General features: G+C 41.0%; 2 protein-coding genes across 3 annotated transcripts; both read right to left on the bottom strand.

The window, feature by feature from the left end:
- Window positions 1-6682: 6682 nt before the first annotated feature.
- On the bottom strand, window positions 6683-19163 carry g3bp1 (GTPase activating protein (SH3 domain) binding protein 1). Its single transcript, XM_008306245.1, has 12 exons — window positions 19047-19163; window positions 14113-14229; window positions 13824-13905; window positions 12290-12463; window positions 12081-12171; window positions 11706-11799; window positions 10625-10871; window positions 10420-10524; window positions 9741-9858; window positions 9382-9507; window positions 8952-9061; window positions 6683-8656 (listed from the first exon to the last, which is right to left on the bottom strand). Exons 2-12 carry the CDS (start codon window positions 14205-14207, stop codon window positions 8408-8410), a joined length of 1491 nt encoding a protein of 496 aa, XP_008304467.1. The 5' UTR covers window positions 14208-14229; window positions 19047-19163; the 3' UTR covers window positions 6683-8407.
- A 5488-nt stretch (window positions 19164-24651) lies between these two features.
- sparc (secreted protein, acidic, cysteine-rich (osteonectin)) lies at window positions 24652-49367 on the bottom strand. Of its 2 annotated transcripts, XR_521274.1 has the most exons (11): window positions 49265-49367; window positions 37686-37751; window positions 37231-37323; window positions 34770-34857; window positions 32241-32362; window positions 31940-32060; window positions 29806-29939; window positions 28506-28654; window positions 26672-26820; window positions 25389-25479; window positions 24652-24840 (listed from the first exon to the last, which is right to left on the bottom strand). XR_521274.1 is itself a non-coding variant. In XM_008306231.1 (10 exons), the coding sequence occupies exons 2-10, from the start codon at window positions 37740-37742 to the stop codon at window positions 25451-25453; spliced, it is 942 nt and encodes a 313-aa protein (XP_008304453.1). In that variant the 5' UTR covers window positions 37743-37751; window positions 49265-49367; the 3' UTR covers window positions 24977-25450. The 2 variants fall into 2 exon arrangements, 1 of the variants encoding a protein (XP_008304453.1); XM_008306231.1 differs by lacking the exon at window positions 24652-24840 and having other exon boundaries at window positions 24977-25479.
- Window positions 49368-61075: the final 11708 nt, after the last annotated feature.

Genomic DNA, 61075 nt, shown 5'->3' with positions numbered 1-61075 from the left:
TATCGACCTGCTTCTTTACATGTGGGTAGAACTAAAATGTTCACATGCAGTTTCAAAGTTTGAAGGTCTCTACAGAGATGTTTAGTGACACAATGGTTCCGTGGGCAGACTGTCTTTGTTTTGTTTTTCTAAACAGAAGGAGAGAAGATATCCATCCAGAGAAGTGTCTGTATTTGGTGTGTGAGGCCCAAAACAAGTGACAGGTGAAGTGAACACCACTGATTATCTCGTTATGATGGCACCTGCCAGTGGGTGGGAAACATCAGGCACCGAGTGAACAGTCACTGTTTGAAGTTGATGTGTCGGAAGCAAGAAAAAGATGTTTTCTGGAGGGTGTGTTTGTTGTCTGACATCGGTGTGATGGATGGACCGCACTGTTTAATTAACTAGCAAAGAAAAAAAAACAACAAGTGGTAACAGTCACATGCATTATGTATGACTTGTCTTAATCACTGTGCTCCTGTGTGGGTAGAAAGTCTCTGTCCTGCCTGAAAATGCAGTCTCTGTGTGGTTCTGACACCAGAAGTGGATTTCTTTCAAAGCACAGACGGCAGCTATGGAACAGATCACATCACATCATATCCTCTACATATCCATCTGTGTGCTTGTAAAATGGTTCCTCAGGTACCCAGCGGCTGATTGTGCTGTCAGTGTGGCGTTCTGACTGTTTTTTGTCAGTCAGACCTCGACATAAACTCATATGTAGTGCCTCTGTACTCAGTAGAATAAACTTTGGTTTAAGGCTGGCACAGCTTTAGCCGTGCTAGCTAAACTGTAACCAGTGCAAATCGTTAAAAGGTCCTCGGGGATATTGTCCAATAAGAAACGTGTCCTGCATTACCGGTTACTGACTCGCAAACGACACAGAAGGCAAATAAAGGGTTAACATACTCACTGAAGCGCCGCCGTTACCGCTGTTTGCCATCATGGCTGATGACCGTCGTCTTCTGCGTTCAACCGTGCGCGTCACATGACCAGAGGAGCGTAGTTTGATTGGCTGGGCGTTGGATCGACTTCGGCCAGAATCGATTGTTTATGTCTATGTCCCCGGATGTGAAAAGGGAATTTTTCACAGCCAATTTTGAATCTGTTGAATTTGAGCACCGTCGAATTTTCATGGCTTCGAATTTTTACACCTGAAATTTTGACTTATGGAAATTTAGATGAGCTAAATTCAGACAAAATAATTCACGGACACAATTTCGATGGCAACAAAATTCAAAGTTAGAAATTCAACAGCTTTTAAAATTCAAACTCGGATGAGCCTGATTTGCTTCCATAGGCAGCAAACAGAAAATCAGTTTCTATGGAGAAAACTACCAAACCTCCAGGACAGGGACACTCAGAGGAGTACATGTGGTGTCGGTCCACGTTCTCAGTCAAAGAAACATCCACAGCTGTGAATAAAGATTCATGGAAATGAACTTGTTGCACAGCTGCTGTTTTGCAGCAGAGTTCAGTCAACATTATCATTTATGTCATGACACAAGTGTTTCAGTGACCTGGAGAACAACAGAGGTGTGACAGCCCAGATCTGGAAAAGCTTGACATCACATAGAGAGATTTCACAGGAGACGGGAGGAGCAGACATAAAGGTGGACATGCTAAACAACAGTCAGGTAGTTTAGAGGTAGAAGGTAAGGTAAAGAGGACAGCTCTGTGCACATCATCATGTAAAATGACTTTTTTTTCCCTAATGCTTTAAAAAGGGCATTTAAGCCATCATTAAGGGTAGAAAATCAATTTGTGTTTGTTTGTGTTGAATCCAAGGACAGCTTCAGTTTTTAGCGATTAGCAAATGAAAATGTATGCATTTATTCCTATCTCTGTGTAAAGAGCTATAGAATATATAGAATAATTATATAGAGATAGGTTTCTATATATATATATATAGAGAGAGAGAGAGAGAGAGAGAGATTTAGTCTGAATTACAGATATACAGTCGTCCTTAAATGTCTTCATAATCTTCCATTAAAGAAAAGGCAAAATTCACAACAGTCACTCAAATAACTAGAAACTGAAAAAAGTAATAGTAAATAAAAATGTGCTAAATTATAATTTAGTGAAATAAGACATTACTTCTGAATTGTAGTTTAAAAGAATAATTAAAAATAAATAAAAACTGTCCCAGACAAATTCGAGCACTCTGCTGATGAGCAGTGAAATCTAAACACCTGTCAACAGGTGCAGAAGTCTGACTGAGAGTTACAGAAAACACTTGTTTAACAAAATATTCGTTTACAGGTCCCAGCAGGCTTGTTTGCTTGTTTATGTATACATATATATATATATATTTCTGTTGAACCACAATTCAAAAGCAACGTCATGATCTTCATTACATTTTTATTTATTACTTTTGTCAATTTGAACTTTTTTCACTGACTGCTGTGTTTGTCCTTCCTTAATGGGTATGAATGCATTTGAGGACGACTGTATGTTGCTGATCAGTTGGATGCATGAACTTTACATCCTGCTCACAGGTCCAACATTACCATCAACAGACACTGAAGTGGCTTTTGAGAATTTCCTTTTCTGCAAAAAATAAAATGTAAATTGATTCTTTGGATGCCTTTCGTTTGGCACTGAGCTCCTGTTTCACTTGTCCTGTTGCACAAATCATGGTGTGTTTGAATGAATTCAATAAAACATTTACTGTGATGTGTGTTGAATTATCATCAGTTTCTCTGTTTAGTCTTCATTCCAGGTCTGTGTATAAGAACACTGATTAGGGCAACATAAGCCTCAACTTGCACTTTGCCTGTATAATGAAGCACCAGGTCACCACATCACCACATCACTGCTATTTTGTCTTGACTTGCTCCACATCAGATTCTACTGATGTTAGAGACTCAAACGTTGCTGAAACGTTGACCAACGACTGTATGTTTAGCAGAAAAAATATGGAAACATCCATTTATACACTTACTGTTTTAGACCAGCCGCATTTGAAAATGTTGGAGCTTCTGCTGGAGCTGTTGGATCATCTGTGGGAGTTATATCTCTGGATTTGCTGAACCTTGTAAATGGCTTCCCAGGGAGGACTATTGTTCACAAAAATTCCCAGGTAAAAAAAACGTATGAAATTCTTAAAATTCAGCCAAAAATATTTTACAGACGTTAGTTTCTGGGTCCCAAACAACTGTTAACAAAACCTGCAGCTGGGGAGCAACACCACTATCTGAAATGACACGGATGATCTCACAGTGTCTTTAAAAAAAAACACACACACAATTTTACTTCAGGGCTCCTTGCAGATTCAGATTTCCCTTTCTACATGATAAAAAAAAAACCCATCGAGTTGCATGCAGTCATGTTTAATTTCCAGCGCTCCTGAAAGCAGCATGATCTCATTCTGTGATCTGGCAGCTGCTGCAGAAACACCATCACATTAAAGACTGGCTTTAGGGATTTATTACTGCTCATCTCTGCTCCGCGCAGCATCGATCGGTCAGGGAGGATCGTATTTATTTATTTATTTTCTCTTGGCGGCTTCCACGGAGAGGTCACAGGTCAGCGTCAGTTACAGGACAGCTGCTCGGAACCTCGGCTGATCAATCTCGACACGAGGAGTGTGTAAAGAGGAAGGTTTTGATCCACTCAGAGAGGAAATCTGTCTGATGTATAATACATGTCACCTGGAGGGAGGCTCGCATGGACCGAAAACCGAGCAAAAAATAAATGAGACCGTGTCCAAGAAGAAGAAGAAGGTTAGCGAGGCAAGCTGAGATGAGGAGGAAACATAAAAAAAATAATTCAGACAAAACTTGTTCTGTTTGCTGAAGGGCTCCTCATCAGAGCTGGAGTCTGGATGGACGGGAGCTGAATGTAAGACATGTTTCAGCTGTATTACAATGGTCCGGCAAAAAGTTCTCTGAAACAAGGGCCGTGACTCCCAGCTAGGGGGTCAACTGTGCACAAGAAAAAAAATCTGGAGATGAGCAAACTGTCTGCAAGATGGCTGCCACAATGCTGACGTCAGACGGTAAAAGAGAACGGAAATTTTCAGGACACTTTTGGCTCTGCTTCTGGCTGATGCTGCCAAATTTCTTAAGAGATTGTGACCCAGTAAAAACACACCTGTTCTCCAGCTCGGAAAAAAAAAAAAAAGTCAAGTAAATGGCATTTGTTGGCAAGATGATGGCCTTTGGGACAGTGAGAGATTGCTTAAACCTTGCACAAGGGTCGGACCAGTGAGGGGGACTGCAGCGGATCAGGATTGCAACAGATAAAAAATGCAATCAAAGAAAACAGGAGAGGAAACTTGTTGCTCCAGAGCATCCACACAGCAGCAGGTCGCAGCCAGATGCACTGTCTGACTTCTATCTGCTGCCCAGCTGAGCGATGATGAAGCCATGCGTGCTGCTGAGGAGTATCTGGAGCTTTCTATGTGACCTTTGTCTGTGGACAAAGTGCTTTGAAGTTAAAGGAGACTCTGTTGAAACATCAAACAATCTTTCTTCTGTGACTTTTTGTAGGAAGGCCAAGAACAAAATGCAGCTAATGTAACTTCAGTCTAACTAGAAGGATGTTTGGCACTACTTTTGGCATCTTTATCAGATTAATCTGAATGACTCATTTGTTGGGCTGAACGTAAATACTTGTTATATTGTTTTTATGATTCTATTATCTGTTTGATTTAAATCTAGTTTTATTTCACTTCATTAGAGTCTGAACCTGTTCTGTCTTCTCAGCTGATCAGTCGTCCATGAAGCACATTGAACTACATGAACCTGAACAAAAGGTCCAAAAAAGATAAATGTTGACTTAAAACTTGTTTTTGTTACCGTCTGAAATCGTTCAGTGTCACAGATTATGAAACTACAAAGTCTCAGTGTCTAATCCAGTTTGTGGACTCTTTGATTGGATTTCTGATGAAGACATGATGAAGTCTTTTGAGGCAACATTCAACCTTTAAGATTTTTTACTTGTGATAATTGAAAGTAGAAGGTAAGGTGTAGAAAACCATGTGAAGTACAGAAAAGGGAAACGGCATCAAAACATTTCAAACAACACTCTTCTTTGCTCACGATGCATGTCATGTTGTAGCTGCCTGGACAGCTGAACACTCCTTTTGTAAATAAACCTTGAACACAGCAGTGACTATTTCTCCTCATCCCCACTCTCACCCAACCAGTCGAGGCAGATGGGCGTCTTCCCTGATCCTGGTTCTGCCAGAGGTGTTTTCTAACCGCTTGCTCAGAGGGAATCCACAGGGGTTCTCTGTTTAAACCTGTGAGGTCTATACCTGACTATGTAAAGCACTGTGTGATAACGTGTGTTGTAAACTGAGCTATACAAATAGAATTGATTTACTTTTTTAAATGTAAATGACTAAACTAGGGCTGCAGGGTGGTGCAGTTGGTAGCACTGTTGCCTCACAGCAAGAAGGTCGCAGTTCGCGTCCCGGTGGGTGAACCAGGATCTTTCTGTGTGGAGTCTCCATGTTCTCCCCGTGCAGCGTGGGTTCTCTCCGGGTTCTCCGGCTTCCTCCCACAAGGTACAAAAAACATATTGAGGTTAATTGATGATTCTAAATTGTCTGTAGGTGTGAATGTGACCACGACCCTCGTGAGGTCGGTGTATAGATAATGGACAGATGGATGGACCATCTCTGGGCATCAGAGTAAAAGTTACCAATAATGTTCTGTGCTGCTTAAATCAAATCGCAGGTCTGAACAGTGGTTTGTAAACTGCTGTGCAAAAATGTCTTGCCCACAGCATCAGGTTTTACAGCAGCTTGCTGTGTTCATTCTTGATTTTAGCTCGAAAAATGCATCAGTTACTATTTAACTGGATTTTTTTTTTTTGGGGGGGGGGGCAAAATAGAACAGAACACTGCTGTTTGGATTAGTTTTTGACATCATTATTAGTTTTGTTTTACAGTAATCTGACACAGATCTGTGGATGTAACAGTGTCCAATAAACTGTAGTTGCTATGCAGCTTTGTCAGTAGCGGTTGCTATAGCAACAGGATGTCCAGGTGAAACCAACAGGACGCAGGAGCGCCCCGCCACAGCTGTTAGGGCTCAATTAGCCGCTTATTGCTCAGGAACTTTTTTTTTGTTTCAGTTGCACATTTAGGTGCACAGGGGAAGACAGTTGACTTAATACATTCTGACACGGTTCTCCTTCGACGGCTACGTTGCGGCGCCACATCTCTCGTAGCAGCCGCTCCGACTGTCACAGTGGACACAGCACAGGAAAATTAATGAAGGCTTTGTTCTACGGAAGTGTCCCGGTGAGCCACGACACGACACGTCAGGATATTAAAACTCCAGCAGCTAAATTCAGAAATCAGCTTGTAAGATACACGTTTGTTGTTGTTGATGAACAGAAATCACAAAGGCAGCACGTCTGAGCCCGGGTTTAAACCGTTAGGGCGATCACTCTACAGAGTCTGGCTTCTGATGCTGTCATGTGGTAATACTGAACCCAGGGGTGACTTCAAAACAGAAGATTTTATTGTAAATCAAACCATAATATCTGTCAGAGAACTACTTGTTGTGAACATTTGCAAGAGGATTCAACTGCTGTTACTTTCACTATGCAGTAGATTAGAAGAGTTGTTTTCTTACATTTAAATGTTATTTCGTAGCATCTATTGTCTGAACAAACTAAAGCATCCAGTCAGAAGATCTCAAAGCCATCTGCAGAGCCAAAACAAGATGAAGCAGACACCAAGTTTAAAACAGTAAATCACTTTTAATTTAGTTCTCTCATCGGCAGGTGAGCTCTTATTAAACATGATGACGATGAAGTGCATCGGTAGTAGAAGCCTAACAACAGGTTTTGATACATGATTTGATACATGCTCCACTCAGACGCGTCTGTGAATCCACATATTACAAGCCAACATTATTACTCAAATAAAACCACTACAGTTCAGCTCTTGACCTGATAGAATAAAAAGATAAGACAGATCCATCGCTAGATACAACGGTGGCAGCAATACACAGGATTGCCCAAGCAGTAAAGTACACGTTCCTTTAAGAAACAGGGAGAGAGAACGCGAAAAAAAACCTAACCTCTGGGTTTTTTAATCCCCAATTCAAGTAGTATTTACCCTTTTTTTTTTTCATGTATTTGCGTGTTTCGGTTTGTTTCTTAATAAATTCAAGTTCAGCGTGAAAAAAACAAAAAAAAGACAAAAGTCCAGATAATATACGTGTTGGTGGAGAAAAAAGAAGACAGTAGGAAGAGATGGAAAGGGCAAAAAGTGAGGAGTGACAACCTGGATTCCTCAGAGGAAAAGGGAAATGCAGCAGGTGAAGAAGAAGAAGAAGAATGGAGTCGGGGCGGCGTTAGGGAGGCAGCCATCTTCATGAGAGACAGAATCAAGACTGGATGCTGCAGCAGCAGCTGCGACTTGACGGGAACGACCCTTAGGAATATTTGTACATTCAGGAGACAGAATGAGGAGGAAACAAGTCAGAAGTCAGTCCATGCATGAGTAACAAACCAAAGTGACGAATTCCAAGTTACATTTTTTTCTCTTGGGTGCAGAATACAACAAGGACTTTTTTTTTTTTTTTTTTTTTTTTTAAACATTGCTTTGTCCAATCAGTTCCAACTGCAACAAATCAATAACAACTGACTCTGACAAACTGACAAAATTGACTCTAAACAGTAACCTGACTCCAGAACCCAGGTTCGTGAAATGACACATGGCAGAGTGATGCACCTCATCCAGAACCGAAGCTGGGTTTCTGTGCCACGCCTCCACAGGTGGGGTTACGTGTGTTGTACATTAGACTGTACATACTCCACCGAGTGACCAAGAAAGCCCGGAAGGTTTCACCAACAACAGAGACGGCATCCTGCAGAACTCCCTGGGGTGGAGTCATCTGCACCGCTGCTGCTGCAAACACTCAGCATTCGACAGTTTGCCAGCGCCACAAAGAAAATAAACGGACCTCGTGTGACGGAGGTGGAGGTGTGGAGCTGGATGAGGCGTGACATCCTGGATTCCTCTGAACGTAAATGACAAGCAGCAGGTGAAAAAAGGAGGAGGACAAGAATGAGGGTGGGGTGGGGGGAGGAAGAGGAGGCAGCCACCTTCATGAGAGACAGATGTCGAGACTGGCTGCTGAATTAAGCAGGAGCTGGCGTGACTTGATGGTGAAAGCTCTCGACCAAACCTGCGTCGATTACTAACAGAAATCCCTCTTGAATACTTGTACATTCTGGAGAAAGAATGAGGAGGTAGAGTCAGAAATCCGCCCATGCAGGAGGAGCATCCCAAAATGAATAATTCCTACTGATTGTTTCTCCTTGGTGCACAGTAAAAGTGAGGGGTTTTCTTTAAAATTTGGCTTCGTCCAATCAGTTCCTGCTGCAGCAAATCAATAACCACTCAAGTAAATTGAATCCAAACAGTAATCTAACTCAGGTTTGGAGGACAGGTGCCTCACTGGCGTGGGGCAGAGTAGCGCCCCTCGCTGGGCCCGGCTCCGCGCCCAGACCCAAAGCTGGGCTTCTGTGCCATGCCTCCACGGGTGGGGGGGCCGCGAGGTCCTCCGCCGCCTCCTATTCGCTCTCTGGGACCACCAGGACCACCGGGACCCCGGGGCCTCATGTCCCTCCTGTCACCCTCCCTGGCTGAGCGGGTCTTCTTCTCCTCCACGTTCAGGCGGACGTCGCCTCTGAACTTGATGGGCTGAAGAGGGGGAAAGAACAATCACATCACAACCTAATAAAAGAGCAGATTTTTTTTCTACTAAAGCCAGAACAGCCCCAATAGTGAAGTCAGTTCCAACTGAGCAAACTCAAAGTACCAACAGATGAATACAGGACAAATAACTGCCAAAGAGGGGCCAAGCAGCAAGTAGTTCAGTGTATTTTAATTATGCAAACTGGACTATCAAATATCTGGTGTGGCATTCAAAGAAAACACTGATGAAAGCTCAAAGTTAATACAACACAATGTCCATTTAGCCAATAAAGTATCGTACCCTGTTGCTGAGAATCTTCTGCACAGGTTCAGAGTCATCAAACACCACGAAGCCAAAGTTTGGTAGCTTCCCTCCACTGTTGATCCTCAGCTCCAGGACTGTACCATACTCTGAAAGAGAGGAGGCAAACATGTTCTTTAATCACTGTTAAAATGAACACAGTGTACACCCTGCATTTCACTAGAAACTCTGAATCTGAGCATAAACACTTCACAAAGTAAATTCCCCAATATGATGTAAACATTTGCTTTCTATCTGTCAAAGCTCCATAAACCACTTCCTTATTTTCCTTCAGCGATTAGTTTCTTGACAGTTTAACTACAAACTAACCCTTTGTAAACTGCGACCTGTGTTACTAAAAGGGTTAAGATGATGGTAAAGTGTTCGGCCATTCAAGGCTACATCACACTGATGTGTCAATCCAACTTACGCTCAAAGAACTCCTTGAGTTCTGTCTTGTCCACGTCGTGAGGGACGTTGCCAACGAAGAGCTGGTGGGCGTCGGGGTACCTGGTCGCCCTGCGACCCTCTGACTCCCCCTGCTCTCCTTCCCGAACTGAAACACGAACAATCAACAGGTCAGTCTGAGGACATGTGGAGATGGAACGCGCCTTGTTTTATAAATTCAGTGTTGTGACTCATACATTAAGACCAATCAGTTTTATATTCCTACAATGTCAAACATTTAATAAAACAAGAAACATTTACTTTCACAGGTTTAATAAGCTCATGGTTGGCCTGTCACAACTGCCATCAGCTAGCTGAACTGCTGTATTACTGTTTGTGTACCTGGTCTGGGTCCTCTGTTACCCGGAGGAGGACCTCCAGGCCTCTGTTCCCTTGGTCTCTGGTCTCTCTGTGGCCTCTGTGTTGCTGTTTGGGACTCTGACTTCACCTCCACTCTGGGCTGCAACAATCAACAAAATACATTTTTTATAAGAAAATAGTTCATTCTTCTTTTTAAATCTGTTGCTCAACACAAGGAATAAAGATAAAGAACCACAACTTGGATTATCATCACACAGGTATGAGCAGCAGGGGAGGTCTCGTCCTGTGCTGCTGCCTTCATCTCTAATCTGGCAAAAAATTCCAGAGCAATCTCTGCTCTCTGAGATGTAAAACAATGGAATAAACAGAAGGCACAATACTGAGACTGCTGAAGAGACTGTTCGCCCTAAATTTGTCATCTGCTTTCATCTTTACGCAGCATAACAGAACAGAAGACGAAAATGTTGAGCTTGCCACTGCTCAAAAACAATGACAACTGCTGCCACAAAATACCAGGACACCACAAGTCATGTGTTCTTTGGCAAGACGAAGAAACTTCCGTTGGGGCACTATAATGACGTAGGATCACGTTACTTTTCATGTTGTGTTTTGCATGCTGGATGAATTCACTGCACTGATTTTATGACACTGATTTCAAATATTCCGAAGCAAAGTTTTTATAGGAGGAGCTAAAACCTACCGGTGCTGTGGGAGTGACTTTGACGACGTGTGGGGGGATTCCTGAGACTGGGACAGCACCGCTGGGAGGGAGGTTCTTACTGGTGACTGACGCCCAGGAGAACGGCTGTTGAGGACACAAACATGACAATTAGGGCTCATATTTCCCATGTAAGCCATCTTCACATCACTGTTAGCGAGCATCTGTGTCACACATTCAGTCCTACTCTGTTTTCTTCTGGAGCGGCAGGGGCAGGTTCAGCAGGCGCAGAGGCAGGTTCTGTAGTTGGTGGAGTGGCAGCAGCAGGGCTTTTCTCTGTCTGGTCGTCGGTCGTGTGGCCATCGGTCTGTGTCTCTAGCATCGTCTCCGACTTCAGCTCCAACACAGCGGCCTCGGCCTCCTTCTCCACCTCTGGCTCTGGTTCTGGACTTGCTGCTGCCTCTTCCTCGTCACCAGGAACTGCTGGCTCCGAACTACAAAAGAGAAAAGAGAAATGTCACTTAGGCTGATGAAAAACGAACACATAAAATATACACATTGCTCATGAGGACAGATCAGATTATGACTTATTATTTGTTGCTTTCTTAAACAAAAGCATATTTCAACCCTTAACACCAAATTCCTTCAGCAGAAAGGCATACCGTCTTAGTTTTGTTAGAGTTACACATTCATAAGAGCTACAAACTGTAAGACCAACAGCCTGCCAGTCCCCAAACTACTGCTCTGTGACATAAGTCATTAAAATCACTTCCTTCTAAAAGTCTTATTTAAATTTTTTTTTAAAATCACCAAATACGCAAGAGTTTGCATTAACCAGATTCTGTAAAAGACAAAATAATCGTCCCTTTTCAGCACAACCATGAAGTGAGGACAGATGTGGCAGAAGCAAACAAACACACACAGACAGTATTTGGGCTTTAGACAATGAAGAACCTCCTTCTGTGGAACCAGATGAAGCTGCTTAAGGTAGGGGCAGACAAAAAGTGTGACGTTTTGTGTTCTTTTTTTTTTTCTTTGCACCCAAAATGCAGCTTTAGGCATCATACATTAAAAAAATATATACGATTAAACCTTCACAGGTAAATGTAAGCACTGTGGAAATGCAAGCTGACAAATAGCCGTTACTTCTTGTCGGAGACATTTACAGTGGGTCCAGTGTCAAGGAAACTCTTGCCAAGGAAGACAATCAAATCCACATTTGATGCAGTATTACCACACAAAATGCTGACACATGGTCCTCTGAAAGTTTGTTTTTGGTGTTCAGTGTAAACATATAGCAGAGCCCCATAAAGCAGCTCATCCCGTACCAGGCTGTTGGGTCATAGAAGGGAGCAGACTCCTCTGGAGCAACGTCCGGAGATGGAACCCTCTCCTCCAGCTCCTCCACCTCATCCTCAGACTCTGAAAAATAAAAATCAACAGGACAGTAAATAATTGCACCTGACTGATAATGCAATTTATAAAAAAATGTTTTTATTTGAACATTTAGCTGTTCAAGATAAATCCCACAAAATATAACTAAATGCTCAGCTGACAGTCACAATTAGTGACAATTAACAAAAGCACAATTAATGATCTTCACTTAAGCTTCTATATAAAAGACAATTGAATATCAATCTTGATGAAGCAGGAGTTTTAATCTTGGACTTTGGTTTTTCATGTTCAAAGCACAATCATCTCACCTTCTGGAGGCTCAGAGTCAGAGTCACCGAACACCTCGTCCTGGTAACGAAACACGTCGTTGTGGACGTAGAATTTGTTTGCAACCGTACCCTGGAGGGCAAACAAACAAATCATATTGCATGTTAATATTTGCAGTCAAATAATAAAATATTACTTAAGGCGGGCGGCATTAACAAATCAACTGCTGAAGCTGTGACGTTATACCAACCTCGGGCGCGAGCACAAAGGTCTGCATGAACTTCCTCATGGGCTGCATGTTGTTGGACAGCTCGCCCATCACCTGCACCACCACACCCTCGTTCAGGGTGGCATGAGCATCCACGTGTCTGATCTTGGTATGACAGTCTCGGAAGCTCAGAGCCATCACCCTCTTATGGATCTCCTGCACAAGCAAAGCAGAAATTTGTCTTGATATATGCTCCGATCATCCCATTTTCTAAGTTTGTTCAGGCACGAGTGATGCAGCAGAATAAAAAGATGCAAAATATCACAGCAGATCTACTGTAGAGACTCGACTGCTTTAACCCTTGTCTTTGGAGCGTTCCAGTCAGAGCTAAGATCTGAAGCCAACAGAGAGGCTGTGAAATAATCTTAAAGAGCACCGTCCACACTAACCATCTTAAGAATGCAGTTAAGCTGAATCTAAGGTTACTGCTGCCAAAGGAGCTTCGACCACTTATTAGATCCAACATTTTTTTCTCGCCACATTCAGTCACTGAAAACAAAACTCTCCATTTTCTGAACGGTTTCTGCTCTTTTGTTGTGCTGTCTGTTGTGTTGTTTCTATGCCGAGTCTTTTCTAGTAAATATGTTGATGTTTACGCTTTGGAAAGCGCTTCATAAATTCTTGCGTCTCTGACTCAGTTTAACTTATTCACAGAAATCAAATAGCGTCTGGGTGTAAGGAAAACCTGCTGCTGTGGCTTTTTCTGGAGGATGAATCTCTTATACCACTTAAAAGCGAACAAAACGCAGAGACCGGAGCAGCTACCCAGACTTCACAGCTTTGAAAGCACGCCGTATACTAGAGGTGGGTGATGTTGCCTTAAAATAATGCCATCGCTGGTTTATGCATCCTGATTTTCTTCCCTGCTGCTGTGCTAAGATTTGCTCTGTTTTCTCAAAATAACTCCCGTGTTGAACCAACTCTTCCACTGTGGAGCTGGTAGAAACCATATCTGTGCTGTCAGCCAGGCTTGGAGCTGCTGCGCAAAGTCACGAGTATGTATTCAACACATAATATATGATGAAGTGTTGCAAGATTAGAAAGTGTGCTTTTTAAAACACCATGAAATGGCACACCTCTATTGGATTGCTGTTGCTTTGATTTTGCAGTGTTCAGATCAAATGCTTTCTTCTTGAAACACAAAAGAGGATTTTTATATTGAGTTGTTGCAAGAAAGAAATTTAAAGTCTCCAGGTGGCAAAGAAATTGATTCAGCGATTAGCAGATTCGTTGACTAGTCTAAATTTTAACTTGCAGATAACCAACTGGGGAAACTAGTAATTAGGAACATTCCTAATAAGAACAGACAACAATGGGGGGATAAGACAAATGTTTTACCTTCCCAAAGAATTCAGAATCAGCATTTTATGTCCGCGAGGGCAAACATGCTGTTGCAAACATCTTTCAGGGGTTTACACTTTTTTTCCACTCTGTATTGCTATGTGGGAGTCAAGTGCAGTCCTCTATGGAAATAACATTTAAAAAGATGTTCTCTGCTGTTGTGAAGCGTACTTACAGATTGTCCATAAACGGCCTCTACTGGTTTGCCGTTGCTGTCCAAGCCGCCATGCACGTAGGAGGAGTTCTTTCCATAAAACCTGAGCACAAAAACAACAATTATATTTCTTCCAAGAGGACAATTTCAGCAGAGACGGTTGTTCACATACAGACTTAAAACCACCTCCTTGATTCTAAAACTTTGGAGGATCAAAGATGTAACCCTAAAATGCAGTAATATATCTGACAGCTGCCCACACTGCAGCAAACTCTCGATCACATGACCGTTAAACAGCTTATGTCTGTACCTGTGCAGGTAGTCGGGGGCCTGGTTCAGGAGTGTGTAATACTGTCGGACAAACTCTCGCCCGACCAGCTGGGCACTTGGCTTCTCCATCACCATTTCTTTGGTCAACTGGAAATCTCTGCAGGGAGGAAAAGGAGGCTCAATGACTACATCATTCATTATGCATTACAGGAGGAGGGGGGGGATGAAATAACTGGTCAAATAATCAGGTTAAACTGAGGTATTGTTTAAATTCTACCCTCCCCAGTGTATACCATCAGGGGTTTTGCTGGCTTTCTCGGAATTTGACATTTTCAAGGCCAAAAGATTTACTGTAAACACATATTTGGCAATATGCATTAATAACTCCATCTCTCAAACCAACCGATTCTTAGAACTGAGCATTACCAAATTCATACCATGGGTTGAGCAACACACAAAATGTGAAAGCAGCATTGGATGATGAGATGCCATGGCAACTTCTGTGGTAACCAAAGAGCTGGATAAATATTTTGTCTTTGTTGTTGTGCACAAAACTGTGTTCCTGATATGAGATGCATCGGTTAACGTTATCCTACAAAGCATGAGACAGTGAGAGTCATCTGGCCGTCCTGACTGCAGAGCCGTCGTGTCCAACGCCATGAACAAGCTGAAGCGTATAACCGGTTAGGTAAATATGACCTCTGTTTTTACAAGACTCGACAATATCCAACTTAGTACGTTACAGGCTCGTTTTTAATATGTTTATGGCAGCAGCATGAAATGTGTCCAATCTGCAATACAGGCTGCGTTTACTGCCCCATCTGGGTGCACCGACATGAAAACAGCCCGCCCAGGGCATGAAAAACAAACCCAGGCATTTGTTTTCTTACTGTGTGGATACAAATCTGAAAGTGCACAGTCACTGCACTGCAATGGCACTGATTTTCAGCTGCCCTCTCCTTGCTCAAAAATGAATGAAAACCAAAAGCACATACAATGTTCTCTTTTGAGGACATAACCCAGAGGGTGTGTGTGGATGCATCTACTGAAATATGCTACTTTGATCTCTTTACCTCATCAACTGCTGCTGATGTAAGTGGTTCAATCAAAAACTGTTCCATCTTGGTTGTAGCCAACACATCTAAATAGCTAGCCACTTGGATGTCCTGCTTTGGAGGGTTTCAACTTGAGCATAATATTGCTGAAGTAACTGACCAGTAGTAAGTCTAAAGTGGCTGATAAAATGCTAAGATGTATTGCACGACATACCAGGCTCTCTTGAAGTATCAAAACTGTCAATCTTTTCCTTCCCAAGGCAGATTCTGATATTAATTTCCATAGTAGCTGAAATTTCCATCACCTCTGGTAATCTACATAAAACAAAAAGCACGTCTTCGGTAAACTTCTGTCATGCTGTATGGCTGCCTGTCATACAGTTACAGGTACTGACCTCTTGACAAGATCTTCTCTGAGTCCTGCTGTAACAACATGACAGGAAGGATAGTTTACAGTGAAAACTAACGCAGGCTTCAACACGTTCTTCCCCATTTCCTCCATATTTTTATCTGTTAAATGCAACTTGGTGCTTATGCTGCCATTAAGTGCGAGCCGTTACCTTTATGAATATTTGCAAACACAGCTGTCAAGCCTGCCAGACTTCATAGATTGCCCATTCCGAGAAACTTTCAAGTCTCTGCTAGTTGATTTTCATTCTGCACTGACATGAACTGAAACCGATGTCTGCCTGGAAGGCAGGGAAAATAAATAAGTTCATGTTTGTGAATTCCCCAGTCTGTCTATAGCAATCAGGCACAAGTCCATCAGTTCCTATTGAATCTTTGAAATTGAATCAAAATGGACTACAGTGGCTCTCCAGTGATTGGCTTGGATGTGTTCCGTATCGGCAGTGGCGTCGTTAGGCCTGGGTGTCACAGACTGTAGCCTTAAATGTTTTATGAATAGCTTGTTTGTTTGTTTTGTATAAATGTAAAAATCTCTTGTATAAATTAGTTCTCTATCTTTTCATGTGTCATTCTGATCATGCATTAAAGGACCCAATATAATACAGCTGATCAAACACTGTTGGATATTATTTTATTGCTTGTAAAAGTTTGACCCATTTTACAATAATAAAAAAAATATGAGATAGAAAAATAAAATAAAAAAATCTGTCGACATCCAACAAGGACTGATCACAGGAAGGAAGGAAGGAAGGAAAGAAAGAGGAATGACCTTTCTTTACTGATAGCACAGTGACTCGCATTTTCCTTTCATCTGAACTCATCATTCCTCCCCATTCTCACCCCAACCTGTTGAGGCAGATGGTTGCCTTCCCTGAGCCTGGTTCTGTCTAAAGATTTTCTTCCTCTCTGTTAAATGGGATGTTTTTTGATTCCTTCCCACTATTGTCAACTCAAAGGGAATCCAAAGGGAACCTTTGGATCGTTGGGTTCTCTGTTCTAAATATGTACTGTCTTCACCTTAACATGCTAAATGCTATGAGATGACATATGTTGAGAACTGAATTGAAATTGAACTCCAAAATAACTTCAACAGTGCAATTAGTGGTAAAAATCCAATGAGTGCAGAGCTGGGCTAAGCCCCCAGTGTCGAGATCCCTACCTGGTCTTTGCTAATAGCAACTGGACAAAGATGAAGATCTTGGTATACATAGAATATAATTACTTTGGGCTCGTATAGGTTTTGAATTATTTTTTTTCCTGTTCATTGGATTTGTTGGCGACAATACAGATATAGGCTATCAGCAGCCTTACCACCAACCACTGCAGAAACAAGAACTACACATTTGATTTGTGGTATTGAAGCTAAAACATGCAAATACACTGGTATGTCCGTTCAGCAACCACAGAAACAAGTGCTCCTCCTTAATGGACTGTCTGCCACACCTGTCCACACAAGCTCGAGCCATCTGCTGTTCTGGCACACACTTTGCAAACGACACACATCCAGTAAACATTAACTGATGCATCAGGCTAAGCCAACAGTGACGAGGTAAAGTAACCCAACAGCTTAAGGTGTGCTGAGACAGATCTAATGTAAAGCAAATTAGCTGCCATGACTGATGGCACAGACGCTGAAAATGCGTCAGCATTGATGTATGTAATCAATACATGTTATTGTAACATGAATTTAGAAGAAATGTTTTTATTCAGCATCACCACATGATTTGTTTTCTCCTCCAGTGACTATGGCTGGAGTCACTGCTACAGTTTAGAGTATGAAAAAGAGACATGGAGCTGATGTTGTACCCAGGTTGCTGCTCTGCACCACCAAAATCCAGTGAACTCACTAAACACAGAGGTTAAACAACTGGTGTGTGTGGTGATTTCAGCTCTATTTTCATGAAATGTAAAGCTACAACCAAAGTCTGACAGCAACTGTCCAAAACAGTTGAAAAGAAGTTGCTTTAGTTTGTCTGTGCTTGCAAAGTATCCACAGTCAGTGTTGCACTACTGACTTCAGCCTTACATACTGTTTCGGGTCAAATTTGACCTGTTTTGATGTTTGACAGCACAAAAAATACCTTAAACGTTCATCTTTTAGCCTGAAATCTGTTGATTTTTCCTTAAGTGACCCAAAATACACAAATATTTTTGAAATGTTCTACTTTTGTACAGGTGCTGCAGATGTTTGTACACTGAGGTTGTTTCGGGTCAAGTTATGCATCGAGATGGATTTTAGATCTGAGTGCAGAAACTGAAATTGTACAGGCCTTGTTGTATGTGTATTTTATTTACATGTATTAATGTGGCAAAGGAAATTTACACATTCTAAATAGATTAGTAGTTTAAAATTTGGTATAGACACCTACTATGACAGGAGGGCATAAAACATGAATATATGTAAGGGTTAAATAATAAGCCCTCTTTTCTGTATTTATATTTCACATTTTGGAGTTGCCAGTGTAAACCTACAGTAATACACTTCATTATGTCAGTTTCTTACTATGCTGCATCGTTCAGGTCAAATTAAAATTAACTTCAACCATCTTTGCTAAATCGATTAATCGGTGAAATAGCCAGTAGAAGGGGGGTAAAAAAGGGCGTTTGTGGCCTCCAGCTAACAGTGGCTAAACTTTAGATTTAAAAGCACCTATGTAATAAAATGAGCTTAAAGTCATGGTACACTGCAGCAGCAGCTACACCGGAGAGCAGGCTGTGGAAAAGTGCAAGCATGGCAGGCAGACAAAGGCCACGCCGTGCCCGCAGTGACGGAGCCTTTCACGGTCTCCACCGGCCTACAAACCACTCAGGACGGCCCCACACGTCGCTGGGACTTTAGGGCAGTCCACTGGCGGTTTCCAGATATAACCTGGGCTCAAATGGCACGCTGGCTGGCCCGCTACGAGGCTAAACCGCGACAGCTGGACGAGCACACGGCCCCCAAACTAGGGCAGCTACAGCTCGGTTTCAGGAGCAGCACGTGTCCCGGCTGGTCCCCGGCCACACTTTTCCGTTCCTGCCGCGCCAAGTTAGCCGGCTAGCTGGGTCGAGGAGATAACCGCCAAGAGTGGCTTGAAAATTAATTCAGAAGCGAAATGACGAGAATTTTTTTGACCAAGAAGGCGGCAAAGAAAGACAGGAAGGGAGGGAGTCACGACTGAATGAGGGCTAGAAGTGGGCTACACTGGGGCGGTGGGTATCTCCTGGAAAGCCAAAGTGAAACCATGCAGTCGTAGTGGTGGATAAACGCCGACGCTTCAACACATTAACAACCACCACACAGCTCGTTGGCAATTTTAGCTGCGTTTAAACCGTAAGTATCGTTTAATTCAATTCATTTAAGCACAGCATCCGAGCTGCAATGTCAAAGGTTGCTAGCAGCCACCATCTCCACACCACGAAGTAGACGGAGCCCGGAAGAGCGACCCAGTTAACCACACGAGTACGGCAAGAGAGACATATTGAAATGAAGTATCACATCCTAGAAGGTTCATTGAAGAGAGCGACTTACCAATGGGGTAGTTATCAAAAAATACGCTGCTTTAGAAACAAGTGATTTCTTTGAATCACCTCGTTTGGCTGCCAGGTACACTAGCGGCTTCACAACGTGCTGGAGTGCTCGGTTACCGGTTCCAGCTCCGCAACCAAACACGATGTCCCGCCCCTTTCGGAGACGCACAGCCAATAAGATTTAGGCACCAGACTCGTGCACCAATGGCCTAACGCGACTGCGACGTCCCCTTCTGGTTCAGCCAATCCCGAAGCAGCGTGTCGGTACCTGGGTTTCTCAGTGAATCCAATCACATCGCAGTAATGGCCGGAGATGCGGTGGTTTCGTCGGCTGGCGTCTACCGGTTGTAACGTTCCAGCGTGCAGTGCACCGAAGCCGGTTCTCCGCTTGGAGGCGACAAAAGTGTTTAATGTGTGAAACCGGTTTAATTGGAGTGAATGACTCATCGAATCAAATGAAATAATGTAAGAAAAGAAAGGTCTGAGAGCCTGTAAAGAGATCGGTGGGATTAGTCAGCTCCCATCACATGAAAACATGCATTTAAAACAACAAGTATTACAACAAAATGCTTCCAATCCAGTAGAAAAATAAGAAACAAACTAAAATAGGCTTTGTTGTCATTGTGGAAAATACAACAGAACTTGTGTGCAAACTTACAGCAATCAGCAGTAATACAACACAAAATACTCTTAAAAATAACATTAGTTTAAAAAGAATTAGGTTAAATACATATATACACATAGTGCAGTGCAACTAGTAGACAGTAATGGACAAACATAAATCTGTGCAAACAGTGGAGAGCAAAAAAGTAGAAGAAGCTTTATTTTATTGTACAAAAAATACAACGAAATTTCGTTTGGCGTCATCCTTGAAGCAGCTCATATGGTCACAGACTAAGAAAAACAAAAAAAAAGTTAAAAGGTGATATAAATAATAGAATAGCAATAAAATAAATACACTATTAAAAGTGCAAAAGAGCATTTGATAGAAAGTACCAAGTAAACAGGTAATGTACAGTAACATTCAGTACAATGCAGGAAAACTGTTATTATTGCAAAATTGCACAATTATCCTAACAAGTTCAAATCTTAAGACCCCATAGGTGTTAACTACGACATGAATTTACCTGAGAATTGTACATATTAGGTTTATAACCCTACAAAGATTTGACTTATTTGCATTGTATTTATACTGTGTTTGTATTCATTACACATATAAATATATATGGACATTATCCTGACTTATTCAAATACTAATTTTCAGACTGCAGAGTATTATGTATAGAGTGAATGCAGCTGAATGATTTATATATTATGGTTAAAACTCTACCATACTTGTAAAATCCAGTTTTTCCGTGACTATATTAAGTATTTAGTGTCAGACAGTACAGTCCTAATAACAATCTAACTTATTAAAATATATCAGTCTTTCTTCTTTATTAAGAAGCCGGTCACTGATTAAACCGCTAAAAAAAAAAAAAGAAGAAAAGAATAAAAAGATTTTTAAAAATTAAAAAAAAAATCTCCAAGTTATATAAACATAGAATATTGTATGTGTCTTTAAATTTTTTTAAAAAATTAAAAAGAAATGAAGAAAAGTGTGAAAACTGGGACAGCATATTAACTCAGTGTACACAGACGAAAGAAAGGAGCAATACCACATCTGCTCTGTAAAAACAATTTTAGGTTTTTACTACCTCAGCCACGTTTAGCACTGCCAAACTAACCCATTCAGTCATTTAGGCAACATCAGTTGCTAATCTTTTGGCCTTCAATAACCAATTAAAACTATATTAATAGATAAGGCAGAAGACAAAGAACATCCATCTATTATCTGAACACCACTTTATCCTCTGTGGCGCCACAGCTAATACATCAATTAACCTCAACATGCACCCAGTGAGAACCCACGCAGGCACAGGGAGAACATGCACACTCAGAAAGATGCCAGGCTGACATCCAAACATTCTAGCTCTGAGGCAGCAGCACAAACCGCTGCATCACCGTGCCGCCCTCAGATAAAGAGCATGCATGTCAGAAAAAATACTGTCAACTATTTGTAGTATCTGGTTGCACCACCAGGGGGAGCCTCTCACTGTTTAGGTAAGTATGAGTACTGTTCATTTGCAGTGTTTAATAATGTACTGAAGGCAGTTCTGTGTTGCGTAAGGAATTATGGGAATAAATACTAATAAATCCAGATATTTGAATGAGCAATTTTGTGATTGTTCTTTAGTTGGGTTTAAAATGTGATTGTCGTACGTGAGCGAGGTGGTTTTCAATGTGATTAAGAGCTCTGTGACCGTTTAGCCAGCAAGGTTGGACATAGTTTTGATCGAGCCTAAAATTCCAAACGTTCAACTATTAGGGAAAAAGTAACCTGGCTGCTTTAAAAAGTCAATTCAATAAGATGCTTAGTTGAGCCTTTGTTCATTTTTATGCTAGCACAAGTAAATATTACAGAATAGATGCTTCATTTAAAAAAATGACTTTTATTATAGTAGTAAAATTCAAGCTATCAATGGAAGTTTGAGGATTTTAATGGTCATTTCATGTTGTCTTAGTTCGGATTTAGAATAATTTGAAGTGTCTTTATGTCACAAAAAAAAAACTTCTTGATTAAATAGGTTTTGATTAAAAGTATAAACAATTTTGTCGGATTCTTCTTTGTCAATCCAACTATTTATCCAAAGTTTCAGGAGCTTAGATGTATGTGCAAAAACAAATAGGTTTGTATATTTTTACAGCGCGGTTCTGTGAAGTTGTCTGAACTTAAAGCCAAAATTTTGCAGGGAAACATCAGAAGTTTCTCTAAAAGCTTGAGATGTATTTGAATCAGAAACAAGAGCACAGCAAGAAACATGTAAGTCCTGAAAGCCGTGAATATCCTGTGTGAAATGTGTCACTTCACATTCATCGCTTTTATACGCCGTCATCCAAACACAACCCAACACACATGTTCAATAAGCCAGAGAGTCTTCAACCAACATCAGTTTGTGAGATCGCTTTTCTTAACTTCCAGTAGAAGGACTTCCACTGTAAAAAAAAAAAAAAAAACTCTATTAAACGACTTCCCTCTCCCCCGTCTGAGCTGCAGCGAGAGACAGTACGAAGGAGGAGCTCTGCGGCTGAAGGGAGGGACTTCAGGCTTTGTGGACCAGGCTCAGCTGTTGTTTCCTGACACTGGAGTCTGGATGAACGGGTGGGGATGGTAACAGGGTGCTCCGGCTCTCCCTCTGCTGTCTCCCAGGGGACCACGAGCAGCGTTGTGTACAGTCAGAGTTAGACAGTCGAGTGTAACACGGTTCAACACTCAGGCAGGAGACTGTGTTTAAGACTCTGGAGGCACAAACAACTGTTGCTTGTTTGTGAACGTAATGTTCTTGCGGTTTTGCTTATTTTAAACAGATTTGCCACATACACCGCTGTGCTCGGGCTGCAGTACGCTCCAGTTTATGTTCAGAGTAAACTCATCTTACAACGTTTCTGATTCTCTAAACTAAAATTCATTAGCAACGCTGAGTCGTATTGTTTAAGCACTTCTGCACATACAAATGTGTGCTGCCATGTTGAACACTGACAGACAACTTTAGCCTTGTTTTCAGACTTAACGTCATTAGATTCAAGGCTCCATTTGGACACTGTCGAGCTAAAAACTAAACTAAAGTCACCTGCTGATTATTTTCAGTAAAAAGTGAGAGAAATCACCAATGAGGAATCTGACGGCGTGAAAAGAAAAGTTCAAAAGCTAAACTACACGGCAGCGGTAACCAGTCACAACTCACATGTGTGTGTGTGTTAGAATGACGGTACGTTAACACAAACTGCAGCCTCTTCTGAATCTATTTCTGTACACAGAGGTTGTAAACTTGTCCAAGCGCAGCTCCTCCCAACTTTAACTTGTGCTTAAAAATATTTTTAATAAAAAAAAAAAGGTTTAAACAGCATCTTATTGCTTTCATTTTAAAATATGATTACAGCCTGGAGTCCACGTCTGCATCACGGGAACAAGCTGACAGATTAACAAAAGCAAAAAGTGAGCTGTTGGGCTGCTTCAGCTCAAACTACAACATGTTTTACCTGCATTTTCTACTCATAGCAGCATCTGGGCAATATCAACCTGTTTTGTTTTGTAGCTCTATGTGTTTAATGTCTAGATTCTCCACATGTAGAAGAATCTATGAACAGCAACTAACATGAAAAATAAATAAGTATATGCTTTCTATTGCAATGCCAGAATAACATAAAACTCACTGGGCTGATGTAACATAATTCCTCTACTGACAGCATTAAACATAAAGGAGAGGCCGTGCAGGATTCTACAAACTCAAACAGTTTCAGTCACTCGTGTTGGTTAATATTTTCTGTCTGTCTGTGGTCGTCTGAGGGTTTCTTAGTGGCTCTAAGTGCACATGTTGTGTCCATGTGGTCGGACAAACCGTCGGATTGTCAGAGACCATGCATGCTTCACTCTGGTAACCACCAACGGTAAGAATTATGGTTCAACAAACTGGTTAGACATCCATAGAAGCCACTCAGGTCTGGAAACCATTTGTAGGAAAGTGGTAAGAAATAGAAAACCTTTGTGTTGTTTCCACGTTTCTCCAAGTCACACATGGATAAAATGTGAGTACGCAGACTTGGTCATCACTAAGAGTAGAAATGTGAACACTGGATCAGACATGGAGACCATCTGAAGGCTCCACTACAAGACATTAAGAAGTTTTATATTGAGGAGTTCTGGAGCTCAGATCAGGTAAGCAGCTGTTGGAAAGTGTTGAGGAACATGACAGAACACCTTTCCTTATCCTTTACTGTTTGATGGACAAACACCAAGCAATGCTGACTTCAGGATTATAGCTAAACAAATGATACCGTTACGTCCAAATAAGTTAAAGACCAAGTTCAGGTAACGATTGGCACATGCACAAGCTGGGTTGACATGAAGCCTTGCATTTACAAAAAGAACGCGTAAACTGTTGAAAGAAAGAAAGAAAGAAAGAAAGAAAGAAAGAAAGAAAGAAAGAAAGAAAGAAAGAAAGAAAATGTGGACATGTAAACTACGTTTGGCTGATTTGGGAACCAATAAGTAAGAAAAAAACAAAGAAAATTTTTTGTTGTTTCCATCCCTCTAAAAAAATAAGAAAAAATCTATTATTTTAGCTAATGAATTATAAATGACATATAATAAACTCTACACAAATTCAAACAGCTTGCCCCTGAGTCTACAGACTGATAATGTTTGAGAGAAAAACACTGCAAAAGAAAACATGTACTGCAGGGAAAAGGGAGAAGAAGTTGTTTTAGAGGATTGTAAAACTGATTTGTCTTTTAGGTTTTAAACTGAATTATGAAGGAAAGGTTTTAAAAGTCGCTACAGGCAGCATTATAGAGACACTATATATATAAAACGTGACTCAGACAGATGACAGGAGAGGATACGTTTCTGCTTTAAAGTCCAAAGACGACAAAAAAATGTGACAAAAACGGGAAAAAAAAACTCCTGCCTCCTGGTGTCACACTGATCTCTTGTCAGATCACTTCAATAGAAAGTCCTTCACGGAGGAGAAAGAAGCGCAGATATGAATGCATGCAGAGATTCCCAGATCGTTTCATAATCTTTTATTCATGGAAAGGGTTTGGTCGTGTTCTCAGTGTCAGTAGAAACATGCTATGTGTGAGAAAAACTCTCAGCCTGCGAGATTTTCCCCTCGTTTAAAACGTCCAAACAATATATCCTCTTTATTGCTTTTAAAATACCAGTACACGCGTGTTCCTTGTCCAGGACACGGAATCTGTATGGAAAATAAAGATGAACAGCTGATTTAGCAGTAGTCAAAAGATCAAAAACCAAAAATACACAAAATCGTTCAAAAAAAGAAAAAAAAAAAGGAGTCCACCACCAAAAGAGTGCAAAAACTAAACCGTTAGTTTAGTAGAAAGCAAGCAGAGGGAGCATTTATTTAGAAACTTTATTTTTGACTTTTACAGTTTCGTCTCCTCAAGTTAATGTTTCAAATCCATCGCCAATTAAAGCCCTGAAACACATGGTAGCATATATATAATATTGTCAACAACATACATTTACATCAGAGGTCTTTAGTTTTCTTTTCTGGGTGTTTTGTTCAACCAACAATTCAAAGGTTCTTGAACACGTGACGGTTAGTACAGACTGTGCACATTTCTCTTTTGTAATCTTTTTTTTTTTTTTTTTAGTGGTATAGGCAGGAAAGATCATTATTTATAAAATAACAAACAAAAAAAATCCAAAATAAAAAAAAAAAATTGCAATTAGCACCGTTACTGTGATTTTTTTTTTTTTCTTTAACTTAGGGATCAGCACCTTGTCCCGTTAGTAGCGACTAGGAGTTGTCATAACTGCTGCAGGTCGGACGGAGGAGGAGTTTAGATGATGAGGTCTTTGTCGACATCCTCTGCAAACACAAAGACACAAAACATTCATCAACACCGACTGATAGAATGATTAACGAGGGCGTGACAGTAGAGGAAACATCCAATAAATCAGTCAGTGAGGGGGAGAAATGTAGCGGAGTAGGGAAACTAAAAAAAAAAGGTAGATGTGATGGAAAATAAAATGCATATTAATCTGATGTGAAAAGAACATTAACACTAAATTATTATCCTTTGTCTTTTTCAATTATTTGGAGCATTTTCATAAATAGTAAGTTGCTATTTATGGAGTCAGAATTTCAAATAATTCATCGATAAATAATATTTCTGTGAAACATTATGGAGATGTGAAGCTTTACTTTGGTAAAATATGGCCAAATATTTCTCACAGTTAAGTTATAGTTGGTCCAGAACATCCTAAATGACATTTACTGACGATGTGTTCGTTTAGTTTGTTCATTTATTCAACATAAATGAAAAATAATCTCAGTTTCTGCTTCCAGCTGTAAGGATCTGCTGCTACAAGCAAACAGAAAATGTCTCCTCTGGACATTTTTTTAAACTTTTCCTGATGTTTAATAGCACTGGTCTACACCCACTGAGCTGATTTTGGACAGTTGCAATGTGCTGAATCCAAATATTCCATTGGTTTTGCTCGATGAGGTCAAAATTTTGATTTGTCACCACATGCACTTTACTTGTATTTACCTTTACAAATGTTTATACTCATCAACTTTTGGATCATTTAGCTTATGGAAAGGATTATAAAATGAAACTTTTCCTGTAAAATCTGAATTTATATGAGAAATACTAAAATAAATCAATTGCTAATGTCAACAAATATAATCAATTTAGTGGCAAAATCGATTTTTTTTAAACTGAGTTGGCATAAAAACCTGATACAGAAAAGCAGATGTCATTTTTGTATTCAGTGTTGCAAAAATGTCCTAAATCAGTAGAAAAATCCTAGACACCTTCAAAAACATATTTGTTTGTAACCCAGAAACTATAGTTTCAGCTAAACTCCCATAAAGCTGCAGTCAGTCAGCAGCGAGACGAGCTGAACTCCAGAGGAAGAAAACTGCATAGTGCTGGCTGTACACGAGTCACTGTGTTGTAACCGTATTTCAATCCTTCAGAGGACATTTTGTGGAGCTATTTTATTATTATTTTTTTAATAATAATACTACAAAATAAAAAAAAGCCAACACTCACGGTCCTTGATGCCGAAGCAAGTGGCCCACTCCTCCAGGGCGATGTATTTGTCGTTGTCAGAGTCGCACTCCTCGAAGAAGCGAGTGGTGCAGTGCTCCATGGGGATGAGGGGAGCACGCAGGGGGGAGAGCTCTGTGTGGGTCAGATATCTGAGGAAGCACAAATGTAGAAACAGAGATGAACAAACAGGGATTCAGCTCCAAGTGTGGAGAGAACACACACAAGACACCATATCAATGAGTCTGCAGCATAGACTGTATAAAAGATGGACGTAGCTACCGTGACGTCACCCGTTGGTTTCTGCACTGAGAAAATGAAGCCAGGGTTTTGCTACTTCCTGGTTGACATCTTGGATTTTTGGAGCCAGTGACGCAAAAATCGTCGGAGGGGGGCGGAGCCATAGGAGCAGCGATTGGTCAGATGGATTGAGAGGCGGGCCCTCTCTGCCCGCCCACATTTACCGCCTTCTGCTCGCTTCGTCTGTATGGTTGCTGCCGATTGTCAATCAAGCCAGCCACGCCCCTTGCCCCGCAAAATGTTGAAGATTTTTTAAAAATTCAGTATTGATTTATTTTCAGATTGGCCACCTGATCTCTGGATTTGACCATGAAAACTAATAAGAAAAACGTCCTGAGCTGTAGGAATGGAGTATTTCTTGATCTGTGATCACTTCTTTTCCAATTCCAGTCTATGAGAGCCAGGGCTTTTTGGAGCCAGCAGCTAGTGGACGTAGTGATATTGCAGGTTTTTGACACTTCCGGGTTGGCTTCATTTTTCAGGGCCGGTTGCTACGTCCATCTTTTATACAGTCTATGGTCTGCAGAGGTGTTTGCTTCATAGTGTAAAGTATGCACAAACGTTCGTATTTTCTCGATTTAATTACACGCGTGGCATGAAACAAAATCTAATTTACCAATTAAGGTCCACATTTTAAGTTGCAAACTTTATTTTTTTCTAAGCGTTGTGTCGACTGTAAGTTCATTCTAAATGCAATTTAATTTTTTTTAATGTACTGAAAATTTTATGTAGTGAAAGTAAAGTCGTCTATGTATCTAATAATGTTGGTGATTGCATTCAGTCAATTTAAAATCAAACTGAACTTGCAATAAATTGGCATGAAAACTTAACAAAAATTCAAATCCCTTCCCTGCTCACTGAACATATCAGGTGGTTGCGACTGTGTGTCACAAATATGATACAAGCAGCACTGAAAGGTGAGCGACGTTTCTTTTACTTATAAATTCTACTAAAACAATGAATTTGAGAATATTCCAAATTATTACCACGAAGCCTTGAATCTGTTTTTTGTGGTCAAACTTGACCGTTGCACTCAGAACCGATGGACCAAGTCTCATCGAGTATCTAATCGAAGGAACCTAATTTACTAAACTGCTGTCAACCTAAAACCTTGTGTTCATGAATATGGTGTGGTTAATATCTTGTGGAGACACTGGTTGGAACAATCTGATTTTTAGAAACTTTAAAACTTGGCTTTAGAGGAATCTCTTTATCTCAGTGTAGTTGGTTGGTTGACCATGATTCCATTAGAAAAAGATCGATGTTCATGCTTTGCTTACACTAGTTTTTCTGAGTCTGTCAGCATGACTGTGGACATGGTGAAATCATCACCAGCCAACAGGAAAATGCCATAAAGTTTGGGTTCTGGCGGGTGCATTTAGGGTCTAGAAGCCACGTCATCCGTTTTTAGAATAAGTGGGTGCTGAACTGTTGGATCCATCATTTCACTCTGGTCTGAGATCAGAGGCCACTTTCTCCACACTGGAAACCAATCAGCTCTGTCTGCCAGAAGCTCGTTTGTGTGTGCAGTACGAACCCGTCGACGGGGTGCTGGTCGAGCTGACCGAACTGCCAGTGGACGGGGAAGATGTACATGTTGTAGTTCTTCTCAAAGTCGTGGGCCAGCAGGTCCAGGGAGTGATCGCCAGCCTGCAGCCTCTTCTCGTTCTCGTAGATCTTCTTCACCTGAAGCAATCACACAGACACACTTCACGTCACCACACATGAACAGCTTCTCAACGGACAAGTGGAGACACAATTAATACTCAATAAGACAAACGAATCACTTCAGTCTCGAGGAAAATCATTCGTAAGCGGCGCAAAGGTTTCACACAGTGAGGAATGTGTCACAACAAAAAGAGCTTTTTCTTTATGGATCACCGTGTTAAATCAGCGTAACGCTGTCAAAAGCACAATCCATGAGTTCTCTCAGTGTTCACATACAAACAGTTTGAATGAGTTACTTTCTCACACAGTTTGAGTTGGTCTTTGTTCTTTACAAGCCACCTCTGGAGCTATGAGACAGATGTTGGACTTTAGATTCTACTTGTTTAAACTCAGCGTTCTGGCTGAATCGCTGGACAAAACTTAGCTTTCAGTATTTACTGTAATGCATTTAAATATTTGTGATACACGAGCGACATCTTGTTAAACCGTCTGTGTTGTGATGTACATGAGGTGTCTTGTAACTTTAAATGGTTTCTTTTAGCTTAAAGTTTGTGCTTCAAGCTAAATATTGAATTGTTCAGAGGGAGTGAAGCGATCCATCTCGTTAAGGTTCTTTCTTTGAGGTTCCTTTACACGCATGATGAGGGTTTTGAGTGTTACGTAGTCAAATGCAGTGTGTGTTAAAAGGACAATATATTAGATTAAAGATGCGTTTTAACGTCTGTGTAATGATGTTTGAACAGTTTGTGCTTTGATATCTACGTGCAGGTTCCTTTGCATCTCTGTATTGTTGTGTACAGAATCCCGCTTTATTCATTTCTTTTAAAAGGTGCAATTTGGTAAAATTGCCCACCAAAAAATGAAGAAAATGAAAATAAATGGCTGTAGATGTGTTTCCAACCCTCATTAACCATCTCTTGGACCCTCGGGAGGGATCTGACCCATGTTCAGTGGACCATAGAGGTAAAATTAGCTCAAAAAACATTTAAAAAAACATGTTTCTATTAAATGAGAACTCCTAAAACTTTAAGTACACACTTGTACACTTTCACTTTAGTAGATTTGTGCATGTGGGACTTTCACTTGTGACAAAATCTTCCCATATTGTTGCACTGCAGTGAAGGATCGGCGCATTTCTTCCAGCAGTCTGAAGTTTAAACGGGACTCACCCTGAGCTTCTGCTTCTCGGTCAGCAGGTTGTTGTCCTCGTCGCGCTCGTACAGAGTCACCAGAACGTTCTTCAGCCAGTCCCTCATGCGCAGGGGGAACTCGTTCAGCTCACTGTCCATGCAGGGCTCGATGTCTGCACAGAGACGCACAGTTTAACTTGAATGAATATGAATCATGTACACATGTAGAGCAACACGTGTTTTAAACTGGAGCCATGTGATTTCTGATAATTGAAGCAGGAAAAAAAACAACTTAAATGCTTTGCAAATGCTCCAAAATAGTGTGAAATTATTGTAAACTGTCTAATAGTATTTTCCTACAAGGCACACTGGTTGCCTAAAGGTCTGCTTACGAACCTCCAGAGCTTTAAACTGGGACTCATTGTCTTCATTCAACCAGTAGAGCTGAATGAATGAGTGACAGTGAGTCAAAAGCTCTGAAAACCTTTAAAGCATCTGAAGTGACTCGTTATTTTAAAGTTATTAGCGTGACGCTGTGTTTTTGATTTGTTTCATTCAGTTATTGCATTTCGTCTTATATCTTTATCTGTTCAAATCCAACTTTTACGAGTTCTTGTACAAGACAGGATGTAATCGTGAACCTGCTCAGTTCGTTTAAAAAAAGTCTTCCATCCTCCAAAAAATACAACTTCTAAAGGAATTAAATGCAGTTAGGGGCTTTCCAGTACAATCAAAGGCATTTTTAATTACCAGTCTTAACCTTCTGAAATGCAAGTTAGGATAAACGAGGGGACTTGAAATCGTCCGCTTAAGGTGAAGAAAAATGAAGCAAATTTAATACCTCGACTTGAATTTAGTTTTAAATGTAGAAATCGAAGTTTAAATGACATTGTTATGCCAGTCCAGTCTGTCAAAATAATGTTTGCAACGTAAAAGGTGAATCTAAACTGGGAAACTGGATTCCTTTATTTTGTAACCATGCGATCAGCTCCCCTGTATCGCTCTTAAGGGTGAAACACTCAAACTCATCCTCACAAGCTGAGTCCTGTTCGGTGCACTGATCTCCATCTGAGCCCTTCAGCCCTGACTCATCTCCTCACACTGTATGTGTGTTTCAGTTTGAACAGTGAAAGAAATGCAGCCTGCGTGTCTGGATGGATCCTCCCACTGCTGAGCTGCAAACCTTCAGGCTCGACACGACCGTCCGACCCGCCCATCAGTCACAGCACGCTAACTCCCAGAGTGGAGACGCTGAGGACTAACAGTACGCTAAGAGAAAAGATGTGCTGACAGACCTGAGCTCAGCTTTGGCTTCCTAACTTATCATAGAAGGAGCTGAGTGGGAACCAAACAGGGTCTTAAGCTACATTTGATCCCTCAATAGTGAACAAAGAGATTAAAAAAAAAAAAACAGCAGCCATGCCATGTCCAAACATGTAAGAGGAATGACATTAAAACACCCAAATGCATGAACTAAGACTGAAGTTAAGAAGATGAAACTCCAGCAAAGTGCTCAGATTGTTTCTTTTCTGTGGTTTTTACCTGCACAGCAACTCTACAGGCACTGACCACTCAAATGATCGAATTGATATTTTTAAATCTGATGAAATAGGCATTTTCTCCGCAGCTGACTTCAACATCTGGCTCCAGTGACATGGGTGTGTCCTCGGTGGAGGCAGCGTTTACTCAGTGACTCAACACACACAGAAGATTGCCCCAGTTTGACCTCTAACAGAGATGTTCATCACAGCTTTCACTCAGGACATCTGTGTGATGCACACGCTTGGTTTGAGTGTCTGTGGTGTGATTTCCACGAATGACACTATAGACGTCCCTGTGAGGTTTTCAAAAAAAGGCATCCTTTAATATATCGTCTAAATTAACTCACTGCTTATGTCGCCTCTCGTGAGACTCTCAGCTGTGAATTACTGATGCAGTCTTCATTGTTTTAGCACTGAGTCAGAACGACTGAACCAGAACTAGAGCGGTAACAGATTTGGTGTTTTCATGGACAGCATATCTCTTATCATAACGTTATCATAGCATATCACTTCACAACATTTCACCTTATAACCAAAAGTCAAAATGTTTGGCAGCGTATCATATCATGATGTATCGCGATGTGTTGTGTCACAATGCATCGTGTCTTTTCAATAAATGTGCGAGGACTCACATTTGCAAGGTCCAATGTAGTCAAGGTGCAGCTTGTGGCCCTTCTTGGTTCCCTCCAGGGTGCACTTGGTGGCAAAGAAGTGGCAAGAGGTGTCGTAGGTCTTGTTGTCAGTGCCGCAAACCTGGAAGAGAGGAAAATAATGCTCAGACCGACGATTGGTTGCATGTTTAGCACACGCAAAGTCAAACCGGTGTCACAGGAGGTACGTCAAAAAACATCCAATATCCAGACATGAGCACTAATTCCACAAAAAATAAAAAATGTATTTCATCATGCTGATGAATTGACTTGTTGGACTCACGTGCTCAAACTCTCCCTCGGCGGTGGGGCAGGTGGACGGGTCCTGGCACACACACATGGGGGTGTTGCTCTCATCGACCTCGCACACTTTGCCCTTCTTGCAGTGGTGGTTCAGGCAGGGATCTGTGTGGAGACAACACCAGCAGAGAGGCCTGAGCTGCTGTCTGCTTCACAGCGAATAAAAACAGCCGACATGATCCAATCCAGACGCAAATACTTTTCTTTCTTTTTTTTTTTTTTTCCAGCACAGTTATTGCCAAAAGAAAACTCAAGTGAAATCCTTTATACGTGGAAGGATTAATAAGAACATGAGGAAATGACGACATGAGCATGAAAACTGCCGACAGAAATGTGTGAATGTCGCTCCTGTTGGTAAAAATATTGCCTCATATGAAAACAGCTGCAGTCATGGAATTATTAAAGCCGAAAGCACGAAAGGTACACGGATAATAAAACTATTTTACAGTGCATTAAACTAATTTCTGATGGAGAAAAAAAAAATATTTTATTTTTCTATGAATTTTTTTTTTTTAATTGTTTTTTTCCAAGCATCTAATAATAAAAGGAGGCCACATGTAGAGAAAAATGTGTGCCAATAAATGATTTTCATCTCTTAAACACCTGATTGTTTCTTTTAAGGTTAAGAAGCAGGTTTACATGCCTCTAGAAACTCAAATGCAGAATTAGATTCGATTTTTTTACTTTTTTTTTTTTGACTTTTTAGGTTCTGAATTGTTCTTTTGTTCTGTTATTTTACTATTTTCCCCCCACATTTCTACTTTTCCATTCATTCCACTTGGCTGGGTTTAAGTTACTTTTAAAACTTTATTAAATTAAACTTTTAAAAATAATCACTGACATGTTTTTTTAGTCTCCTGCTTTCCTTTGTTCCGAGCTGTCCTTCTATCTTTCATTCACACTGCCTGTCGTATTATTAAAAATGTGGATTTCAGTTGTCACCTTATTTCATTTTCACAGCGGTACTAACATGTGCAAGGTTCTTCATTAAGTACTTTAAAAGACTATTTAGACTGAGTACTTCTCAAAGTAAGTTTCTCTGGTGTTTCTGATGCTTTTCAGCAGCGTGACGGAGCCGAGTCCATCTTTTCTCACTGCTCAGGCAGAACATTGTGTACAGTCTGTAGGTCTGGGCTGTCTTCCTGCCGTCGGTGTCGTCTGTGGTCGAGCTGCCTCTTACAGCAGGGTGGAACATGTAATTACAGCTGTCTCCTCACACAACGAGGCAGTCTGTCATTACGACTGTTTGATTTGCCAGTTTGAGGCTTCGCTAAACCCGGATACCTCTGTAGCTGCAGGACACAGGCGGTGACATGCAGCTAAATGAAACGCTGTCACAATGTATATCGGAGGACGTCGTGTGCGAGAAAACAACATGACACATCGTTATCTCCGGAGTCACTGACACTTCAGGATTTATGAAAGCCAGAGTAGGTGTGTGTGGACGTATCTGTACAGTGATGTCATGTAAAAGACACATTTCCAGGAATTCTTACCTAAACGTTGATCAATTTAAGTGATTATTCCTTTAACTTCTTCACTGCAAATTATACACTTAATGTGTTAACAGCTTGATAATGTCCCACACCTAAACACTGCTCTGGGTCTGGTCTTTTTTTAGTTTCACTTGAAGCAAAAAAATAAAACTGAAAAAGCATATTTGAACACATTGTAAGGTTTGGATCCTTGCTTTTAGAGTGATTTCCATTTAAAACTTTGTACATTTAATTCTTGGTATTTTTTATGTTTTTCCAAATTCTGAGCACATTTTTTGGCCTCAGTCACTATTTGGTTATGTTTAGTCATTGACACTACTCTGTTAGGGTTAGGAAGAGATCATGGTTTGGACTAAATTAGCGCCCTTTACATGTTAACCCATCCATCCATCCATCCACCCATCTATCCATCATCTATACACTGCATAATCCTCACTAGGGTCACAGGGGGGCTGGAGTCTATCCCAGCTGACTCAGGGCGACGACAGGGGACACCTTGGACAGGTCGCCAGTCTATCACAGTACATGTGAACCCATTATTGCTAAATAGTCCCATCTGCAACAATCCTCACCTCCATTGTCCTCCGTTTGAAAATGAGCATCGGTGACTTTCTGGTATTTACAGTTTGATAGTACCCTACGCATTGACAAATGATGCTAAAGCCTTACTTCTTCAAAACTGACCATAGGGACCTGGATGAAGTGTCCAACTGACCAAGTTAGTTTGAGCATTTAGACTTGATTTTAGGCTTCAAGTCAGACTGAAGTTTAGCTCAAGGGCTGGAGTCAGAGTCAGGGGCTTGAGAATGCATTTATCAATTAAACTCCTTGAACAAACGATTGAATACTTTAACTGGTGCATACAACACTAGATTAGGGGCCACATTTTGTCATTATATGTTAGAAACTTACACCTGTTTGGGGTGACAGTTGGAGATCAAGGATGGTTGAGAGAGTGAATGTAAATCAGTCCACTGTCCTCCCGAGCTACAAAAACAAGTTGCGTGATGACTTACTCTCGGCAGCAACGTCCTCAACAACCTCAATGGCCTCGTCAAACTCTCCAACTTCGATCTGCACTGGGTTGGCCCCCACCTCGGTCTCCTGGGGAACATGAGAGGTCAGAGGTCAGACTGTCAGAGGCTGCGTGACACATCATAAAGTAATCAGAGTGAGGATCAGCTAATTCCATCAACCTTTCTGATCTGATAAAGTGTTCCTCGGTGTAGCCGATGATTTTCGGTCTTTGGGTCTATTTCTGCTCGACGTCCACTTAAACCAAACCGCTTAAATATATCTGGTTTTCCTGAAAAAAACTTGAAACGTCACCACTAAAGAAGGTTCCTCCCTGAAGGCCAAACAGAGTCTGGGAGCAGCCAGACCATAATATCCAACAATAACAAGCAGCTGGGTCTACATGTGGTGAAGCTATGAAAAACGTAATGGCTTCCTGACCAGCTGAACGAGCGGCTAAAATTAACAGCTGTGGGATCTTTGGTCCCGCTGGACCTCTGGAGCAGGAAACGATAAAACCTTCACATGAAGACTGAAACCTTTGGTGCAGGGATACTTCTGCGTTGTTTACGTCCAGTTAAGGAGGACGGTTTGAAAAGTAACCGTTGTCAGTCAGGTGATTTCTCTCCTCTCCTAATAAGGTAAAAACATGGCAGGAGCTGGAAGAAATGAATGTTTTCCATCTCTGTCTGTTGGAAATATTTGGTCAAAAGCTTCAAAGAAAAATATGTTTGAAAGAATTTAAACGATTTGGTTGGTTAGACTTTGGTAAATCTTTAATTTAGTGAATCAAACTGATGTCAGGGACTTCTGGCTCGATGATAGCGAGGGAACGCTGGTTATGTACAGTAACTCTGAGTATAGCTGGAAGAAGTTGCTCAGTTTAGGAAATCATGTCAGACTGTTGCATGTAGAGGAAGACATGTAAGTGATGGAGGAAAAATCTAGACTTCAAACAGGCTGCTTCAGGCAGGTATCACGGCAGACGGCCGACTTCCCTGAGCCTGGTTCTGTCTGAGGTGTTTTTTCCTCCTCATTAAAGGGTTGTTCTTTTTTTGTGGTTCCTACCCACCGTCGCCGACTGCTTGTTTTAAGGGAATCCAAAGACAACTCTGGATTTGTTGGGTTCTCTGTTTAAAATCTGCAAGGTTTTCACCTTATTATGAGTTGATAGATGTTGTGAATTGGTGCTATATGAATAACACTGAACTGAACTGAATTGTTTTCTGTGGGAGAGAATCTTTTTGCTTTTTAACCTTGTACATGCACAATAGAGCTATAACATACTAAAGGAGTGGGAAAACCTAAAAAAGCAGATCTGGCTTCTTTAATCCCTATTGGACCTGGGCCGTGCTCTTTGAGGTGTATCTTTCTTTGCATATTCACATGTCTCTAGTCTGATTCCTCTACAGGCTGCGTGAAGCTGCTTCGCTGTGGGTGTACACATGAAAAAGCACCGCTGCACAACCATGTGAGAAAATACCAGCGAACTTCTTTGGCTGCAGCCCTCGAACCCCCTACGCTTCCTTCAAACATCAGCTCATCTCTCGGAGCAGCTGCATGGCTCAGAAAACACGGTGCGGATGTGAGAGCAAAAAAAAAAGTGTTTGGGTTGAGTTTCCTAAAGCGATCATGGCAGCATAAACGTTGAAGTGTGAAGGATGATTCTGGTAATGTAAAAAATAACACATTTTTAAAAATATAACACATGAAACCATTTCTTTGGGATTAAATCGGTGGTTTCCAACCTTTTTGGCTTCTAACAAAAGGCAGTGTGCAATCAGTTAATGTTTAGATGATCCAATATCTCAGCAAAAATAAGAAGTTAAAGACAAAATGAAAACAGATTGTGGATCAGAACTTTGTTTTTTTCTTTCCTCTCCCATAAGTTTGGAGCCTTTACATTTATCTTTTGGGTCTGCATCTTAGAACTGGATATAAAGCAGTTCAAACCAGCTCCACCTGCAGCAGCTCCAACAGGAACACGTTGCTAAAGCATTACAGCTTCCTTATTGATAATCTAATGATGGCACATGTCAGTCAGAGGGACCATATCAGAAGCCAACTGCATTTTGCTGCTAATACTTTTTCATGCAGGACGTGTCCATGTAGTGGAGTATTTCTACATCGCTGTGTGCTGTCACGTTTCCAGAGCCAGTCATTTACCAAGAGCAAACACTTGATCAGAGCAATTACAAAACAATTTGGACAAAAATGAGAAAACGTGGTGAATCTGCTCTGATTAGCCACAATAAAATTCAGAAAATATGATTTAGGTGCTTTCTGTTAGATAAATAACTTAACATGGACAAGAAGTCTTTAAAGTTCTCAGATAAAACCACATCCCCGTGGAATCCTCGGCTGATGAAGACTATGTTGAATGATAGAATTCTTCAGAATAAGAATTTTGGAGAACGCAAAGACTAACAAGCACCATGAAACTGAAGGAACATCTGGACTGACCTCAACAATTGGCTCCTCGGTTGCTGGCTCCTCCTCCACAACGATCTCCTCTCCCACCACGGCCTCGTATTCCACGATGGGTTCCTCCTCAGTCTGAGACACACACACAGAGACACACTTAAAACCAGCACAACACACTTGTAGCTGCTCATAGAAAAACACTTGAGTGAAGGAAGCCAGAAGCAGACAATGGTCTCATTCGCACAATAGCACAAACAGATTATACACACAATTTGATTACACTCGGGGGAGCTGTGGAAAAACAAACTTTTCATTCTCGCACACGAACGCACACAAGAACAAGCAGAGGATGTCTGGATGAACGAGAAAACGCAATTATCACGCATCGTCACGCGTGAGCTTGAGATCACACAGGAAAGGAGAAAGGATGCCACACAAAGAGAGGAACATGCTCACAAAAAGACAAAGACCACAGCAGGACCACACACACTTACAGGAGCAGCCATGGCGTGGCCAGCCAGGCACAGGAGGAAGACGATCCACACCCTCATCTTCAAAGTCTGTGGACAGAAGAAGAGACAATTCTTTTTTAATACATTAACACAAACACTGTATATGTTGTTATGCAGAACCATAAACAGTTATATGAGGTTTTTACTGTCGTTTTCACAGATTTTTGTTTCCCCCAGTGGGATTATGTGAGCAGAATAAAGAGTGTGGATCTTTTATAAAAATGCATACATCTATAAGATAAATCCCAGATTTGTAGATATTTAAAGAAATAAAAGATTAAACAAAGGGACAAAAAGCAAATATTATTATTAATATTATTTAGTATTTTGCACTTTAGGTGAACTTACTTTTGCCCTTTTTGAACCAAGTAAGATTTACTTTTCAAAAGGCACAAAAAGTAAAGGCTGAACAAGTTTTAATCAAATAAAAACAATTGCTGCAGCTTTGCAACTACAGGGGACCACAGATGGTTCCCTGAGGAACACCTACGTACTAAATGAAGTCAGTTTGAGCTTGAATATCAAACCCAAGATTCCAGATTGATAGAAATTACTGATTCAATAATATTGGGCTGCTAGATTCCAGTTATTTACTCCTGAAAAATGAAAATGAACCCGCTTTAGTGTAGTTGTGCATGTATTGACGCAAAAGTGCACGTTGTAGAAAAGACAGCAGTGATGCTGTTACATTTATATGCTTTCTGAAAATTTTACTAGTCTTCTTTTTAGTAGTAAAAGTGGTAGTATGCATGATGTAAGAATGGAGCAGTCGATGGGATGATGATGCCCTAGAACCAACAAGTGCCACCATTTTAATACTAAGATTAAAAATCAACACAGAAACAAATATCGTATTCATTGTGACATGGACACATCTTTATTTATTATTATATAAAGAAAACACTAAATTCCTAACTTACACAAGTTTTTATTTCACTTTTTTTTTCTTTTCTTCTTGCTCAAACGCAATATTAGAAATGAGAATCAGGATTCAAATTGAAATGATTACATCTGCAATCATCTGACAGAACCCTGCAGTTGTTCACAGGACAACAAAAGCATCTGGACACAACATGCATGCACTAATAGAAGCTCTCCAGTTTCCCAAACAGAATCTCTCTCTGTGTCTGCTTTTGTTTACGGGCACATTGTGTTAAAATTGTCTGTAGCTGTTTGTGGTTTTGTTAAAAAGACTCCCCAGGAGCACAATTTCACTCACTGAAAGGCATTTTCTCATTCTGCCGCTTAAATCAGAGCAAACACAGTAGCTGAACGCAGCAAATTAGTTTTCAGAAGTGGAACGGGCTGGATCAGCGCATCGTTCTGCCGTTTGTGTGGAAACAGGCGTGTAAACAGCTCCCGTCGCTACGTGCACTTTCACAGCAGCAGTTTTCCACGACCCGAGGCAACTTATTTTCACAGCTCATATTTCCACAAGGACTCTGTTTGGAAAAACTCGCTTCCCTACAGCTCTGCTGAATACATATTTACATTTGTACAACCATGACAGATAGGTAATAATATGAGCCTGATGTGTGATTTTGGGGACTTTAATATGCAAAACGGGGCTCAGTTCCCCACTGGGGCCGATTGTATAATAGTCACAGTGATATGAGAGAACGGGAGCAAAAGCCTGAAAGCTTGTATTATGAGATCTTCTGTTCGCTGCATGCTCCATGTTGACCACAAAATTACAGAATCAACACTGTACACATGGTTATACATACAAAATGTGCTGTTTCCAAGCTTAGTAGAGGCTGCCTGGTGCTGCCCTTCTGAGGCTGATAAAGACGTTGATATTGCAGAGCTGCATGTGGAAATTTATGGTTGCAAATGCATCTGAAATCAAACATTTTGTTACAAATTGCTTTCCACAAAAATTTGATGAGTAGAAGCTTTTCAGGTTTTTTTCTGTTTAACAGACTTACGTTCGTCTGAACCTTGATGTGTGTCAGAAGCCGCTAAATAAGAAATCTGGCATGTTTGGAGGGAAAAACTCTGAGTGAGAAGATATAGAAACTTTGTCAACTGCAAAATTCAAAATCTTTCTCAACTACATAATAAATTCTTTTTACTCACTAGTATCTGCTTCAAGCTTAAATTGGCCATAATATCAACCATACTTACAGATTATTACATTTTTACGACACATTTTAGGAGTGAAAAGTCGTTATGTTCTGATATTATATTTGGCACAGCTTTCATGTTTCCCAGATGATGAACCCAAACAGTTTTACTGATCAAACTTTGTCTTTAGCGCCACCATGAGGCTATTATGTGTTATTGTATTGAACAGATTACCAATAAATGTGGTACAGACACTGATGTTCTCCTCAAAATGAATTGTGATAACTGGTGTTCTAGTAAAAATCACCTAAACTGAGCCCAAATCACGACCAAGACCGAGTTGGGAAGTCTTTTTTTTGTGGGTTGTGCTCATGTGCTTTAAAGCCATACCGACCACCTCCTGCTGCTAGCATGACTGTGGACTCTACACTTCTGTTTATGTCTAAAAAAAAAAGAGTGAGGACTTGGTCATTGTCTTTCTGTTTCTACTTTCTGTAGAGTCCATATGCCACAATAAGCTCTTTTATATGGACTCAGTTGGAGAACATCCACTTTCTCACATAAAAATGTGCAAATTTCCTGTGAGATACAGCTGCCGTGAGAAGAGCCTGTCCATGAGTGGTTTATCTGTGTCTCCGTCTTCCCCTCCTCTGTCTGAGAGCCATTGTTGGAAACTTGATAGAACAGCATCTCCTTCCCAGCTTCTCTTTCTTCTGCATGTCTCAAGGATTAAATAGGGGCTCCTTTGTTTGGTAATGGAGCATAGCACTGCTTGGTCTTCCGCTTCTCTGTCTCTATTAGTTATCTCCTACTTCACAACCACGAAATCAGCTGTTCTATCCAGACATCCAGAAAAAAATCTTATCAACATCAAGGAACGTATGGCAGCTATATAGGGGCAGGTTTAAGCGTCTGGGTCGGCCAGTTGTAAAGTTCAAAGTCCTGACTGTTATTTCATCTCGACATCAAACAAAACTGGAATTTACCTTGAAACAAGAGTCTGTTAAGGGACATTTCTCATTCAGAGCGATAACAGCGAAGTGACACAGTTTGTACGACACACTGAACGCTGCATGAGATCTGCGGGGGGATAATAAGATTTGCAAAACAGAGCTGTGCATACTTTGAATTCCTGCAGCTCGCCGAAGAGGGCAACAAGTTTAAACCAACAAGAGAGGAATCAAACTTAATGAGCCGATCTTGTCTTGGAACATTGCATCTTCCAGTGTGCAACAATTATCAAGTCCGGCATGAAAGAAAGGAAGATGAATGCTCTTAAAAACACTGCTGCGAGGGGAAACTGAACTTGACATTTTGGGGGGTGGAGGAATGCTCGCCCTGGCTGGTGAAAATCTTCCTGACACGAAGTGTCTGAATAGGGCAACATGTTTGGACACATGCAGCGAAAAGGGTAAAGTTCTGCATACAGTCAACGATGTGCTGTTTGACAAACTCTCAGGCGAAACAAGAGAAGTCTGTCATGTGGACGACTGTTGGCCTGTAGGAGCATGTTTGTCTGCCGTCACTTTCAAATACATGCAGCAGTTAGAAATGACTGATGTGTTTGTTTTATTTTCATTTGCTTGTTTGGGATGTAGCATTCTTTCGCACCTTTGGATGACAGACCTGCCTACAATGAGAAACTTCGAAACTGCAACCAGAACAACCACATTATCTAAATATCCAGCACCGGATGTCCACATTTCCATCAGTCCTGCAAATATTCAACTATATTCCTACAATTTACCACTCAGACGACTGATAACTACTATTTGTTGTTGTTTTGGTGCAGGTGGAGTTAAAGTATCGGTCGGAGAAACAGAAAGGCTGAAAGGGCAGATTATGGTTTTGTTCATGCCACACTAAGTCTGCCTCAAGTTCCTGTTGACTGACATATTTGTTAGCTTTAGCTTTTAACAGAGGAACTGGGGTCTCGATGAAGTTTCATGACAACGGTTCTTCAGAACGCTTGAGGAGCCCGACTGGTTCTCCCTCGTTTTCCAATCTGCTTTTTTTCCCCAAGACCTGCAACTGCAAACAAGCTACTTTGTTCTAATCGTTGTGCTGAAAGATGACGGAGTTACAGAATCAAACTCTGCGATAGGTGCACATGCAGCGAAAAGTTTTTGTTATGGCTGTCATGATTTGTGTGTGTGTGTGTTGTCATGTGCAAAAATGACAGAACAACACAGCTACACAACCTCACACTGCAGTGGAAATACTCATGACAACGGCCTGAAGGCATCTTTAAGAAAAGCGGAAAGTTTCTGGATGTTTTTGGAACTAAAAGTTCTCTGGACTTTTGGTGCAGATAAATATCTGTGTAGTGTCGTTGGTTTCTTCTACACAGCACAACGCAGCTTCATGCAAAACATTAAAAAGATTAAAGCTGTTCCTTGTGGCCAGATACTAATGTCCATAATGTTCCTATGCAGTAAATCTCATGTCATAGCTGCTTTGAGTTATACAGTCGTGAACGAAGGGTATCAATGAGAAAAACTGAATAATTTTGGAGAAAATCAGCATGAGTGTTGTTGCATTGTTCTTTTTAACCTGTTAAATCTTTCCGTCCTTTATGCAGTGTCAAAGCAGGACTTCTACAATAGAGCCCACTGTTTATGAAGGCCCAGAAAAGTCGGACTAAGAAGTCCTAAGCAGGCTTGGACATGGAAAAATACAGAAACCCTGGCAGTGGACGCAGACAGTGACGTCTCCAAATAACCTGCACACAAGGAAACTTCTCTGTACCTTTGAAAAAGCTGAGCTAAAAAAAAAAAAAAGATGTTCTGCTGACGGGAAATTTCGTAAAAAGAACCCCTGACAGATCATATAAGTGGCGTGTCTGACTGAGAGAAAGTAGAGCTAAATCTGATTGCAAAGAGACGGGGGGAAAAAAAAGGTCTCATCCCCAAAAGGTGTGGGGTCAGTGTTTGATTTGGAGGGACACGCTGTTCCCATCGTATGTCTGCTTTAACGTATTCCTCTCTGGTCAGACAGCCGCTCGGCTCAGCTCGGCAGGAAGGAGGAGGCCGGACGGACTGACGTAACAGCAAAACAAATTATTTTATTTGGAAAGCTGCTCCCATAATCAAACAGGGCCGAGGCTAAAAGGGAAACTTCAGGCTCATAAAGGGGCCCTTTTTCCCCGCAAATGTATTTAATTTGGGAGGTTAGTTAGGTAAGCAAGTGTAAACTCGCTATGGAGGAAAACAGCCTGGACTGGAGCTGCCACTAACACAGATATCTCCCTCAACTGTCACCGTAATATCTCTCTTTTTTTGGCTCATTCCGCTTCTGTCTCTTTTTCCAGCAGGGCTTTAAAGGGAACAGATTTAGAGGAATTCTTCCTTCTTCTCCTTGGTGATATAAGAGGCGGCTTCGGAGGCCTGGATAAACAACCTGTCGCAGTCTATCTGCCAGCAAACAGCGCAGACAAACAACACTGGCATGCGAAGGACTGTGCACAGCAAATATTCAGTAAAAACTCTGAGAATGAACAGTGATTTCCTCTGTCTGTTATTTGGATGGAGACATATTGTAGTTACTGAAATACTTTATCATGTGCTGCGTGCTGTCTGGAAAAATTCTTCAGATTTCAGCTGTGAGAGATGAGAACTTAGCAATTTGTTTTTCTTAAAACTTAACATTCGGATCCAACATTTGATCAAAATCTGCTACTGTCAAAGATAAAAACATGGAATTACTTTCGGTGAGCCTGCATCTTTACAATAGGTTGATTTCTCAACCACTCTTCCCAAGGGTCGCAGGTTCTGTGCAAAGAAGATCTTCATAGAAGCCATAGAGGAGGAAAAAAAATTAAAAACACGAGAACCGATGTGACAGAAATTCATCCAGATTCTAAAATCAGCTGGAGGCGACCAAATCAGAGCCAAAAATCAGGATTCATTCATGAACATTCTCTGTCTGGATTAAAATTGGAACTTTTTTGAATGGAGTTTGGTTTGATGAAGATTCGCTCTTAAACTGTAACTAATAAACAGTTTGTTTTTTTTACTGTTGATTATTTTCTGGATGAATCGATCAGCTGTTTGGTTTCCAAAATATCAGAAAATTGTGAACTCAAGTTTCACTCATTTCTTCTTCAAAACCTGTTGCTATTTCAGCACTTTTTAAAGTCTTCCTTTCCCCCAAAGAGAAGATATTCTTCATCCAGCTGAAGGAGATCAGGAATACAATTCTTTCACCATCTGGTCGCTATGATGGACAGATTTGTTTTTGGGAGGATCAAGCTGCGGTGCAGAAGGTCAAACAGGTGTTAGAAACCCTGTCACGAGATCTGAGTGTAGCAGCAAAGCACGGCTAAGCTCTTTGTGGTCAGTTAACAGAAACACTGTTGGAAAATGTAAGCTGTTAAAGACAAAGCACAGATGACAAACTGTGAGTCAGTTTAAACAAATAGAGGGAGAGCTCTTGGTTTAAAAAAAAAAAAAAAAAACACACTTGCATAATGGCTCATAATGTGTGTCTGCAGCATTACTTCCATCAGAGTTCAACCATTTAACTAAAATGCAAATGGTCATCTCACTCGCTGATTTATTTTTGGGTTTTTTTGTGCTTTGAGGCTATTGTTTGTCACTGAAACTCAACCTCTCCATAGATTCTTTTCATGCAGTCTTCATGTTATTGGGGACATTTAATTTATAGTATCTTCTGAAACCCGAAACCATTATTCTAGTTAATGCACGCTTCAAGTACTGACATCAGATGGAGCCTCTTTTTGTTTCATACTGTAGCAACCAAAGGAAGTGGGCAGATCCATGGTGGCAGGTGCAGAGCATTGTGCGGCTTTAGCTGGTACAGAGGCACCATGACAAGGTCCTCTGTGAAGCTTGATGACTTCTGGCCAGCACACACTTACGAAATTTAACTGGTTTCAGTTAGACACTGTTCCTATATCCCAGTGACATATGTAACGGCTACTTTTGTGGCCTATTTATTTGATCAATTACCCAATTATTGATTTATATCGCTGCGCATTTAAAGTAAATTGTTCAAATTTCTAACACATATGTAACAGTGGACATACACAAAGGATCAAGTTTAGGTTCTTGCTGATACCAATCAGTTAAAAAATGCCTGACTGGCCCTGAACCCGACCTGAGAATATTTCAGAACATCCCTACTTAATACAGTTTAAATGGGTGAGTAATATAAAAATGATCCCTTTGTCCTGTTGCTGGAAGGGGAAATTAGCTATAGAGAGCAAAAGAAATCTTTTTACTGAGCTGGAAAGTTCTCTGTTTTAACATCGAGGTTCATAGTGATTGGCCTTATCTGGAGTTAGCCCCAAGTGGCCGCTCAAGGAACTGTTGTTTTTGGCTTCAATTCTCAGCCCTGCAAGTTGCTGCTCAGACTTGACCCAGTCGGAATTACAACTAAGACTGTTTTCTGAGTGCTGTCTACATGTTGAAACTAGTATTTACAATAACTCTGACATGTATGCAGCACTATGGCCCCAAACCATTGAAAGATTTTCAATATTAAACTGATGAGCCAAAACATGCTGTCGGAGCGTTGCATCCGGCCCACCACTGCCTGCACCCTGCCAGGCAGCTGGAGGTCCCTTGTGGTGTCTGGTATATACAGGCTTCATCTGATATTAGCAACAAATCCTTTACGTCCGCTGCTTCCTTAACATCCCTGAGCAGCTGTGGCTGTTGGTCCCTCAGTCGATTCTCACCACTGATGCTTTGTTGTCTCAAAGATGCTTTACCCCAGTTCCCTAGCCACAGCACTTTGTTCCTTGATAAAACTGTCCACATCTTCACATCAGCTCATTTCTCCCAGATCTGATTTGCTCAGAGACCGACTGCTCAGTTATCGTCTAGTGCATCCTGACTTTAGCATCTGATATAATAATGACACTATGAAGATTATTCACTTTATGTTTGATGTCTAGAAGTGAGCAAATATGCCACCAAAATGTAAATGTTATTTTAAGTTGTTTTAATAGCATTTGGATTATATTCATGTGCTATGTATGTGAGGCTTTGACTGCAGCAATAACGCTTAAAATATGTTTTCTAGGAGTTTGTTGAGGTAAACAAAAGCATGAAACAACACTCGTGTCTTTCTTTATACTGTTAACAAAGGACCTCTGACCTGCTGAATATCAGTTACTTTATGAATAATAAACTCAGCTTTTTTATTTTTCAAAGTTTTTACTATTTGGTCACCTAAAAGTTCAAACTTCAACCTGCAGTAACTATTTTCTCGCTGGCAATCAGACACCTAGAAAAACAAATCCAGTTTCTCTCCAGAGTGTGCAGCAGGGGAACTCCCTTTAAGCTGCCTGGACAAAGAGCAGTTTTCAGCGAGAGCAGCAGTCACCTGTATCGGTGAGCACAAAGAGCACAAACAAGACCAGAAGAATGGAGGCGAGCTCGGGGGAAAAGGAGAAGAAAAGTCAGGATCTTTGTAACCTGAGCTCCTCGTCACCTGACCTCATTCCCTCCCCTCCCCACCCTTTTCACTTCATCGGGACAAAATTACACTTTCCATTGGGTGAAAAACTGCTCTTTCTGTTTCCTTTTCATGTCTTCTCTCTGAGTTCTCTTCTCTGGATTGTTGTCAACAAAAAAAACATGCACTCGCTCTCATATCAGTGGTGATTGTTTCTAGAGGAACAGCTCCGCATTGTTCATTGCCATTAGGTTGGATTTGTATGAACTGCTGCGGAAAATTATACCTCTCTTTGCTTTGATTGCACTCTGCTTTCATCCTTGCCCTCTCGCCTCTCTCTGGCTTTTTTGCTATTCCCGATAATAGCACAGAGCTGCACTTATTCGTGTTTATTCAGCTTTAATCAGACCTCTGCTGCCCGTCTGAGCAGATAAAAGTTCAACAATCTTTGTTTGTGCATGTGAAGTCTCCTAGATGCAGATGTGTGACTTAAAGCACTTTTGTCATCTCCACTGACTGTAAATGTAAAACTGCACAGAAAACATGTCAATAGTTTGTTGTTCCAAACCCTCACTGTTGTCATTCAAATAAAGAGAAGAGCCGATGTGTTTAGTTATGATGGCCGGCAAACGAGAGCTGCTGAGAGAAGGTGCTGCTTGATCAAGAAGTGATTTAGAAGTTTGGTGGAGCAACACAACAGTGTCAAGCCCAGAAACGTATGAGTCGCGTCTATCTGAGGAAGGTTTTTCTGTCCCAGCAGCAGCAGCAGCAGGACTGAGTCTCCTTTCCTTTTTATCTCACTATTCTGTTATTCTTCTCCATCCTGTTTGTTTAAAAAATTCTTTTGCATGTTCAGTCTTTTTTTATTGACACTGTGTCTGTCTTTCTTTGTCTCTGTCTCTGCCCCTCTCACTAACACTAAACTCCACTTTCCTTTTTTCTTTTTTTTTTTCTCCACGTCAAGTCCAGACAGCAGCATAAAACCCTCCCTCCTGTCGGGGGGATTAGTGCTTTTCTCGAGATTGCCAAGCTGGCCCTGGTATTTCACAGCATCCTCAGCTCCAACGCCACAGCCCCCCTCCCCTCCTCCTCCCTTCCCTTCCACCTCCTCCTCCTCCCACTTTGGTCCAGACCTGCCACCTCAACAATTAAGCCCCAGAGACGCTCCGTCTCCTCTTCGTCCATACTAATGCTAGACACATTGTGCTTCGGTCTTCCCGAACACAGCTCGGGAAAATCCTCGACAGGTGTGACCAACGAGAAGGACATTTAAGTGATTTGGTCTTTTATCGACATGAGAGGTGTTGCAGAGTGTTAGGGAAGGATCGCAGAGCTTCCAGAGACACCAGACAGAATACATATAATTTGTACTTAGATGTTAGGTTCAGATAGATGAAGCTAAAAAAGCAACTTAGGATTCTACCGTCACACTTAAGCATACATTTCCTTTTTGTCTTTGAGGAACAGGTTTACAGCACATCTACTTGCACAGCCATGATAAATAGTCGAAACTATGTGCATTCAGGCGCTGCTTTCTCCACTGTTCTCGTTTCAGATTTTCCAGCAGATTTCAGAGCCTGGCTGCAGGGATTTGCAGCCACAAGGGCATTAGTGAGATTCAACACTTGTTGCGTGATAAAGTTCTGGCTCGCAGCTGAGTTCGAGTTCATCCAAAAGCTGTTGGATGAGGTTAAGATCAGAGCTCTCTCTCTCTCTTTCAGGCCAATCAAGTTGTTCCACAGCAAAGTGTGAGAAGCATTTCTTTATGGAGCTGGATTTGTGCACAAAGAAACAGGAAAGGGCTTTCTCTAAACTCTCCACAAAGTTGGAATCATGCTATTGTCTAGAGATTATCACTGTGTGCTGCAGAAAAATGTATTCTCTCAGTTGAAGCAAAAAAAAAGAATCTAGGACAAACCGTGCTCTGATCAAATGCATACTAAAAAATAGGCAAGAATTTCACCCTCTTATTATAAATCACAAAAAAGTTCCAACACTTGAAGGCATCTTCATTAACTCAGAGAAACAGCTGGTAACCGATCGCCATGGCAACCCGCATTCCTTTACATGTGAGTAATCAGAGAGGGGGATGAAGGGAGGGAGTCTGAGAGGGATATCTGTGGAGAAACGCTCCCATTGCTCTGTGAGGCTTTGTTGGAATTTCATCCACCGCCACTCTTTCCTTTCTTTCTTTCTTTCAGTTCGGATAGTTTTCCGAAATCCCTTGACAGAAGTCACCAGAGATAACGGCTGTTTGTGCTGCCAAACTCAACTCTTGACTGATTGTTTGACAAAACTTTAATTGTTTCAAGTAGAAAATCAAAGCTGTCAATGAGACCAAAACAAAAATGCTTTAAAACTTAACTGCCATGTAAGCCTGTGTTGGCATCCCTCCTCCCCCAAGCCCGAACCCACAGTCCCCACCACTCCTCCTCCTCCTCCTCCTCTTATTGCCGATGTGGCACACAATACCTCCACAGAGAATGAATCCTCATAATCCCAGATTGTTTACCTGCAGGGAGTGATTTTCCGTGCAGCTGTTAGCAGTAATGACAGGCGAGTCTGTACACAGAGTTCTGAAGCCAAAGCAGCTGCCTTTAAACCAGATGTCTGGCATTTTAAGGTGTGTTTGCAAGAAAAGAGTAAATAGTAAGAAAAAGGCGGCTGTTTTTGAAATTTTCGCAGTTAACCAAGTGTAGATTGTGGAAATGTGAAACGGTAGCAGGTGAACTGAGTGTGAAGGTTTTTAATTATGTCAGACTTGATGGATTTGACCTGATTTTAATGTAGGTGACAAACAACGTTGTCATTATTTAAGGAAAAATATTCTGCTTTTAAAGGTTCAGCTTCACCAAAATGCACGACAAAGTGGAGTTTTATAGCATGATCACAGGAAAACAAAGTCAGTAAGTTGTGAAAAATCTCTCTCTCCACATGTCCTCAAATCACTGCATCTGGATGCCCAACAAAGGAAAACACAAAGTCCCATAACTTCTTCACATCACCATCCAGTGTCACATGACTAGCGCTAAGCAGAGCTGGGTTCTGCAGTGCAGACTGAGACCTCTTACCTTCGGCTTTGCAGAGCAGGGACACCAGGAGAGAAGTCAGCTGTGTGCAGGGCCGGGACGATCTAACACTCTCACCACTTAACACAGAAGACATTTCCAGTGGGACGTCCCAGTTTGGACACGGTTCCCCCTCCTCCTCCTATTTTCCCTCAACCCAAACCTCACATTACACCCTCCCCTCTGTCTTCCTGCCCTGGTGGGCGGGGCTTAATGTTCACTCTGGGCTCCCACTGATGTCCCGTTTCAAGTTTAGGCTGCTGAGTGAGATTTGGGGAAAACTTTCTGGTAGTTTCTTCACTGGTTGGTTGATGTAAAGAGTCGAGCATGTTGTAGCATTAAAGGATCCATTAAATGCTTTGTTTTAAAGTGTAGTACAGAGTCAAATAATAAATGGGCCAAATTAGTGATTATGGTGTTGACTTAGGGATGCAGGGTGGCACAGTTGGTAGCACTGTTGCCTCACAGCAAGAAGGTCGCTGGTTTGTGTCCCGGTGGTGGCACCGGAATCCTTCTGCATGGAGTCTCCATGTTCTCCCCGTGCAGCGTGGGTTCTCTCCAGGTTCTCCGGCTTCCTCCCACACAGTCCAAAAACAACATAATAATAATAATAATGGATGATGGGTGTTGACTTATGGTGCCATAACATAAAATATATTGATCTGCACTAAGAGATCTCAGAAAAACATATATTTCATAAATGACAAAAACACATTTTTGGTCATTTGTCATTGGTCGTAGTGGACAACAAGAAACCAGATTTGAAAATACAGATGAATGTGCCTTTTATAAGTGTTGGGCCTATGTTAGGGAAATATTGCACCTTTAGTGAAATATCAAACACAAGCATATAAATGAGTCAAACTTTACTGGTATAACACTTTTTAAAGATATAGAATGTAACACAAAGTGCTGATAAAAACAATAAATACCCCGAATGCCCCATAAAGTCCTTCACTATAAATACAGGACTCAATGAAAACAGGACAGACAACTGGGGAAACATAAAAATGAATAAATAATTTTTTTTTAAAAAGGAAAATAAGTGAAATGCTAAAAGACAGAGAAAATACACCAAAACATATAAATAGTTAGACAAATGAACAAATACAAATCAGTTAAAAGCCAGGTTAAAAATCCCGTCTGTCTCATTACTTCCTGACTTGGAGATCAAAGTCAGTGAATGAATGAGTCTAAAGCTGCAGAGGAGAGACAACTGCGTGGGTCTAATTTAAGGAAATATCTCTGACGTTGCCTTCTTAAGACACACCGTCTGTTGCACATCTATATTTCCAGTCTTCCCTCCTCCTGAGGGGGTCAGAGGTCGGAGGTCAGAGGTCAAGGAAGCAGTCGTGGAGCTGGGAGGGAGTTCAGGGAAGGATGGTTCCTCCAGCAGAGTGAATTCATGGAAGATCTACATGCTCACTAATGATTCCCAGTGACTCAGTGATGCCTAGATCATTGGTCATAGACAGAAGACTGGACGGGCCTTGGGTAACTGTTCATATCCAGCTATCTGCAATGTAAAAAAAAAAAAAAGAAGAAAAGAATGTTTCAACAGTTTTTGACTGTTCTCAAAGTGTTCTATTATTTAGTTACATATATTTGTTAACAGTTACATATGTTAGTATTTTAAAGTTTTGTTAACCCTTTCAACACTATAGCCCGCTATACCGGTCTGCGGCTTTCACCCTGTCAACCCTGTAGATCGGTATAGTGGCTCCGGTATATGGTGACTCTCTGTTACATTCATTCTGATTGGCTATCAGTGAGAATCCCCATATGTGAACATACTGATGATGTTCCACTACCATCGTCTTCGCTGCTATCGCTGCTATTCACTAGCATATTCGCTGCTAACTGATCTCTCCGGGTTCTCCAGCTTCCTCCCACACAGTCCAAAAACATGCTGAGGTTAATTGGTGATTCTAAATTGTCCGTAGGTGTGAATGTGAGTGTGCTTGGTTGTCTGTCTCTAAGTGTAGCCCTGTGATAGACTGGTGACCTGTCCAGGGTGTCCCCTGCCTTCATCCTGAGTTGTCTGGGATGGACTCCAGCCCCCCATGACCCTAGCGAGGATTAAGCGGTGTTCAGATAATGGATGGATGGATAATGGGACACTAAAACTCCTGTTGTACTCTATTTACTTCAGCTAAAAGTGTCATTATTTTACACATACTCGCAGTCATTTTAAATGTTTTTCAGTTGTTAACATTGCAGTATTCTTGTGGGGTTTTTTTTTTACATATTTTTTTGTGCCAAATTTTCACCATTTATCTGCAGATTTATGTTTTTGCTTGTTTTTTACAGTGTATATGTGTCATGTTCCCACTCTGAAGCGTCAGTCTGGGTTCCTGTAAAGCTGTAACTCTGTGAGCATTCAGTCCTCCAGAGAGTTCACAGCAAACCTTCAGTCTGTGGAACATTGACCTCATCACAGCCCAGATTCACAAAGCAGTTTTCAAACACCTGCCGTCTGCTGGCAGACAGAAGCAATCGAGCTCCACATGGTTCCTTCTGCTTCTCGCTCTGCTTTCTCCTCTTTTCTGTTTTTTTTTTTCAGTCGGGGGTTGGTGGATTGCTTCTGTCTGTTCCCACAGTGCAGACCAGAGCTGATGTGAGGAACAGCTGGATGAGAAGCAGGGAGGGAGGGGGAAAAAACCTACGATGCAACGTGGCATTTTCCATTCTGCCTGGAAGCCACAGTCCAGCCGAAGATGGAGAGAAGAGGAGGGTGAGGAAAAAGGGGAGGAGGTGTCGTGACAATGTGAGACTCTCTCCTCCTCCCACATCATTTATTCTCTCCTTCACTCTCTAGTTTGCCTACTTTTTCTTCTTTTATTTCCTCCTCCCTCCTCTCACACCCCTCTGTTTGCCCTCACCCCTCTCTCTCTCTCACTGTATACGTGGCAGCTGTCTCTCTTTATTTAATATGAGATGAACCAAAGCTGCAATTATGTTGGGTTTTTTTTTCGTTTTGCTGCTAAGTTATCCATCCATGCAGGCCTGAAGGTGTTGAGATCAGACTGCAATCACTCAGGGCAGCCACACTGAGCTCTGCTGCTTGTTTGCTACAGCATGTGAAGCGTTGTGTACCTTTGTTCTGATTTATGATTAAACACATTAACTTCCCAGTGACACGTCATAGAGGAGAGAAAAAAGACAGGCATTGAGTGGTTTGCATGAAAGACATTAAAATAGAAATAAAATTAGAAATTGCTCCTGGTCTTTACTGTCTGGATCCATTCAGCTTCTGGATCCAGATGTTGTCTGACTGGATTTTTTTGGACTTCCAGTGCCATGAAACTTGGTGGGTGGTGATGTTCTAACCACCGGTGACTGGACGATGACGACTGGTTTCCTGCTGTGCCACGAAACTGTGTATGTTGTAGGTTTTAAATAATAATGGCAATAAACTTTTATCGCCGTGACAAGGTGATTTTAAAGAGCAACAAAAGCCAAAATATTAAAAGAAGAAAAGAAAAGTTTGAATTATTATACGAATGCCAGACGAGTTATTAAAAGCTGCGACAGAGACACTGACTCAGGGAGAGTTTTTTCCCCACAGCATTGGGAATTGCAGTAAAAGCATGGTCAACATTTGTTTTTAACATGTGTTTATACACGTTTTGCTAGCAGGGAATGGGAAGTGCATTGGTTCAGCAGTGACGCTGAAAAAATTTACAACTGTGAAGTAATTTAGAAAATGCAGAGTAATGGTTCACAAGAAATATTTGACATTAACTCAATGTACAGAATTTATTTAGTATCTAACTGCATGCAAACTGTTTTCTAAAGTTGGACCAAACCAGTTATCCTCAAACAAAAAGGATAATGGGCTTTATGGACCTATTGCAAATCTACTAAATTGCAAACAATTTTGAAGGTTTTTACTTACCTCAAAGAAACACACTTTCTGTTTATTGTCACATACATTTATTTTCTTTTTTTAAATTTAACATCATACTCATAATACATGGTGAAATTAAATTTAGAAGGTAAGAAATCAAATATCAGCACAGATCAGAAAAGTAACTAGCAAAAATAATAATCTGCCAGAACATCTACAGACTGATGGTTCTGCATCCAAGTCATTCAAGAACACTTTAAAAGTGTTTAAAGAAACCAGCTCTTGAGGTTTCAGGTCCTAAATTTAAAATCTTTTTCCTCCGTTCTGTTCAATCCTTGGGAACAGACAGTCACCATAGATCTTGGGACCGCACACTGTAACTACCTGCAGCTTTTGTACAAATAAAAACCTGTAAATAACAAGGGAGCAAACCTAAAGAAATGAAACAAATGAAAACATGCCAGTGTTTTGTCCTTCATGGAGTCAAATCTGACCAGCCAACACGAGAGTACAACAAACAATGATGAGTCGAAGGCTTAAAACTGGTGATAAACCTTAAAGCACTGTGATCTAAAACACTCAGGCTTTGAGCAGAAGTATTCATGTATATCGTGTCTTTATAGTCCAACACAGACTTAAGAGTGGCAGCAACCAGTCTCTTTTTGGCCTCAAAACACAGGCAAGACTTGAGTCTAAAATAAAAAACCCAGTTTCAATTTCAGTCTCTTTGCCAGCTGCTGGATGTGAGGTGTGAAAGAGAGGGAGTCATTGATTAAAATTGCAAGGTATCTACACTGCGACACTAGTTCAATCAGAGAAGAGGTGTTTGCAGGCAGGCTCTGTGGTTTTGACTTTGAGAACAACATGAATTTGTTTTTTCTTGAGTTTAAAACAGGCTTTAGGTCATAAAAACTTGACCGGACAATATTAAAAAACAGTTTGCAGCTGCGATAGATTCTGGTGTGGATGCTGAGGTGTACAGCACAGTATCATCTGCATAAAAATGGACATTGGCATTGGAAACATTACCTGTAATTTTGTTTCTGTATAAATTAAGAGAAGTGGTCCTTGAACCGACACCTGTGGAATGCCCTTGGTAATTTTTGGACAACTGGAAGTGGGTCCGTTTGCTTGTACACACTGAGTTCTGTGTGAGAGATAGTTATCAAACCAGTTCACAGGATGTATGACACAGTACAGCTCTTTCAAATTCTTAAACAAGAGGTGTAAGGCAAATTGACTCAAACACTTTTTGATGCTTGATGCAACAAAAAAAACCAAAAAACATTGCATGGTCCTCATTGTCTTTGACTAATCTACAAGGAAAGTCTGTCGGACAGAGCATCGTTTACACTGAGTTGAGAGGTTTAAGAGGTTTTTCTAGCAACACAAAGGATGATGTTGACCAAACCAGGCCGCCTGTCAGCAGTGTCTTGCAGTTGTTGCCACTTCATTCGGCAACTATTTAAATCGACTCCACAAGACTCTGTGTGATTAGCGCAAAGCCAGATGTGAATGCTGTCTGAAGACAGCTACTTCAGATGCTCTGACAGTGTGACACCATGTGAAAACGATTCCAAATAGCAACTCTTTAAAAAAAAATAAAAAAATAAAAAATTTCATCTTTTAGCTACAAAATCACCTCAAACATTCTTGAATGAGTAATTCTTGTCAAATAGAGTTATGAGTTCATCTGCTGTAAATTCCTGTTTTTCACTATATATAGCAGAAAAACAAAACGCTGCAACGCCAGTTTTTTTTCCAGTATCGTGCAGGCGTGATACAGTGTCCTCCAAAAGTATGTTGGCAGTGGAGGGGAAATGAAATGTTTGTGCTACTTTAGACATTTGGCAGCAGCTGAATGGAATTCATCCAAAATCTGTGTTATTATTTGCACCTGTGCTTTTAACTCCCACGAAATGTCAGAGCGTCCTGGGTAAAAATTTTCCATTCCTGCCAGCGTAGCTCTCGTTTAGATGGTGCCCTGCTGATGCTCTCCTGCAGCCATCTCCATACCTGCCTGCACACCTGCGCCTCGTTCCCCTGAATCGGCCGGGTTGTAATCGTCTGTCGGCTTCTTCTTGGGGATTATTTGCCTTCAGCGACTGATTACATGCTGCCAACCTGAACAGACTCATTTTTACTTCATTTTTAAATCTGCACAAACAACAAAACAGCATCAAGAATTAACCATCCAGATATCAGAATATGGAACATTAAAGACTTCTCCTATAGAGTGATACGTCAGATTGGATGGAGATTGGATTACTTTTGTAAAACTGGCAAAAAGAAAGACAATGTGAAGAAAATGGATGACGACTATGCTGATAAATTAATCTGTATTCAAGGAATCTAAATTTAAATCGCCAGCAGTTACTCACATGATCACTCCTCTGTGATCAACCTTTCTACCAAATTTAACTGAAGGCTTTGAGGTAGCCTGCTTAAAAGCAAATCTCCTGACAAAAAAATAATATAATTGAATTCTATCTGCTCTGTAAAATGAATAATTAAGATCAGATTCCCAGCTGCAAGATGCCTTTATTCAAACATCCCTTGTTAAGTGATTTAAGTCAGTTTCTTAAACTATGATGAATTCCTCTTGTCTTATTCAGTGATCTAACTCATCACATATCGATTTTCTCCGTCCCATCGGCTATCTACGGAGCCCGTCTGGTGACATCGATAAGAAAGAAAATAACTCGTTCCCACGTATTAGTAAATCGTGGCCACGAGTTATTAATGCGTGGGAACGGCATAATTATCACACGGTGTTTCATTGCAAGAGATCGCAGGATATCGGTGTCGTTCATTCCAAGGTTAAAATAAAATGAAATCGGGGCGCCGCTATAGCTCATCTGGTTGAGCTGGTGTCCCATGTGCAGGTCTACAGTCCCAATGTGGAGGTCATGAGTCATGAATCCCGCTCATGACCCTTTCCCACATGTGTATGACCACACTGTGAAATTTGCTCCACAACTTCTCTTGTTTCTTCATGTTTGTAATGCGAGGCCACAATTTAACTATGTCGTTCCCACGCATTAATAACTCGTGACGACGATTTACTAATGCGTGGGAACGAGTTATTTTTATTTCTTATCGATGTCACCAGATGGGCTCCGTAGCTATCTGTGTGTTGCCATTTTGAACATTTTGCTAAGGATTTAAATCGTCCTACAATGCTCTGCCAAAACAGTGCTGGGGCTTAGCTCTGCCCAAGACGATGGTGATTGGTTTAAAGAAACACACCAAAGCGTTTCCTCTCCTGTAGCAGAAAGACAAGGAGGTGCAGCAGACCGTTCTACACCAACATAGGGAAACAAAGTGAACACTTACCTTCGTACTGAGGGCCAAAACATTTTTATTGTGTCTTTACTCCCCATAACTTTTGACCTGGATGTAAAAAGTGCAATAAAGTGTCTGTTTGAGTATCTAACTGAGAGCGGTGCAGGGAGGCAGTAGAGGACTTACAATATTTAAACCCAATAACAAACATCAAAGCTGCTTTTTTTTAACCACTATTTCCTCTATAAAGTCACACCGGCTCTTAAACTGATTACTAGTGTACGGCGACAGACAGGAGGCCTTTTCACTTTGATGGATGTTTTGCCTTTAGTCAGCCTCCTCCTGCTACTGCTGCTGCTGCTGCTTCACTCGTAACAGCAGAAACACAGAACGAACGCACACCCAGAAGAAATTATAGGTCTTTTTAGAGTTTTTTTTTTCAGTAGTTTTTTTTTTCTTTTAGGAACATACCTTAAGGTGTAAATGACATGCTTGCTGCAAAGCGCTTTGCATTTGTTAATCTGAAAATAGAATTTACATTTGAAATAGAAAACTTCACAGCAGCCTCAAAATGAAACTAAATAAGGAGAAAGATCCAAATGAGTTTTTTTTAACTAGCTGCGTGGTTTTCTATGAAGTTGATTGCTGTACGTTTTTAGAAATGCACAGCCATGACCTCCAAGTCGAGGGTCACATAACCAACAGTGGTCACGTACGTAAACACATCTTATAGGTTTTAGTAGCTGCTGTTTTTTTTTTTTACTTTATACTTTAAATGATGCTGCACTTCAGTAGAAACTGATTACAAATGTATGACTCTTATTTTCTCCAGTGACTGACTTCTGTCCTCTTCATTCTTTCAAGTTTGGACATAATAAAACTGTAGTATTTGATAATTTAACATCCGAACTGAACCTAACGATGCCGTGACGCTCTTCGGTTTGCACGAATGCTTCTATTGCGACGGAGCGTTTGTGTGCTCGAGGGACGTCTGTGATTTAGCCGTTCCTCAAAAACAGTCTGGCCGAGGCGAAACCATGATTGAGGGTTTCGGGCTGTAATTACACCGACGCAGAGGACAGCAGATGAGCTCACTGCCCGACCGCCGGGATTACAGTCCAGGTTTGTAAGGATTTGTAAAGGACACACTGCTAGCCGCAGAAGGTGTCAGCACCAATGGGCGGCAACTGAGATTTGCTAAAGGGGAACGTTGAAGACAGAGAAAATGTGCGGTTTGCACAGGTGATGATAAAACATGTTTCTGCTGCGTGTGATTTGATGATAGGAGCAGATGATGTGGTTCATATAGGAAAACATGCACCTTATTGTCTATTTGTTGTTTGTAGAGTTACATTCAATGTTTATTGTCTATATCCTGTTTATAGCTATATTCTATTTCTTCTATTTATATACTTTTATTGCAGTTTCAGTTCTCTGTATGCTGTATATATGGCAAAACTGACAATAAAGCTGACTCTAAACTAGATTATATAAGCGTAACAAAGTAAACCAGGCTCAGTGTTGTGGTGCAGGCTATACACACTATAATGTTTACAGCTACCTATTTAGATTTTTTTTTTAGTTTAGCGCACATGCTAGTCACTAACATGGATGTTGCAGTGCTTTTCACCTGTAGCAGAACCAGCTAGCTTCAATTACCTGCACTATGAAGCAGGTGTCAAAACCAAACTAGGACGTGAACCCAAATGCACGACTCAGGAGATGAAGTTCAAATTAATAATCTTTTAATGACAAAGTTTTAAATGAAAATCACTCTTACAGAGGAAAAACTACACAACTAAAAATCACTAACTGAGAGGAAAAACAGCAACAAGAGAAAACTCCGATGAAAATCTTCTATCACAAAAAAATCACTCTTACGAGGAAAAACAACTATAACTATAAAAAGAGGCAAGACAAAGGATCAAAATAACAAAAGACAAGACTGTGGTTAACAGAAAGCAAAGTATCAAAAGAATACAAAAGCTGACTCTGACAAGACGACGTGGCATGGACTGGTGTAGGTTCTCTGACTTCAAAAGACAAGACGAACTGGCACAGGACAAAGGGAGACGCAGACTATATATACCCACACACGGTAATGGGGAACAGGTGGAAACAATCAGACCAGTGGGAAACACAAGGGGAAGGAGCAAGTTACCTGAAACGAGAGGGGAGTTAAATGTCAAAATAAAACAGGAAACCACGACACATTGACACAAGACAAAAACTAAACTTAACACAACTTCTTGGACATGATAGCAGGTCAGTGTATCCATTATATATCCGTTATATATCCATTAACTATTGTAAAAGAACAAATAGAAAAAAAAAATACTAATTTCAAATTAATAAGTACTCGCTAACACATGCACATTTCAAAAAGGTAAGCAGGTACAAGGTTCACTATCTGAGCTCTACTGGTCTTACTGCTCATTTTCCAAGAGAACTAATCGGGCAGCGGGTGGTGTTTTAATACACACTGGTCCCTTATCTTCAATATAACCTGCTTCAGAACAGGTTAGGAGTTTAAGTTGCCATGGCGATGTATCTGGGTAAAAAGTTAACCACTGTCGTAAAAATCCAGAGTTAAACCTAAAGCTACCTCTCTAACCTCCAGATCACTGGGGAGAGATCATGTCGTCCATCTTTATTTGTGGTTTATGCTCGAGTTTTCGCTCCTACTTTTGCTGAACAGCAGCTAACATGTGACAATTACAGGACGTCTGTTAGGCTGCGTTACTCTTCATATCCAGAGTGGCTTGTCCCAAAGAGACCATCAGAAGGAACCTGACTGCACGTATCTGAAATGATTATTATTCATCTAAAACTTTCTGAGATTAGCAAACACACACCACCAGACAAATCAAAGCTTTAACGAAAACCCTGAGTGTGCTGATTTGAGGTAAAGTAGAACCTGTTAGAGCTAACAGGCATGTTCAGATATCCGCAATAAATAATGAGCAAGAATACAATAGTAGGAACAAGCTTCTAGAAAGAACTGCGTCTGCCCTGTTATTGGTTTTTTTTGGAGAAAAGAGGATAAAATAATTGCACCACTCTTGACTATAGCCCTGTTGTAGATCAGATAAATGGCTGGATGGATGATTAAAACTGCCAGACCTGCTGGCCTCACGCCAAACATTCTTTACTTAAGTTCAGTTGAAATTCCTGTGATGATGCCAAAGTTTCCAAAGATACCACGTGTCAGGCTTAATTTGGGGGAATCTGTCTAAAAACAGGGAGTGCTGTGTCTGAATCCCAAAAAAATCTCAATAAAAAGCTGATCGAAGATGCGTGTGATCGTGTCAGACGGTGTGGAATAGGATGGTTTCACTGTGCTGAAACAGACGATATGAAAGTCGAAGCAGCAGACGTCAGCAGCAGAGAGTCTGGTGACGTGTAAAGCAGAGAGCCAAACTGGACACGGTGTTCTGACACCCTACAACACACACACACACACACACACACACACTCTGCCCAGACACATCACAGGCTGGGAGACTCGGGGCGGTGCAGTAAAAAGTTAAAGTGCCCTCAGCTCTCAGCACATAAAACTCTTTTTTTTTTTTTAACGGCGAGGTGTGGAAGCATGGAGGGCAGATCTTTATTTCGTCTCATTATTTTGAGATGTTTGCCCCCTGGCACACAGAAAGTACTTTAGTTTGCTGCGCACTGAAAAGGGAAAAGAATTCCTTAATTGTTTTTCTTAAAATCCCCTCAAACTTGTTGACTTTTGCACTAATAACGGGTCTGATATTTTTTATTTTTATGTATTTTTTTAATATAAGGTTTCGGTCTGTTAAATTACATTTATTGTGCAATGAAGGGAAATCTGAGATGTTAAATAGTTGAGTTTAAATCAAACGATGTGTATTATTTATGCTTTGTTTGTCAGGTTTAGTTTTATGCTGATTAAGGCTTCATAATTAGACGTACCAGGGATGCACAATAATGCCACAGAGGATTAAACTTAAGCTTCAGACAGAGCCAGAGTAGCTGCTTCTCCTTGTTTTCAGTTTTATGCTAAGCTACGATAACTGCTCCCTGGCTGCAGACTTCTACACCCGACCCGAGACCCAACCATGACATTGGAGCTAAGCAATATGTTTTATTTACTGAGCTCTTTAACAGTACATCTTTGAGTTATACACATGTGAAGATGCAGGCAAACATACAGGATTCATACCAGTGAACACGAGGCATATAAGACTAGACATCACCTAGGACTAGAACACATAATCCAATGCAGAAATCCCAAAATCAGCATAAAGGCAGCATCATTTGGAGTCATTAATTTAAATACCACCTTATTCTGAAACCCACAATATATATTAAATGTTCTTAATCATTGTTATATTCAACCTTATGTGTCATTCAGTGGTGTAATATATCAGCAGGTCCTTGGGCCATGAAAAGGAAATATTATTCTGTAATTTATAAATGATTTCAGTAGTTTTAAAGAGTTCACATTCTTCTTTTTCCATTAGTGTCATAGCTTTTTTTGTGCATGTAAAAAGTCTCTCCCACAGAAAACTCTGTTCCGAACTTGCCTGAAATGCTTTGTTTCAAGTCCGGTCTTTTCCTCTGGTGCTCATCTACATCACTGTGTTACATATTTGCATAATGTCTGCCTAGAAGATGAGCAACTTGGATGCAGTCTGCCATTATTGCCTCAC

Source organism: Stegastes partitus, unplaced genomic scaffold, assembly GCF_000690725.1.
Source record: "Stegastes partitus isolate 25-593 unplaced genomic scaffold, Stegastes_partitus-1.0.2 Scaffold45, whole genome shotgun sequence".
Classification (NCBI taxonomy): domain Eukaryota; kingdom Metazoa; phylum Chordata; class Actinopteri; family Pomacentridae; genus Stegastes; species Stegastes partitus.
The sequence above is the reverse complement of the archived record's forward strand: the minus strand, read 5'-3'. Positions and strand labels throughout refer to the sequence as shown.

Excerpts from the sequence above, each read along its gene's own strand:
- g3bp1 (XM_008306245.1), bottom strand. The coding sequence starts at position 14,207 with ATGGTGATGGAGAAGCCAAGTGCCCAGCTGGTCGGGCGAGAGTTTGTC. Across the intron at positions 13,906-14,112 it reads GCCCCCGACTACCTGCACAG|GTTTTATGGAAAGAACTCCT; the intron begins GTACAGACATAA and ends TTTTGTGCTCAG. Across the intron at positions 9,062-9,381 it reads ACTCAAGGAGTTCTTTGAGC|AGTATGGTACAGTCCTGGAG; the intron begins GTAAGTTGGATT and ends CCTCTCTTTCAG.
- sparc (XM_008306231.1), bottom strand. The coding sequence starts at position 37,742 with ATGAGGGTGTGGATCGTCTTCCTCCTGTGCCTGGCTGGCCACGCCATG. Across the intron at positions 29,940-31,939 it reads CTACATTGGACCTTGCAAAT|ACATCGAGCCCTGCATGGAC; the intron begins GTGAGTCCTCGC and ends GTCTCTGTGCAG. Across the intron at positions 25,480-26,671 it reads TTGCTTCGGCATCAAGGACC|AGGATGTCGACAAAGACCTC; the intron begins GTGAGTGTTGGC and ends TTGTGTTTGCAG.